Genomic DNA, 72,089 nt, shown 5'->3' on the forward strand with positions numbered 1-72,089 from the left:
GGCCCTAAAAACCACCTTCAGGGCGTCTGTCGGTTCTGTCTGATGGCGCGCTCGCGCCGCTGATTACGAACGAGGCGTCTGTTGGCGTTGACTTATCGTGTTGGCGAGCCGGTAAACGCCATCACGGTTAAACTCCCTGTTGGAAGACTACGCTGTTGGGACGATAGAGTGCCGACAGAGCTTCTTATTGGCCCCACAAACGCCATCAAGGTTAAACTCCCTGTTGGAAGACTAGGCTATTGGAACGATAGAGTGCCGACAGAACTTCGTATTGGCCCCACAGGCGTGCTGTGAGCCCAACAAGAAAGTCTTGTTGGAATTTTTGCCCGGGGCATAATAATACGGGAACAAATTCTTAGGTAAATTCGATTTCGTTGAGGACACCGATGCCTCGCGTAAAAGTTTTATTTATAGGACTACAAGAGGCATTTTGTAGCCTTTCCTTCCCGTGCACCCAGACATCGAAACGAACCTTGTGATACACTCGAAGCAGTAGATTAGTGCAGAGTGGAATTTAAACATTCAGCACGTTTTGTTCAATTTACGAACAGCAATTTTAGAGCCTTTCCCCTGGTCTATGTGGAGAGTTCATATTTATTCTCTCAACGGGCGGTGAAATAGTGCAATGTGCGGTTTAAACATTCAGCCTGTTTTTTGTGCAATTTTGCATGCTTGCATTCACACACCGTTCTTTTAGGCACCCTAACGATAAGGTGCCATGGTAACACCCCAATCGAGAAGAAATACTTTCTAGCACCCCTTTAACGGTCGTAGCACCCTATGAAACTGTTGATTACACCCCTGAATTTTGGCACCCTCGAGGTGGGGTGCCCGAGCAATATTTGGGTGCTTGAAAGGTGCAAAAAGGGTGCAAAATGTTCAGTACACCCTCCTTGCACCTTAAAGGGTGTAAAAATGTTAAGATTTACACCCCTTAATATGTGGCACCCTCATGATTGGGTGCCGGAGCAATGTTTTAGTCCTTAAAAGGTGCAAAAAGGGTGCAAAATGTTGAGTGCACCCTTTTAGCACCTTTAAGGGTGTTAAAAAGTTTAGTGTGTACCTTAGTAATTTCAGGGACCTTATTGCATTCTGGTTTCGTACTTGTGTTATTTTTGCCAGTATTCAGACAAGAAGTGAATGTAACGAACACCTGGATTTAACAAAAAATCGCGAACATTTTCAAGTTTGTTACATGCACGTTTAACTGGATTACAGAGTGATACAGAAACACAAACGTTAACCTTCGAATTTGATGGAGTGCTTGAAGTGTTGGAATACCATTCTCTTCCACTATTCTAGTCGGCGAGTAAGTGGGACGATATGTAGAAAGGATGAATCGTACAATTTAAGGCTGCATCATTTCAAGAGCATCAACATTACATTTTTTGTGGGGATCTTGGTTAAAGTGACACTAAAGTGATTTGTAAACATTGCAGGATTACTAGCGCGAATTGTAGTCTGGAGTCTCTAGGCCATGTTTCGTCCACTCCCGCTGCGTTCATGCGACCTTAATAAATATAAAAATCAATACAAAAATGCTGTCCTCCTCTCTGCATCCTACTTGCCAATTTCCTGTTACGCTTCGTATGACGTCAAAACAAAATGGCTGGGGTTGACTACGCTGCAGCACGGGTCAGTAACACTCCGACAGAATCAGTCGGCCGTTCACCGTCGGGTCGTCTGAGTTCATTCGCTCATTTCAACCTAAGGCGCGACATGTTTGTACCTGGAAGAATGTGCATTTGGTTGGTACTTTGTAAACTGTATTAAGCTCTAAGTCCACGTCGCTCCACACAAGCGTACCTCCGATGTCTCGCTGACTGGTACTCTAATATAAATATCTAAGGCCAATTGAAGGCGGGAGAAGAGCCGCCGAAGTTAATGTAGGTACTCAGCCGTTAAAATCTAATGAACCTTTTATCGTACAACGTAAAACCAATGTGCCAGATGCACGTTTTGCGCTGGGGACCTATAAAGCGCAGCGGTCAGCAGCACGACCGCACATCTGCGAACGCTTTTCTGCCTAATGAATGCAGTAGCTGAGAGACGAGATATCTGTGGAAACTTGTGGAAACGAAGCTGCTTGGAATGCTAAAACTAATTAAAATATAAAACCGATATATAATATATAAGGTATATTTTCCGCCCCTGGCAGTTCAAAGTCCCAGGCGATTCTAGGCCTGGAGCGAACACGCCTCTTACGATATTGGCCTGGGCCAGGCACGCTCTCAAGGTACAGGAAAATGTCATCATATTTGAGTGTCTCCTGTGTCGCAGAGGGCGCTCATCCACCGTGTTCGGCTCAACTAGTGATTGTTATGCTTCCAAGCCTTTCTGGTAGGCTTATCTGACGCATTTTACAGCCGTCAACATGACAGAAGCGCGGTGTACCGATTACTGAGATACCGAGAATGCCCAGACAAAGATAACGTCCAATACCCAGCCTGTTGTTTCACAGAACCGAAACCGAAACTGGTTTGAATACTACTCTTGGACGTCGTCCAATCACATAGCAACTTGTATGGACGTCACTGCCTTAGTGGGTGCGGCCGCCGCAGACCGCTCAAAATAGTCTTTCTTCTATCGGGATTTACAAAATAAACGCCGCCTTATCAACCCGATGAATGACGAAAACTGTGTTTATTTGAGCCAGTTTACAAAGTGTGGCAAAAAGAGGAGCTTGACAACTTCACCTCAGGGTCCCTTTAAGTGCGCTAATTTACATTGTGGGGAAAGAAATTGTGCATTCGTACGGGGAAATCTTCAAGGCATTCAGTTTTCGATAACTTCTACCGAAAACAATAGGTGTTATTATTTTTTTTAGTGCACCCGGTACTCTCGTTGTTAAGAATATCTCGTAGGCAGAAAATTGTACCATTCTGTAGCTCTAGCTACACCCCCTGCTCGATTGTAACTATCTGTACGTTGCAGAATATAAGACAAGGGTATTACTTCTGAATCATGTATCAGTCTTTAGCCACGTTTCTGCTGTAAGGTCTATAGGAGAAGAATACGGCAACGACAACTTGATAAATTCGACTACATAGTTGCCAATTCTTCTCGTATTGAAACGCAGGAACCAAATCGCTATCGCCATCAAACAGGTACGACGGAGGTTTAAAATCTAAGCCGAACTGCGGCGCTACCAATCGGCGAAAAAGAACACGGCATTGCAGACAACCTTAAACTTGCGGGTACAGAAAGACTAAGCCTATTGTCTGGTTCCATAATGTCGTTCTTTCACCTGGTAATAAATTCCTACTCAGGCAAGACACGTTTCATTGTTTCGGTTTTTTGGGTAATTAACCATTGACTTTGTTTCCTACTGTTTCAAGTTGGTTCTCATAAGTCGAATGAAAATTAAAACAATATACTACTTAACCAGTGACGCACAGCTCATAGTCCGACCGGGTAACCTGCCGTAACAATCCTCCCAAGACGTACCGCGAGAGGTCACAAGAACCCATGACCAGAGATTAAAAAATTAAAACCAATAAAGTAACAATGTTTTCTAAGAGCTCTCTAAAAAAATCGGCGCCAATCCACTTTGTGAATGTGGTTGGAAAGCAAAGCTGTAAGAGGCACCCACAACGTTTACCCATTCGACATCGCTTAAATTCACTCACGTCGCTCTACCAATCGTAAAACCAGAGAGAAGTGAAATGCACTTAACCACACCCTCTATTACTTCAAAGCCATATTCTTGCTCAGGATAAATTAATGCATGAAGCATGAACGGTAGTTGGTTGAGTGGTATTGGTGTAGCACATGAGTGGAAACTTTTTTTGTAAAACTATAGCTCAAACCCGGTGTGAGACGATCTCACTTCTCCGTCTCTGCCGTCTCGGACGGAGGCGACGAGCTCGGCGGCAGAGACGGTGCAGGAGCGGGAGCAGCAGGGAGAGGCGCAGCATGAGGAAATACCGTATTTACGCGATTCTAACGCGCATTTTTTTCCTGAAAAATAGGTCGCAAAATCGCATGCGCGTGAGAATCGGATACGAAACCGAAACTGCCGAAACAGCGGAAATTTCGTCCCACCCATCGCCATCGCCATCTTAAGATGGCGCCAAAGCTTTTAGCAACGATTTTTCGGACGCAGAAAGCATAGGCCCCTAGGCTTTTCTATCGGCGTTCACACAAATCGTCAAATCGTTCCATTTGCGCGCTTGATAACAGCAATGGCAGCAGCGGCTCTCACGCATTTAAAACGAGCGGGCGGCGGAAGCGTGCCCCTCTGGAGAAGCCCGTGGGATGGGCGTGCGAGGCGTGGGCCACGATTCCATTAACAATTGGTTGAACGTTCGTTCAGAAGTGTGGCATTGCGAACGCGCTTGACGGCACCAAGGACGAGATGTTGTGGTCAGCGGAGAGCGGCGAGGAGTGAGATGAGTGAGATTACTTCCAGAAATAAATCGCCGGTTTCTCTCGCATTCCTTTTTCTTGCTCACAAAGTTCCGTGGGCGCTACAATCGGAATGCAAGTTTTTTCGTTTTTTTCCAGGAAATTCGGGTGCGCGTTAGAATAAGGGGCGCGTTAGAATCGGGTAATTACGGTACTTCTATTGAGATTTCTGAACGGCCCAGAGAGCGGCCCAGGGGAGTGGTTCCTTCCTTAGTGTAGCACATATTCACACCGCGCCGCCCGTGTTTTGTCCACCGGATGAACCTGGGTAGGCAGGTAGGGTCTGGACAGCAGAATCTCCCATTGCTCTTGTTCGGTAGTTGATGGAAAGAGAGGAGGGGGCTTTCGGCTAAAGTCGCACACCCCGATTATGTGGCAGAGTGTTCCTTCTATGAGCAAACTTTACATTCAGCATCGCAGCGATTCGGGTGCATTAAGCGAAGACGCGTTCGGTGTGGCAAGGAGCCGGATTGTATGAGCCGTATGGTAGTTTGTTGTTGTATGGAGGGGTCAGGGTAAAGCGAAGGTAGGGTCTGCCTCAGAAGGCGCCAAGCTGGGTTATGTCCCTGAACGAGACAAGCGGGTGACTGTCCTCGTGCAGCTCCATAGCACGGGTGGTGAAAGTGCAGGCTTGGTGGGCGTATTTGTTGCCCTCCATGAAAGCGTGAGCGTGTGTCCAGATGAGCTGAATGGAACCATTTTGGCAGTGGTTTTTTGCACACGCAGTGAAGGTCGGGACAAATACCCGACAGGTAATTCCGGTGTGCTTGTTAGGAATTCGACACTACGTTACGAACCCCTGGTTGAGAGCCAAGGCAATGGCTGCCTCTTTTGCTGCCATAATGTCTTCGGTGTTGAATGACAAACAAGCAAGGAGGTTGGTTCTGGAGGTAGCCACGATGATGGCGTACTTCTGCCCTCGATGTTGGGAGGCGTCTGTGGAGATAACTGCATAATCCCCACCGACGGTGGCGTGGAGCGCTTGAGCCTGTGCTTGCCGGCGACCCTCGTATTCTGAAGGGTTCATACTTCTAAGCAAAGGAAGCATATTTATTTCTTGTCTCCCAAAGCCCAGGTGTACATCAAGCGGAGTGACTGTCTGTGCTACCCAGCCAATCAGGGGAAAGGTGCCGCGTCGCGCCGCAGTTCTGCTCGTTCGGAGCTTCTGGATAGAAAGATAACCCTCTATCAGCTCTTCCACCGTGGTGTAGAGCCCCGTGCTATGCAGCCTCTCTGTGGACGCACTCATGGGAAGACCAATAGCTTGCTCAACAGTCTTTCTAATCATTATATAAATCATCTTTATGTCCTTCTTGCCGAGAAGAAGGCAGGGAGTTGACGTAAGTAATTCTCAAGAGGACGAAAGCTTGAACTAATCGAAAGGTATTGGATTCCTTGAGGTCTCGCTTCTTGGCAGCAACTCGCCTGATCATGTGTATGATTTATTGATGCTGTGTTTGAGGAACTGAAAAGATACGTCACTCTTGGTGTTGGCCTGAAGATGTAGGCCCAGGATTTTGATGCTGGGGCTTGGGGGGATGGCCTGGCCATCAAGGAGCATTTGAATGTGTTCCTTGATGTATCGTCTGGCGTGAGGGCAGACCACAAAAATTCCACCGCACCTCCCCGAAGGGAATCGTGCAGAAATGCGAATGCATTGGGTGTACCGATGAGTGTGTTGCGAGTAATGGCGTAATTAATGACGAGAGTGTGAACGTAATCATTTATTCATCAGCACCTGTTTGTGTTATCGTTGTACCTGACGGCCACAGTCACTGCCTTGTGATCGCTAAAGTTCACGGTCAAAGGGTCTTTGAGAAGCATACGCGCGTCACAGTTTCGCGTAAAGACCAGATCAATGTAACTCCCGTGAATGGTAGTGGGGCACGTGTCGAAGCCGGCAGAGAGACAATGCATAGAGTGCCTGTTCTGCATGTACTCGACCAGCCACTCGCCACTCTTCTTGCGCACGTCAACGTTGAAGTCGCCAACCAAGACTATGGGGTCAGAGGGTTTGGAGCGCACGCGCACACTTTCCATAGCCGCGTCCAGCTGCACGGCAACGGCGTCTCGAGCGAGGTTGGGCGCGAGGTACACGGTCACCACGAAGACTCCGTCTCCGGTGTAGGCAAAGGTGTACAAGTCCTTGTACGGAGACGTGTCTCGAACGGGAGACGTGGCAACGGCGTGCGATATCAAGTTCCCTCGGGCGTGTCCTCTCCCCTTGCCCTCCGCTACTCCCGCCCGAGCTACCACCTGCTCCGGTTGGTAGGCGCGCCACAGCTGTTGCTAGGGGCGAGGAGGAACGCGGAGAGATAACACCTGCGGGCGCACTCCGACGGAGCACGACAACCCCCGACTAAGAAATGCATTCGCATTTACGACGACGACGACGACGTAGGCAGAACTACGAGGCGCGCGCTCACGTGCGCTCTCGCTGGAGGAATGCAGGCGCACGCCGGCCAACGGAGCTAGACAACCCCCGGCTAATAAATGCATTCGCATTTAAAAGCAGAAATTTTTTACGCGAACACTGGAAGCCACAGGCCCATTGGCGTACTAGAAGTGAGATGTCATGGGTAGGTGTGAGCTTCCTGTAATCGCTATCGCGTGGTATTTAGCAAGAATGCAGGGGTTAAACCCGTAGATGTGCTTGGTCAGTGCACCACGTGTCTTTCCCGTCTCCGCGTGGGGCGCTGGAACCGTATGGCATGGTTCAGTCTATCACAAGAGAAATGTGGCGTTGTGATGGCATGGAGGCTTGGCAGATGACCAACAGAGACGTGTCATACACGCTGAAGGAAGGAATCTGAGTCAACTAGCTGCCGCACCTACTGGACGTCTACGGTCAACAGTCTCTCATCTAGATTCCTAGGCTTCCGCCACTCTGCATGCGCTGCAATAGGGTAGGCCACATAAGGAGTCAGTGCGAGACTCCACGTTGCAAGAAATGCCATCGTTAGGGCCACTTGTCATCAGCGTGTGGGCAAACCTACGCAGACAAGCTTCGTTCGGGTCGTGAAGCGGAAGATGACACTGTTGCATCTTACATCATGGATGCAAGTGAGGTCGTGGATTCTTCAGGGGAAGCTGTTGCGGAGCAGCGGCGAGAAAATAGGGCTCCTGCGCTGCCCACGGAGGATGCGTCCCGTTTGGTACAGCCTGATGATCAAGGAGGGTGCGCTAACGTTGCGGTCTTTCCTGCACCATGGGACGAGTCGCCACCTTACCTGGATCAACCACCGTCGACGGAGAATGAATAAATGGAACTTGACATTGGTACCAAAAAGCGACCTGCGCCCCTTGATGAAGCGGAGGGTTCGGGTGGAAAACCGTAGGTCATAGAGATAAAGAAGTTCCTTGCCAGGGATGCTTTGGACCCTGCTCCTGCTGCTTCGGCGGTGCTATCGACGGCTTTTGTGCCGGGTGCCACATCTCCGTCTGGCACAGGCCTAATAAGCTCAGAAGCTCCTCTAGTTGCTGACCCTGCATCATCATCAGGCGCAGCTTTGGCTGCCTCACCTACTGCGGACCGTGCAACTATTGGTCCCCGTCCTGCTGCCTGGCCTCCAGATCCTGATGAAACTGTGGGTAGGCGAGGTAGAGACGCTACACTGCTGTAAGGTTTCATGGGGTGGGAGCTCTTTTTTTCAGTTTGGAACGCTAATTGTTCGTGGCTTACGTAAGAAAAGGCGTCAAGGCCAGCTTCTTCACCTAATGCGGGGTTGGAAGCTTGATATATTGGCCGTTCAAGAAACAAAAATTCAGTCGGATGAAGTGACCGCGGAAGCTCCAGCTCCATTTCAATCAGAGTACGAAGTGTGCGTTAGCCACGCCAAAGGTTATCTGCTGGGTGCATGCTCTTTCTGAACAAGCGCCTCCAATGCTGTGTGGAATTTGTATCCACTGATTCGGAGGGACGCCTTATCGTATGTGACCTAATGATCGCGGGACAGTCATGCAGGTTTCTTGTCGTTTATCCACTCTCTCAACCTCGTGAACGGGAAGAATATTTTCTGTCATTACAGAGTCACCTGCGTACTGACCGCCACTTAATGGTCTTTGGAGAGTTTAACTGTGTGTGTAACCCGAGTGACAGGTCATGTGAGCACCAACGATCGGAGTTTAGCGCTATAACATAGGAAAACATTGCCCGTGACTTTCAACTTTGTGACATTGGAGAAGATGTCCGACTGCAAAATCGTTTCACACATTTTCAGGGAGCCTCTGACGCTAGGCTAGACCGTATTTATGTTTCTTAGATTCTCTACCGTGTGTCCATAGCTACTCTGTTCATCCGGTATTTTTTAGCGACCATTGCTTTGTATCTGCTGCGCATGGTAGCCAACAGTGTCGGAGTCATCGCCTGAACTGCGAATTCTGGAAATTTATTAATTCTTTAAATCTCATCAGCCCTTATTAAATCGTGTGACAGAAATTAAGCAAAATTCAAGAAATCGCTATTATCTTCCAATGCTCGCACGGTGGGAATTATTAGGCAAGAAGTGAAATTCACTGCTATTGAAGAGGCTACAGTGATGGCGTTTGAAAGGAAAAACAACATAAATCACTTAAATAAATTCTTGAGAGAATTTTATGAACTTGAAGGCCGGCGTCCAGGTTAATACATGGATGACATTCGAAATGTCAAGGAGCAGCTACAGGCGTTTGATGTTGAGAAATACCGGGGAGCACTAGTGCGGGCGAGATCACGCGCTTTGCTGAAGTGCAGCCGTGTCGCCGGTCTCTAGGTGATGAGCGCCGTCATGCTTTGTCTAAATAAATACTTGAAATTGAGTGTAAAGGGAAAATTACTGCTGACACTACTGTGATAATGATGGACTTCGTCGAATATTATAGAACTGTATTCTAAGCTCCCAAAAAAGTGGTGAGCGAGGACTACATTAACAAATTCATTAGTTTGCTGCCCAAATTATACCAGGACGAGTGTGAGATTGGCATTCAAGTATTGGTGTCTAGCATTGAATAATTGGCGAAAGGCAAAACCCCAGGACCTAATGGTCTCACTGCAGAATTTTACTACACATTCTGTTCTCTGCTGGCTCCATTTTTAATTGAGGTTTACCGCGAGGCTTACAAGACTGGATATCTTCCACCTACGTTGTACGAAGGCCACACTATTCTAATCCCCGAAAGTAATGATCCCGACAAACTGCGTAAAGTAGAAGGATATCGTTCCATTCCCTGATGTAATGTAGACTATAAAGTATTCGCTAAGATTTTGGCCAACCGTCTTAAAAATGTAATTGAGCTACAAGTTGGTGACCATCAGACATGTGGTATTCGTGGGCGATCTATTCAAACTAACATACACATAGCAAGGTCTATACTGGAGCGTGTTTCGGGCACGTCAGCCCAGGTAGCCTTAGTACAACTAGATTTGGCAAGGGCATTCGATCGTGTCAGTCACCAACTCCTGTTTCGTGCTCTTCAGCATGTAAACGCAGGATCTTGGCTTAGCGAAGGTATTCACATATGTTATGCAAATGGCTCGACAAGAGGGATAGTCAAGAATCGACTAACCGATCCAATTCACTTTCTATCATCGGTTCGTCAAGGGTGCCCATTATCACCACTCCCGTTTTGCTTATACCTGGAACCATTATGCATGCGCATAATAGAGGACGCTAATGTTAGAGGATTTACGCTATCGTCCTTTGAAGTGAAAATTTTAGCATATGCCAATGATGTCGCTTTTTTTGTACTGACAAGGCCAGCGTGGAGAATGCTTTTGCCATTACACAGGAATTGTGCGAGGTTTCAGGTGCGGCCCTGAATTTCGAGAAAAGCTGCAGATTTTGGTTGGGAGAATGGGCAACCACACCCGATTGTGTCACCGCAATCAATTGGTATTGGGACCTAACTTACTTAGGAGTACCCCTCACGCAGTTTCGCAATACTGACTCGCATTGGTCGGTGCAGGCGCTGAAGCTACAGCGCCAAGTGAATGACTGGTGGGGACGGCAGCTATCCATCTATTCTCGTGCTCGGGCGTGTAACACGTTTCTTGTGACCCGACTTCTTTATGTCCTACAGGTGTTACATTGCTCACGACTCAGCATACAGGCTTTTCATCGGATTTTTGCAACCTTCATATGGTGTTCGCGTAGTGAGCCGATGCGTCGCGATAACCTTTTTGTTCCGGTTGTGCGAGGGGGACCTGGGCTTGTTCATCTTTTTCTTTGGCAGCTTCTTTCTCGTTTATTCGACTTTCGACATGTTCAACATCCTTTTGTGAAAGCTGTACTGCAAATACGTCTTGCACATTTTCTTCCTGATATTGTAGGTGCCTTCGCTGTCTGTGGACGCAGCCCGCAGCCCGCGAGGTTTCCTCAAAGAAGTGGTTGATACGTTTCGCTTCTTACAGGCTCGGTTTAGCCTTGAGTACATATTTACTGCTTCGCGAGAGTCTATGTTTGATGCCCTGGTTTCTGGGCTTTTTCCCACCTCTTTATATCGTGTTTCGTACCTACAGTGCCCGTACCAGGATGTCCTCAATAGAGTCTGTGAAATGTGTGTTCCGCCAGGTGTTAAAACATTTTTCTTTAAATTGCACACCGGCACGCTCCTTGTTAAAGCTTGGATGAAAGACCGGGGTCTGTTTATAGCTTGGTTGACAGACTGTCGGCTATGTACTCGACCAGAGACAATTGATCACTGCTTTCTAGACTGCAGAGATGCTGTCTCTTTCTGGGACAATTTACAGCGAACGCTCAGAAAAGACATGGATATTACTCCTTTCTCTGTCCGATTTTTGCCATAGACTATCCTGCTGAGCCGCCTTCTGACATGTATGTGTTGATTGGTTTGTACAGTTTGTGGCGATACCGCTTATGCGATAGGCATGCTGAGCCGCCAAGATGAACTAAGTCTAATTTCGGAGAAACTGTGGCATTTGTACATAGTGCGTCTAGTTCGCTTGACCAACCACCTGACTGGTTCCTTCTTTTGAACGTTTGTGTGTGTTTGCCTGAATTTTTACGTATATGTACTTCTCCTAACTTCAGCGTCTTTTGTTTGCTTCTATTCCTCGTACTGCAACATCTGAGCGTATTCTCCCGTGTAATAAAGAAAAAAAAGTGGGCTCGTAGCTAAATCGGTAAGACTACAGGCTTTGTTACTCTGTTAGTTCCAGGTTCGATTCTTGGCGGTGCAGTAAATTCCTATATTTGTTTCCAGGAGTTTTCTGCTGACACTAACGGTCGTGAAAGAACCCTTGGGGGGTATAAGTAGAAAGCTTTGCTTTAATAAAATACTTTTCGCAGAAATTGCACTTTGGACGGAAAATCACTTACCAATTATTAGGATTCCCAGTGTAGCTAAGTGATAGTTGACCATGGCGTTAATTCAGGATCTACTTCTTGTCTTAACAGAGGCGTGAATCACGGCCGCAAATATATATTTTGACTATGAGCCATTGACGTCAATAGTTTTTCTCGGGTAGGGTAATATCTGCCTGATGACCGGAACGTTTCTTGCGCGTAGTCTACAATAAAAAAAGAAAGTAAGATTCTGAACACTTTCTATTTTAAGCATCATTTTAGGTTTTCCGACAAAATTTTTTCTGAAATCAAATACCGGATAATGTTTGTTTGCGTCAATTCACTCTGCGTGCGATATGCTGTTTCTACGCGCTTAATTTCGCTGTTGTCCAGACCTTTTCCGTATTTCAATAAGTCCGTTTTCCAGCCTGACGTCAGCTCAAGACCAAACAAAAACAAGCGTGAAAAACATCTATTGTGGCCGTACTCTTTCCCTTAGCGTAAAGGTGTGGATAGATGCGTACATTTTCTTTAAAAGTCAAAGTAAAAACGTCTTCCAAGTTCATTGCCTTGTAGAATACAGTAAAAGGTCGTTAATTCGAATTCGGTAAATTCGAACATACAATTTATTCGAACTGAAGCCCTTGTCCGGGCATAGCCCTGTATGTTTCAGTGGGAGAAAACTCACGATAATTCGAACTCGTCGGTTTCCAGACGGGTTAATTTGAACTGAGATACCCTGCTTTCCATCGCTCCTCACAGAATAAGGCTTCCCACAGGGATTACAATGTGTTGCAAATTCAAAACAAACAAAATTTACTAGACATAAAAAACATTAAAAAATCGCGCCAATCCACCCACAATGTGGTTCGAAAGCATAGCTGTAAACGGCACCCACGATTACCCAGCGACGTCCCTTAAATTCAGTCACGTCGCTCTACAAATAGTGAAACCAAACAGACGTGAAATGGACTTAACCACACCGTTTATTACATCAAAGAGATATTTTTGGTAAGGTTAAATCACTAATTATGCATTAGCGTTGATTGTTTGAGTTGTATTGGTGTAGCACACGAGCAGAAACGTTTTTTATAAAATAAAGGAAACTCCAACCCGGTGTTAGAAGATCTCACTTCTCCATCTCTGCCGTGCAGGGCGGAGGCGACGAGATAGGCGGTCGAGTGGGTGGAGAAGGAGGAGAAGAAGAAAAAGGAGGAGGACGAGGAGAGAGAGAGGAGAAGACGGAGGGAGAGGAAGTACTTCTATTAAGATTTCTGAACGGCCCAGAGTGCCGCACAGGGGAGTGGTTCTTTCTTCACTGGAGCCATATGCAGTCCGCGCCCCCGGTGCTCTGTCAACCAACTGAAGCTGGGTAGGCAGACAGGCGCTGGACAGCAGCATCTCCCATTTCTCGTGTTGGGTAGTTGACGGAAAGAGAGGAGCATACTCAGGGCTGAAGTCGCAGATCCCGATTATGTGGCAGAGTGTTCCTACTTCTGAGCAATATTACATTCAGCGTCGTAGCGATTCCGGTGCATTAAGTTAAGACGCGTCGGGTGTGGAAAGGAGCCGAATTGTCTGTGCCGCAGGGTAGTTTGTTTTTGTCTGGAAAGGCCAGAGTAAGGCAAAGGTAGGGCCTGTCTCTGAAGGCGATAGTGCTGGGTTATGTCCCTGACAAAGACAAGCAGTTGACTGTCCTCGTGCAGCTCCATAGCACGGGGGCTACAACCGCAGGTTTGTTTGTGGGCGTATTTCTTTCCCTCCATGGAAATGTGAGCGCGTGTCCAGGTGAGGTGAATGGAACCATTTGAGTTGTGCTTTTTAGCACACGCAGTGCCCGTCGGGACACCAAACCCGACTGGTATTTCCGGTATGCTTGTTGCAATCGATTATTACCTTCAGAACCCATGGTTGAGTGAGAACCAAGGCGACGGCTGCCTCTTTTGCTGCCATCATGTCTTGGGTTTTGAGTGAGGCACATGCAAGGAGGTAGGTCCTGGAGGTAGCCACGATGATGGTGTACTGCTGCCCTCGGTGTTGGGATGCGTGTGCCTAGATAACTGCCTGATGCCCCCCCCCCCCCCCAAGGATGTTGTTGAGCGCTTGTGCCCGTGCTTGCCGGCGACCCTCGTCTTCTGAGGGATTCATACATCTAAGCAAAGGGAGCATATTTATTGCTCGTCTCCAAAAGTCCAAGAGTACATCAAGCGGAGTGACTGTCTGTGCTGCCCAGCCAATCTGGTGAAACATGCTGCGACCCACCGCAGTTCTGCTTGTTCGGAGGTTTTGGATAGAAAGATGACCCTCTATCAGCTCTGCCACCGTGGTGTAGAGCACCGTTCTAAGCAGCATCTCTGTGGACGAAGCCTCTTTGTGTTCTGCCCGCTCAGTGTGGCGCCATGTCCATTCATTCTAGCGCCCTCCCGCTAAGTCGAACTCCGCATAATTCGAACAAGTATATGTTTCCTTAAAGTTCGAATTAACGAGGTTTGATTGTACCACTTTCGTTTATGACTCTAGGTGCTGACCTGCAGAATACCTCTTAGCTCAGTACTATCGAACATAAACTGGAAGCACACTTTCTCCCCAACATTGTTTTGTGTTTAACGTGAATCAGAACCCCCTACAAAACCCCCAGGTATTATTATTATTTAATTAATAGTATTCAGTTGCATCATACGAGTGATGGGAGAGCCGGGAATGAAAGCGAAGTCGCGTTCGCTTCATAGGGTCCACATAAGCGAGGGACAGAATAAACGTATATTTTAATCAACACAGAAGGTTGGGGTTCTTTGTCATGTACTCCTTCTGATTTTCCCCCTGCGGCGTCTCCCTTTTGCAGCCGAAACGCGTCTTCGAGGTCGGAACTCAACAGCACTCTCCCTAACTGCTCACTAAAAGGGGTACGCATTGCCGGGAGCATCACGAAAATAAACCTTGAAGACAAGGTTCGCGATAGAAAGAGTACAATGCCATTTTATTTCTCAAAACCACAAGAAACTCAACAAAGGTTCAAGTACGACTGTGAAAATACATAAAGAAGGAGCCTCATGCATGGCTTGATAATGCTAAGCTGCATATCCATCTAGTGCGATTGGCTCGGCATGGCAGTAAGATGACCAAGAGCCGAAATGTTCTGCAGTTGCTCTTTCTGCTCTAGCCTTCAGGAAAACAGAACAGGCGAAATAAAATTTTGGCGAACGGAAAAATAACGACCGTGTGAAGTGTTTTAATTGTATGTACAATTGAAGTTCGTTATAAGGAAGTAGTATCGCGGCAGTGACCTATTTCGTTATATCCGATATTCGCTGTAACACTATGGCATTTTTTCTCCACTTTCTTATTTTCCAAATTCTTTATCTTGAGCTACTACATCCTCCCCTTTGCTTTCCGAGGTCTTCTTGACTGCCAATTCTTATTTCTGTGTTATTTTCAACGAGCCCCTCATTTCCTATTCTGATTCGCTACATGTACAGCGAGGGCCTCTGTTCTGGCAGTCTTGGTGCCACAGGGAGCTTAAGAGGGTTCAACGCAGGTCGACCACTCTCGACATGTCGTAGACGCTCGAGTCTCGGCCCGAGGGTTAAAAAGAAGGTCCCCTTCACCCCGAGTAGTCCGAGTGGCGCTGGCTACAACCCCCAAGCGCAGGAAACAAAAACATAAATACCCCAGAAAGTGGAGGCTAAAGTAGCCCCGCCGGTAGCGTACTGGTTATCGCACCAGACCGGTATTCTTCTGGAGGTCGTGGGTTCGGATCCCACCTGGCGGGATTTTTTTCTCCACTTTCTTATTTTCCAAATTCTTTATCTTGAGCTACTACCTCCTCCCCTTTGCTTTCAGAGGTCTTCTTGACTGCCAATTCTTATTTATATATATATATATATATATATATATATATATATATATATATATATATATATATATATATATATATATATATATATATATATATATGTATGTATGTATACATTGAATGAATAAATTCTTTAGTTCCACGTGTGTACATCTATATATACAGATATTTTTGTATAATGTTACGGGGCCAACGCAAAAAGCTGTACTAGACAGTTTGACTAGCCCTTGACCCCGTCGGGTACAAAGCAAAGACAAGGTGATCAGCACTTCAGACAACAAGTAAACGAGACACAAAAGTCAACAAAACAAACAAAAGGGGGGTGCGTTACTGCACAACCAAAAAAATTGTTAATGAGTGTGTAGTCAACTTCTCAGCAAAATAATAAGATCTTGTAGATTGGACTACATGGTATCCACGTTATATTTACTCAACCGGTTTAGCAATGAGGGTACAAGAAAAGACAACATGTCTGAGCCCTAATTTGTTCTAAGTCATGTTACAATTCATTTCTCAGGTTGTCGTGTACGATAAGGTAGATTTTGCTCGGTGACGTTTGCTAACTGAAGAAAAGTGTTTTGCTGGTGGGAACAGGAAGCTTTTCTATGGGTCGTGAATAAACGTATGTCGTATAAGGTTAGAATACTGAATTTATTTAAGGTATCAAGGGCGGTTCCATGGATTGGTGGTTTAATTGAATATTGAAAATTGCTCTCAACGCTCTTTTTTGCAAAATAAATATTTTTTGTTTTTTTGTCTGTGTTGTCAATCCCCACACAAGTTGGCAATAATTTAGATGGGACAGAAAAAGAGAGTGGTAGATTAGTATTTTTACTCCAGTTGGTATTACGAAGCTCAGTTATGATAACACACCCACAACGGAAGATAGCTTATTTATCAAATGGTTTACGTGAATGTTTCAATTAAGTGAAGTAGAGAAATGTACTCCTAAAATTTTAAAGTCGCTCACGACCTGAATAGTCTGTGACCTATAGGAAAGGGTACAGTTTGGCGTAGGTTGCTTATTTTTAGCGAAAAACAACATAGCCTTTGTTTTAGAAGCATTAACTGTTAATTTATTGTTGTCGGAACATTTCTCCAGCGCCAGCACTGTTTGATTCGCAATAGTTGCTAAATTAGCGTAGTTTGGTCGAGAGAATAGAAGATGGTGTCGTCGGCATAAACAATAGGTTTGGCCTGCAGGATAGCAGTAACTGTATCATTAATGTTGATATTGAACAAAAACGGTCCCAATATGCTTCCTTGCAGTATTCCGGACATGATCGGTTTTATTGCAGAAGTCGAGGAGTTGATTTGAACGTATTGGCGACGTTGGCTCAAATTTGACTTTATCAGGAGTCACGCGGGTCCACAAACCCCATATGCGCCTAGCTTTTTAAACAGAATATAATGTGATAGTGAGTCGAATGCTTTCGTAAAATCTACGAAGAGGGCAAGTACAACGTTTTGTTTTTCTAGTGATTCTAAAAGAAATTCCTTCTGTGTAATTAGGGCCAGTTCAGTAGAGCGCGAGGGTATAAATCTGTACTGCGAGTCTGTGAAGATTTTGTGTTTGTTAGCAAAATTGAAAAGTCTTATGAAAATATTTTTTTCAAATCTTTGCCAAATGCTGGGAGAAGGAAGATAGGACGGTAATTACCAAATTCGTTTTTTTACCTTTCTTATGTATAGGAATAACTTTCGCAGTTTGCATTCGTGAAGGGAAAACTGCGTGTTCGATCGCAAGGTTAACGATAAATGACAGTACTGGGGCAATCTCTGATAACATGCTTGACAACTCCTATCTGTATATTATCGCTATCATAAGCATGGCTGTTATTTACCCTTTGGAAAACGTTCATTACTTCATTGACATGAACTGGTAGTAGGCGAATAGTCGAATTTATACTGCTCTCGATGCTGCCATATGAAACAGGAATTGTTGTGCCCTGAAACATGCTCACAAAAGAATCATTGAAAGCGTTTGCAAGAGATTCATTTGTAGGCACAGTGTTATTATGTACGATCTCAGACGGCAAACTGTTCGACCTGCGCCGGTTTGGAAGGGTGTTAATTATTTTCCATGTACGATCTGTTTTGCTTCTGCAAGAAGTAAAAAGGTTGTGGTAATAGGCTTCCTTTGCTTTCTTATTGTCCTTTTGAAGTTTATTTCTAAATATTTTAAATTGACCAAACAATTTATTATCTTTCTTATCTATGAAACGCTTATATAATTTATTTTTTGCTGGGTTTTGGCAATGTGCTCGGCAGTTATCCATAGCTTTCTATTTTTAATTTTACGGCGAATACTTGAAATAAAACACTGACAATAAAGGTCCTTGAAAATCTCAATGAAACATATGTAAGCACCCTCAGCACTGACTGTCTGTGTAAGTCTTGCCAATCTATTTTTGATATATCAGTATACTAAATGGAGCGAGCGTTGTCGTCGTTATATTATAAAATTATAAACTATATAAATGAATATATATATATATATATATATCTATATATATATATATATATATATATATATATATATATATATATATATATATATATATATATATATATATATATATATATATATATATATATATATATATATATATATATATATATATATATATATATATATATATATATATATATATATATATATATATATATATATATATATATATATATTGAGGGAGACGTCAAGGGCAGCCGTCACCCAGAAGACACATCGCAGAGGCAGTGGAAACAGCGCGTTTATTCTGAGCGGCAACCAAGAACTCCAGCCCCAGGAATGATGATGAGGATGGGTATGAAGAATATATGAGGTACGGCATGCTGATGATAATTGTCCTGGAAAGCAGACGAAGTATACGATGAATTGGCCACGACAGTACAAGGGCCCATATCCATGTCTCCTTGAAGTGGGCAATAGCGCATCGGACAGATTGACTCTCACACTTTCCCCCTCGTCGCGGAAGCGACCGCCTGGGAGCAGTTTATGGAGTGCGAGGCGTGAACGGTTTCAGCCGGGACATGTGCACGATCTCTGTGCCCCTGTAGCGGCGGTCCGAAGGAGGAGAGCAAGGCGCGACGCGATAATTGACGGGGGAGGTTTCTTCCAGGATGGTGTAGGAACCAAGATATCGATGAAGGAATTTCTCACATAATCCTGGCTTGCGAATTGGCATCCAAAGGAGTACCTTGTCACCAGGGCGGAACTGGACAGCACGATGCGTGGCGTCATATCGAAGTTTCCGGTCGTTTTGGCAGGCTTCCGTGTGCAGGCGAGCAAGGCGACGGCAATGGGCAAGGCGTGAGACAAACTGCTCGGATAAGGGGCTTGATGTAGACACGGGAGCAGTAAAGAAGCTGGTATCCAGAATAAAAGACGGGTGGTGGCCAAAAACGAGGAAAAATGGTGAATAACCAGTGGTCTTTTGAACAGCGCTGTTGTATGCGAATGGAACATATGGGAGAATCGTGTCCCAATTTGAATGATCGGGTCGAATGTACATGGAAATCATGTCAGAAAAGGTACGGTGGAAGCGCTCAGTTAGCCCGTTTGTCTGCGGGTGGTATACGGACGTTGTTTTGTGGACTGTATGAGAGGCTCGGAGAACTTCCTCGAGAAGGTTGGACAAAAAAGTCCCGCCGCGATCGCTCAAGAGTACTCGAGGAGCGCCGTGACGCAAGAGGATCGAGCGTAAAAAGAAATCGGCGACCTCAGTAGCACAACCAGAATGAACTGGAGCTGTCTCCGCGTACCTTGTCAGGTGGTCTACGGCTGTTACGACCCAGCGATATCCGGCAGTCGTTGGAGGTAGTGGACCGTAGAGGTCGATTCCCACGGTGTCGAACGGTACCGACGGGCAAGGAAGGGGTTGTAGGAGTCCTGAAGGCGCGGAAGCCTAGCATTTGCGCTGCTGGCATGAGCCGCACGACGCAATGTAGCGGGCAACACAGGTGGCAAGGCCAGGCCAAAAAAAAGCGGCTCCGGACGCGATCATACGTCTTATGAAAGCCTAGATGTCCAGCTGTGGGATCAGCATGTAGGGCTTGCAGTATCGTAGGGCGCAGGGAGCACGGCGCAACGGGAACCCATCTGTAGCCTGAGGGGTGGTGGTTGGAATGGTGAAGGACTCCATCTAAAAAGCGAAATTCTTGAAGTTGACGACGGCAGCGGCTGTTCACAGGATGTTTGGTTCCGGTAAGGTAGTCAATTATTCCACGGCAGTAGGGATCTGATTGTTGGAGTGCTGCCAAGTCAGACACGTTGTCAGGCACTATGTGGCTGACAGGGGCGATGGTAAGTGTCGTGCCACGCGATGTGGTCGCATCTGGCGCTTCGGATGACTCCAGCGGACATCGTGAGAGGGCATCTGCATCAAGGTGCTTCTTTCCGGACTTGTAAACAACTCTAAAGTCATATTCTTGCAGTCGAATAATCCAGCGTCCGAGGCGTCCAGTTAGGTTTTTCTGCGACTGCAACCAGCAGAGAGCATCGTGGTCTGTCACCACTGTAAAAGAACGGCCGTATAGATATGGGCGGAATTTATGAACCGCCCAAGCAACAGCAAGGCACTCCTGCTCGGTAATTGTGTAATTCTTCTCAGTGGGACTGAGAGAGCGGCTGGCGTAAGAAACAACCCTTTCCATGTGTTGGTCATCAGCTGCAAAAGCACCGCACCAATGCCATGTCCACTGGCGTCAGTATGCAGAATAACCGGTCGGGACTCGTCAAAATGACAGAGTACTGGACCGGAAGTAAGTGCTTCTTTCAACTCTTGGAAGGGCTGTTCACATGCATCAAACCACTCAAAGGGTGTTCCGGAGTGCATCAGCTTGTTGAGGGGAGAAGCAATAGCAGCAAAATTCCGGACGAAGCGACGGAAGTACGAGGCCAGACCTAAGAAGCTGCGCAGATTTTTTTGTTGTAACGGGCGTGGAAAGTTCATTGCAGTAGCAATTTTTTCAGGATCAGGCCGAATACCATCCTTGCTTACTATGTGCCCCAAAACTTTAATGCTTCGACTAGCGAAGCGGCACTTCTTAGTGTTGAGCTGAAGCCCCGCATTCGAAAGGCAGGTGAGAACTTCATCCAGTCGTTTTAGGTGCTCAGCGAAACTTGAAGAAAAGATAACGATGTCGTCGAGATAAAAAAGCATGTTTTCCACTTCAGACCGCGGATGACAGTGTCGATCATTCTGTCAGTGAGCTATGAACTCTCAGAAAATGACCATATCGCCTGATTGTGTGTGTGCTTTTTGTGTGCGTCTGTGTGTTTGAGTATTCATGTGTAAGTGAGAGTTTTCATTAATCTTCATCACACCTTCACCCCCATTTGGTGTAGCAAGTCGGGCGCCCCGCCTGGCTGACCTCACCTGTTCATTAAAGATGTTTCTCTCTCTCTCTCTCTCTCTCATTCGTTCAAATGTTGCAGGGGCATTGCAAATCCCAAATGGCAGGACGTTAAATTCATAGAGCCCGTCGGGGGTGGCAGTTAAATTTCGCCTCTCCATCTTCTTGGCGAACTGATGGAGGCGAAATAGGGATGTCCTTTGATGCGCGAGCCGAGAGGACGATCTCGACTCGCTCCGATGACCGACGACCGATGCTTGGAGCGGGTGAGGGATGAGGACTGCCTTCCTTGCTGGATATTAGGTTTATTTACACTTATTTACATTACTCCAAGTTTACATCAGGTCAGAGTGACGGTTACATTGTCACTCTGACAGCAGCAGCCTGTTCGGCCGAGATCTATACTGAACTAGATCCCCTCTCGACCGACCCTCGACAAAACCCAACACGCCGGTTTTGATAGCAAAAACCCCGCCTCCAAAAAGGGGGCGTTCAAGAAAGAGAGAAAAACCCTTTAAACAATTAATAGAAACCCATTGATTGGCCACAGGAACCAGCCAATCACACATGTGTCCCCACCTGCGGTCACGTGACCCAACCCTCTCTCTCTTATGCACTCAAAGTGCGTTTCATACGCACTCTGTTACACCCGGCCAGAAAATACAGGACATCTGCGGCCTAAAGTGAACCATCCATTACGTTCAGCGGGCGGCATCTGCACAAACAACGGCCAAGCCGAGGGCCCGGAGTGGTCCTCGCGCGGCTGACCTCGCTCCGCGCGGCGCCCCCATTGTCCCGCGACGCGCAGGACACTGAGGGTTGCTAATTCCCTCCCAGACGAAGGGCGCCGCGGCCTGCCGCCAGTCCCACCGGAAGACGCACTTCAGGCCCACTCGGAGGTCTCCGAGGCGATTGACCCGTCAACGACCCACGCCGCCGCCGGAGTCGAAGATTTCCAAACTTACACCGCGCGCGCTTTCAACACTAAGAGATACGATAACCTGGCTTCCCGTCAGCTTGTTATGCCGAATGACCCAGCCACCTGCGACGCAGGCTAAACGCCCCCGTCCTTTGACGCACAAAAGGACGGGCACAACACACGCTCTCCGCGTCTCCGAACTTGGCGTCCGTGCAGCTACATGAAAGGGACACGGGAAAGCAGCCACCAGCGGAGGCGACGCGGATACCTGAGCCCCCGGCGGCCTTAATTAATTACATGCGGAGCCCGAACTTAACACCTCCGCACTAAGAATGTTGTCCGTACACTAGCTGTACGTGCAAAATTAACTCTCCTGCACGTTATGACTTACTGCAGAGCAAGAACTAAACAAAACACGCGCAAGCCGTTACGCGAGTACAATACAAAATACAATACGATACAACAATAAAAAAAATACCCTGGCACACACCAACCAAGCCAGCACAACGCGTTGCGCACCATCAAACAATAAACGAAAGCGCTCAGCTACAAGACCCGTGAGACGAAACTCGTGGCACCCTCTACCAATAAAGGCAACCAACCCCACGAAGGGTATAAATGTTCCAACTTGACAACTGAATCAATGACACCATGCACTCTTAAACGTTACGTGCATGCAAGCAACGTTACTAGTAACGTTGCATGCAAGAGCATTCCTTCACTGTAAGGAAAGGAACATACACCCAAACAAACCCAAACACAAAAAAAAGGCTAGTCCTGTACCGATAACAAAACGTTTAAGAAAGTTCAGCGTTTCTTCACGCACTCGCGGACGCCGATTCTTTCAGAATGCGACACAGATTGTCCGTCCCGGTTGCGGTTCACTTGCTGTCCACATGCGATGCACTGAAAGTTCATTTTTCAGCACTTCAGACACTAGTTCGCACGCAAGCGCCACAAGGGGGGCCCCACTTATACATTCCATGGCCCACCATGACCACATGCCAACGAGCGCAAATAATGAGAGACACTCGCCTTTGTGCCCAGAGTCCCCACCGCGCTGTAACAGCGGCTCGGCTCTACTTCTCAAGGAGACAGTTAAAACCGCCAAGCTGCGCTACTCGGAAATCACACGCCTAACGACAGCTGAACACAACCAACACATGCACAAACACACAAAAAAACTAACAAGGGGGAGAATGACAGTACAGGTAACTAACAATAATTCTCATCTGAGCGATCCCTACACACCCAGATAAAAACACACACAAAAAAACAGCTAAGTGTGCGCCAAACAACACTGACCTGTTCTATCTAGCACTGTACACTATTTAGCGCAAACACCCCTTTCCACGGCGGCACACACCGACCGTCGCACGGAAACTGACTCCGTTTCATGCGCCACCAGCTGATCCTACACGAACCCTGGTTCGGCTGGCGGTGTCCTGTGCTCCCGGGAGAGAAGGAACACCCTACCCGGCGGTAACGCGTACGACGATGTCGCACCTGCGCCGCCACACCTTCCCCCGACTTCCGCGTTCTTGGGCCCGTCGGAATCGCCTTACGCGTAAAACGCCGCGGGCCGCCTGCACCTTCATGCTTTGCGCACGCAAGCTCAACAATTAGGCCCGCCGTTCCGCTGCCCTCACATGACGGCTGTGCTACCTCTGCCTCCTCCGAGATGACCATGCCTTCTACAGCTTCGCTCGATCTCGGAATTAGCTCGTCCACGAGAGGCTCCACGCAATTGGCCGCGGACTCTATGTCGGCGCATGGGGCGGTGCTACACTCGACACTTCCCTGCGCCGCCACGGCAACATTGCCCGCCCCCACAGAAAGAACTGCTGCAGCTAAGACATCTGTCTCGCGAGATTCCATGATCTCATCTGCAGCAGTGGAAACGCTATGGGGTTGCTTAACAACTGGAGTGGCTTCAGCCACCTCCACTACATTCCCACTCTCCTCATCCCGTGGCGCTCGAAGCGCCCACGAGGGAACAAACACCGCGAAAACATTGGCGTCCTCTTCGAGTTCACCGATCCTGCGGAGCTTCGCTTTTCCGTTAGCGATCTCCGCTCTTCCTTGGGCTAATTGAGCACTGAGCTCCTCAGCCGTCCACACGGACGGGCTACCCGCGCCCCTGCTACCCGCTAGCCTTGCTTTTTCCAAAGCGTGCTGGGCATTTTTGAGAGCTAATTCAGCTCTCAACTCCTCGATCTCGAGCACAATGGCACTAACCTTCCGGTCGGTGCCGCGACATCCCGTTAGCATAGTGGCCATGGTGAACCCGGAGAAAACAAATCAGGGCCCACCTGTGCTCGCAACGGGTTCGGCCGGGTCGCAGTGTCGCTGATGCAGCAGCTCGTGGACCCGATGCGCCGCTCTCGCCGCTGGGATGGGGCCGTGCTCCCTGGGCCGAAGCCCACGAGGCCTCCCGCTCTCCATCTTCTTGGCGAACTGATGGAGACGAAATAGGGATGTTCTTTTGATGCGCGAGCCGAGAGGATGATCTCGACTCGCTCCGATGACCTACGACCGATGCTTGGAGCGGGTGAGGGATGAGGACTGCCTTGCTTGCTGGATATTAGGTTTATTCGCACTATTTACATGACACCAAGTATCTACAACAGGACAGAGTGACGGTTACATTGTCACTCTGCCCGCAGCAGCCTGTTCGGCCGAGATCTATATTGAACTAGATCCCCTCTCGACCGACCCTCGACAAAACCCAACACGCCGGTTTTGATAGCAAAAACCCCGCCTCCAAAAAGGGGGCGTTCAAGAAAGAGAGAAAAACCCTTTAAACAATTAATAGAAACCCATTGATTGGCAACAGGAAGCAGCCAATCACACATGTGTCCCCACCTGCGGTCACGTGACCCAACCCTTTCTCTCTTATGCACTCAAAGTGCGTTTCATACGCACGCTGTTACACCCGGCCAGAAAATACAGGACATCTGCGGCCTAAAGTGAACCATCCATTACGTTCAGCGGGCGGCATCTGCACAAACAACAGCCAAGCCGAGGGCCCGGAGTGGTCCTCGCGCGGCTGACCTCCCTCCGCGCGGCGCCTCCCGCGACGCCCCCATTGTCCCGCGACGCGCAGGACACTGAGGGTTGCTAATTCCCTCCCAGACGAAGGGCGCCGCGGCCTGCCGCCAGTCCCACTGGAAGACGCGCTTCAGGCCCACTCGGAGGTCTCCGAGGCGATTGACCCGTCAACGACCCACGCCGCCGCCGGAGTCGAAGATTTCCAAACTTACACCGCGCGCGCTTTCAACACTAAGAGATACGATAACCTGGCTTCCCGTCAGCTTGTTATGCCGAATGACCCAGCCACCTGCGACGCCGGCTAAACGCCCCCGTCCTTTGACGCACAAAAGGACGGGCACAACACATGCTCTCCGCGTCTCCGAACTTGGCGTCCGTGCGGCTACATGAAAGGGACACGGGAAAGCAGCCACCAGCGGAGGCGACGCGGATACCTGAGCCCCCGGCGGCCTTAATTAATTACATGCGGAGCGCGAACTTAACAGTGGCGAACGCGGTCTTCTCTTTATCGTCCTCATGCATGGGGATCTGCCAGTACCCCGAGCGCAGATCAAGGCTTGAGAAATATGCGGCGCCTTGTAAGCAATCTAGGGCGTGGCATCGGGTAAATGTCCTTTCGGGTAATTTTGTTCAATGCGCGATAATCGACGCAAAATCGCACCGATCCGTCCTTTTTCTGCACTAGCACTACCGGAGAAGACCACGGACTAGTTGAAGGCCGAATAATGTTCCGCTGAAGCATTTGGGTGACATTGTCACTGATAACTTTCCTTTCTGCTGAAGACACACGGTAAGGACGGCGCTGAATAATGCGAGACCCGTCGGTTTCGATACGATGCGCTGCCACCGATGTCTTACCCAGTACGATACAATTAGAGTCGAATATAGATTTATGTTTGTTCAGAAGCTGCAGTAACGACTCGGTTTCAGCCGGGGAAAGGTCAGAGCTCATTGTGGCGGTTAGAGCGGGATCAGGAGAGTCGGAGTTGAGATTAGTAGTAGATGAGACCGCACAGAGAGGGAAAATACAGGCGGGAGTAGAGGTAGCAACATTAGCAATTGTGGTGCGCCGAGGTAGGATCATTGGCTCATGATTGGTGTTAACTACGATAAGAGCAGCAGTTCCCTTGGAAAAGCGCACGAGACTCGGAGCGATCACCAGCCCTTTGGGAAGGAAGCGAGGAGAGGGGGTGATGAGAACGTCACCATCGCAAAACTTATTGGAACTAACCGAGATGATTCCTCACTGCCAGGATCAAGGACGTAATGCGCGCTGGCTACTAGGCGCTGCTGCGGCGGGTCATCAATAGTTGAATCATCCGTTTCCGTCAGTTCCATGTCTTGGCGGTCACAGGATATAATAGCGGATGCCGACGAGAGGAAGTCCCACCCTAAAATGAGCTGATGGGCGCAATGCGGCAATACGCGCAATGTATGTGGTGCCGAATTCCATAGATGAAAACACGCACTGTACAATATCCAGTAGGTTCGATGACACCTTAGTTCGCGTTACATAAAGAGGGCCCAGTGTACGGAGTTTTCACTTTTCGCGGTTCCAAACAAAACTTTTCATCAACCACTGAAATACTGGCTCCTGTGTCCACTAGCGCATCAACAATAGAACCTTCTACATCGGCTCTTACAGTGTTCGAGGGTTTGTCTGGAGGAATTGTGGAATTTCCCACCAGTGCAGTTTTCCCTCCAAAAACTGCAGGAGCTAGTTTTCCTGGTGGGTGTTAGTAGCGTGGGTGGCAGGACGGAGGGGGTACAAAGAACGACGGTACGGTGAAGGCGAGCGCCGACGTGCAGAACGATGACGGGAAGGCTCGAGTGGCCCTGAAGGCGACGAAGGGCGGCGCGGAGGGGAAACGTGTTCGGTACGCCGATAGCCGCAGGGAAACCGGGAATAGTCAGGTTCGAACGGGGCGTAGCCTCTTCGCTCGTCTTGCTGACGCCGACGGCAGAGACGAGAAATGTGGCCCCTGATCCCACAATAGTAGCACACTGGGCCATCTCCAGGAAACCGTTGACGGCCCAGTCGCATGGTGGTGTAATAGTGCGGGGAAGCACGGGCTGCGGCAATAGCTGTGACATGGGCTTGCGGCGACGGTGGCTGAACCTGCAAGGGTGGTTTGGCCGCAATCGCAGAGTAGGACGGCGCGTAGACGGTGGCCAAGGGAGGGGTCGTGGGCGAGTAGGACTGAGTGCAGACGGTGGCAAGAGGAGAACGTGCAGGTGAATATCCCGTCATGGATGTAAGCTCCTCCCTGACGATATCTCGAAGCACCGGCGCGTTAGTGTGACAATGGTCACGCGACGAGCAAGGCGAGTCCTGTTGCTGCAGTTCTTCGCGAATGATCGCGCGAATGAGGCTGCGCAGATCTGAGTCCCCGTATTGATGAGAGGCGCGAGCCTCATGGCGAAGGCGAATAGACTGCGGTTGGTCCAGCTGTTGACAAGTCTTGCGGACATCTCTGACGCTTGCAGGATTTTCCACAGCCAGAGCGTTAAAGGCAAACGGAGCGATACCCTTCAATACATGACGCACCTTGTCAGCCTCTGGCATGGTTTCATCCACACGGCGACAAAGGGCGACGACGTCCTCAATGTAGGAGGCGAATGTCTCATCAGGGCGCTGAATGCCAGCGGCAAGCGTTTGTCTGGCTACGTCGGCGCGAATGGACGGCGTGCCGAAAATTTTTCGTAGCTCCTGAGTAAAGTTGGTCCAGTCAGTGATCGTGTGTTCGTTGTTACGGAAACACGTCTTGGCTGCCTCGTGCAGGGAGAAGGAGACGATTCGAAGTTTGAATGCGTCATTCCACCGATTAAAGCTGCTGACCCGATTATAGCTATCCAGCCAGTCCTCGACATCCTCACCTCGACAGCCAGAAAAATCTGGCGGATCGCGTTGGTGGCTGGTGATTGTAAACGCAGCAGGCAAAGCAGCTGACGATCCGGGGGGGGCGGTTCCCGCTCTCGTGCTGCATCATCAGAGGCAAGCGCCTACCGAAACGGAGCTCCAGGTGTGCGACTGGGAAAGACAGAGGACGGGACCGAGGTGCACCTCCACCACTTGAGGGAGACGTCAAGGGCAGCCGTCACCCAGAAGACACGTCGAAGAGGCAGTGGAAACAGCGCCTTTATTCTGAGCGGCAACCAAGAACTCCAGCCCCAGGAATGATGATGAGGATGGGTATGAAGAATATATGAGGTACGGCATGATGATGATAATTGTCCTGGGAAGCAGACGAAGTATACGATGAATTGGCCACGACAGTACAAGGGCCCTTATGCATGTCTCCTTGAAGTGGGCAATAGTGCATCGGACAGATTGACTGTAACAATATATATATATATATATATATATATATATATATATATATATATATATATATATATATATATATATATATATATATATATACATATATATAAATTGTAGTGCGAAAGACCAGCAAGTGGCGCGCAGCCACCATGCGAGCACTAACGAACAACTGATTTGCTACGCAGCCACAACAGTCAGCATTGTCCTTGTGATTGGCGTATGCCCGCTCAAGGGGATTGAGCACCTGGTTTGTACAGACGGCGACGAGGCAACAAGGTCAGCCACCGCAGCGGCATCGTCATCGGCATGAAGCTCGTGGAGTGCTCGAGACATTCTGCCGGCTGGGCCACCGACCCGTTTGCCACTTCTGAGTGCCCCTCCTCCCTTCCGCTGTCAAGGCAATAAACCCGCCTTACAATATATATATATATATATATATATATATAAGCCAGTTAATAAGGGTTGGCAGTCAAAAAAACCTCGGAAAGCAAAGGGGAGGTTGTGGTGGGTCATAGAAACAGATGAAGAATTTTTTTGGGTCAGAAAGAAATTGGTGAAAAAATGCCCGCCGGGTGGTATCCGAACCCACGACCTCCACAATACCGGTCTCGTGCGATAACCACTACGCTACCGGCGGGGCTGTTTCCCCACCAGTTTCTCGGGTATTTATGTTAAGATATTTTTGTTTCGTGCGCTTGGGGGGGGCGGGTGGGTGATTCGCTAATTGCATAGCGAGGGCCTCTGTTCTCGCAGTCTTGGTGCCATAGGGAGCTTAAGTGGGCTCAACGCTGGTCGACCACTCTCGACATGTCGTAGACACCCACGTCATGGCCCGGGGGTTAAAAGAATGTCCCCTTTACCCTGAGTAGTCCGAGTGGCGGTGGCTACCACACCCAAGCACAGGAAACAAAAATACCTGAACACAAATACCTCAGAAAGTGGAGGGGAGAATAGCCCCGCCGGTAGCGTTGTGGACATCGCACCATATGCGTATTCTGGAAGTCGTCGGTTCGGATCCTACCCGGCGGGCATTTTTTCTCCACTTTCTGTCTTTGCAAATTCTTTATCTCTTTCACCGACCTACCCCATTCTCCCCTTTGGTTTCGGAGGTTTTCTTGACTGCCAACCCTTATTTCTGTCCTAATTCAACCAGCCCCGCTATTCCTATTCTGATGCGATATTATATATATATATATATATATATATATATATATATATATATATATATATATATATATATATATATATATATATATATTTATTTATTTATTCATTTATATATATATATATATAAGAGGGCATAAGAGGGCTTCCCGCCAGTTACCCACTCATGACAGGCTGTAGACGTTTGAGTCACGCCCCGGGGATTGAAAAGAAGGTCCCCTTCACCCCGTGTAGTCAGAGTGGCGCTGGCTACCACCCTCAAGCGTCAGATACACTTCTAGTAAATATAAATAGCTCAGAAAGGGAAGGAGAACACAGTCGCCCAGATAGCCGAATTGGTAAGGCATTCGAGATCTAATCGAAAGGCGTGGGTTCGGTCCCCACTCTGGGCGCGTGTTTTTCTTTCTTTCTTTCTTCCTTATATTAAAAAAAAATCTTAACTTCATTAACCGTAGCAAAAAATGGAGCCTAACCACACCCCTATGCCTCCTCTGGCGTTGTAGACTGCCGACCTATGTTTCTGTGTTTCCTCAACGAGCCCCTCATATCCTTACTATATTATTCTGCGAAAGCCTAGCGAGGGTCTCGGTTCTGGCAGCCTTGATGCCTAGGTAGCATAAGAGGGCTTCCCGCCAGTTACCCACTCATGACAGGCTGTAGACGTTTGAGTCACGCCCCGGGGATTGAAAAGAAGGTCCCCTTCTCCCCGTGTAGTCAGAGTGGCGCTGGCTACCACCCTCAAGCGTCAGATATACTTCTAGTAAATATAATTAGCCCAGAAAGGGAAGGAGAACACAGTCGCCCAGATAGCCGAATTGGTAAGGCATTCGAGATCTAATCGAAAGGCGTGGGTTCGGTCCCCACTCTGGGCGCATGTTTTTCTTTCTTTCTTTCTTCCTTATATTAAAAAAAATCTTAACTTCATTAACCGTAGTAAAAAATGGAGCCTAACCACACCCCTATGCCTCCTCTGGCGTTGTAGACTGCCGACCTATGTTTCTGTGTTTCCTCAACGAGCCCCTCATATCCTTACTATATTATTCTGCGAAAGCCTAGCGAGGGTCTCGGTTCTGGCAGCCTTGATGCCTAGGTAGCATAAGAGGGCTTCCCGCCAGTTACCCACTCATAACAGGCTGTAGACGTTTGAGTCACGCCCCGGGGATTGAAAGAAGGTCCCCTTCTCCCCGTGTAGTCAGAGTGGCGCTGGCTACCACCCTCAAGCGTCAGATACACTTCTAGTAAATATAAATAGCCCAGAAAGGGAAGGAGAACACAGTCGCCCAGATAGCCGAATTGGTAAGGCATTCGAGATCTAATCGAAAGGCGTGGGTTCGGTCCCCACTCTGGGCGCATGTTTTTCTTTCTTTCTTTCTTCCTTATATTAAAAAAAAATCTTAACTTCATTACCCGAAGTAAAAAATGGAGCCTAACCACACCCCTATGCCTCCTGTGGCGTTGTAGACTGCCGACCTATGTTTCTGTGTTTCCTCAACGAGCCCCTCATATCCTTACTATATTATTCTGCGAAAGCCTAGCGAGGGTCTCGGTTCTGGCAGCCTTGAGGCCTAGGTAGCATAAGAGGGCTTCCCGCCAGTTACCCACTCATGACAGGCTGAAGACGTTTGAGTCACGCCCCGGGGATTGAAAAGAAGGTCCCTTTCTCCCCGTGTAGTCAGAGTGGCGCTGGCTACCACCCTCAAGCGTCACATACACTTCTAGTAAATATAAATAGCCCAGAAAGGGAAGGAGAACACAGTCGCCCAGATAGCCGAATTGGTAAGGCATTCGAGATCTAATCGAAAGGCGTGGGTTCGGTCCCCACTCTGGGCGCATGTTTTTCTTTCTTTCTTTCTTCCTTATACTAAAAAAAATGTTAACTTCATTAACCGTAGTAAAAAATGGAGCCTAACCACACCCCTATGCCTCTTTTGGCGTTGTAGACTGCCGACCTATGTTTCTGTGTTTCCTCAACGAGCCCCTCATTTCCTTACTATATTATTCTGCGAAAGCCTAGCGAGGGTCTCGGTTCTGGCAGCCTTGATGCCTAGGTAGCATAAGAGGGCTTCCTGCCAGTTACCTACTCATGACAGGCTGTAGACGTTTGAGTCACGCCCCGGGGATTGAAAGAAGGTCCCCTTCTCCCCGTGTAGTCGGAGTGGCGCTGGCTACCACCCTCAAGCGTCAGATACACTTCTAGTAAATATAAATAGCCCAGAAAGGGAAGGAGAACACAGTCGCCCAGATAGCCGAATTGGTAAGGCATTCGAGATCTAATCGAAAGGCGTGGGTTCGGTCCCCACTCTGGGAGCGTGTTTTTCTTTCTTTCTTTCTTCCTTATATTTAAAAAAAATCTTAACTTCATTAACCGCATTAAAAAATGGAGCCTAACCACACCCCTATGCCTCCGTTGGCGTTGTAGACTGCCGACCTATGTTTCTGTGTTTCCTCAACGAGCCCCTCATTTCCTTACTATATTATTCTGCGAAAGCCTAGCGAGGGTCTCGGTTCTTGCAGCCTTGATGCCTAGGTAGCATAAGAGGGCTTCCTGCCAGTTACCTACTCATGACAGGCTGTAGACGTTTGAGTCACGCCCCGGGGATTGAAAGAAGGTCCCCTTCTCCCCGTGTAGTCGGAGTGGCGCTGGCTACCACCCTCAAGCGTCAGATACACTTCTAGTAAATATAAATAGCCCAGAAAGGGAAGGAGAACACAGTCGCCCAGATAGCCGAATTGGTAAGGCATTCGAGATCTAATCGAAAGGCGTGGGTTCGGTCCCCACTCTGGGAGCGTGTTTTTCTTTCTTTCTTTCTTCCTTATATTTAAAAAAAATCTTAACTTCATTAACCGTATTAAAAAATGGAGCCTAACCACACCCCTATGCCTCCGTTGGCGTTGTAGACTGCCGACCTATGTTTCTGTGTTTCCTCAACGAGCCCCTCATTTCCTTACTATATTATTCTGCGAAAGCCTAGCGAGGGTCTCGGTTCTGGCAGCCTTGATGCCTAGGTAGCATAAGAGGGCTTCCCGCCAGTTACCCACTCATGACAGGCTGTAGACGTTTGAGTCACGCCCCGGGGATTGAAAGAAGGTCCCCTTCTCCCCGTGTAGTCAGAGTGGCGCTGGCCACCACCCTCAAGCGTCAGATACACTTCTAGTAAATATAAATAGCCCAGAAAGGGAAGGAGAACACAGTCGCCCAGATAGCCGAATTGGTAAGGCATTCGAGATCTAATCGAAAGGCGTGGGTTCGGTCCCCACTCTGGGCGCATGTTTTTCTTTCTTTCTTCCTTATATTAAAAAAAATCTGAACTTCATTACCCGAAGTAAAAAATGGAGCCTAACCACACCCCTATGCCTCCTCTGGCGTTGTAGACTGCCGACCTATGTTTCTGTGTTTCCTCAACGAGCCCCTCATATCCTTACTATATTATTCTGCGAAAGCCTAGCGAGGGTCTCGGTTCTGGCAGCCTTGATGCCTAGGTAGCATAAGAGGGCTTCCTGCCAGTTACCTACTCATGACAGGCTGTAGACGTTTCAGTCACGCCCCGGGGATTGAAAGAAGGTCCCCTTCTCCCCGTGTAGTCAGAGTGGCGCTGGCTACCACCCTCAAGCGTCAGATACACTTCTAGTAAATATAAATAGCCCAGAAAGGGAAGGAGAACACAGTCGCCCAGATAGCCGAATTGGTAAGGCATTTGAGATCTAATCGAAAGGCGTGGGTTCGGTCCCCACTCTGGGCGCGTGTTTTTCTTTCTTTCTTTCTTCCTTATATTTAAAAAAAATCTTAACTTCATTAACCGTATTAAAAAATGGAGCCTAACCACACCCCTATGCCTCCTTTGGCGTTGTAGACTGCCGACCTATGTTTCTATGTTTCCTCAACGAGCCCCTCATTTCCTTACTATATTATTCTGCGAAAGCCTAGCGAGGGTCTCGGTTCTGGCAGCCTTGATGCCTAGGTAGCATAAGAGGGCTTCCCGCCAGTTACCTACTCATGACAGGCTGTAGACGTTTGAGTCACGCCCCGGGGATTGAAAAGAAGGTCCCCTTCTCCCCGTGTAGTCAGAGTGACGCTGGCTACCACCCTCAAGCGTCAGATACACTTCTAGTAAATATAAATAGCCCAGAAAGGGAACGAGAACGCAGTCGCCCAGATAGCCGAATTGGTAAGGCATTCGAGATCTAATCGAAAGGCGTGGGTTCGGTCCCCACTCTGGGAGCGTGTTTTTCTTTCTTTCTTTCTTCCTTATATTTAAAAAAATCTTAACTTCATTAACCGTATTAAAAAATGGAGCCTAACCACACCCCTATGCCTCCTTTGGCGTTGTAGACTGCCGACCTATGTTTCTGTGTTTTCTCAACGAGCCCCTCATTTCCTTACTATATTATTCTGCGAAAGCCTAGCGAGGGTCTCGGTTCTGGCAGCCTGGATGCCTAGGTAGCATAAGAGGGCTTCCCGCCAGTTACCTACTCATGACAGGCTGTAGACGTTTGAGTCACGCCCCGGGGATTGAAAGAAGGTCCCCTTCTCCCCGTGTAGTCAGAGTGGCGCTGGCTACCACCCTCAAGCGTCAGATACACTTCTAGTAAATATAAATAGCCCAGAAAGGGAAGGAGAACACAGTCGCCCAGATAGCCGAATTGGTAAGGCATTCGAGATCTAATCGAAAGGCGTGGGTTCGGTCCCCACTCTGGGAGCGTGTTTTTATTTCTTGCTTTCTTCCTTATGTTTAAAAAAAATCTTAACTTCATTAACCGTAGTAAAAAATGGAGCCTAACCACACCCTTATGCCTCCTTTGGCGTTGTAGACTGCCGACCTATGTTTCTCCCCTCATTTCCTTACTATGTATATATATATATATATATATATATATATATATATTATATTTATATATATAGTAATGTGGCGATACAGCAGATGAGCCGATTTGTAAACAAGGCAACTAGTCTATTTACAGTAGTTCCATGGCGGCGATGCGACAGCCAGGGCTGGTATTCGTCGTCGTCATCGCTCTTGTTTTCTAATTTCGCTGTGGGATATTGCCCTCTATATGTCCGTTAAATTACCCCTCCTCCCAGTTGAGGGCGACCTCCGCGGTCGAAGCTTCGCCACGATAAGGATGGTGATGCAGATGTCCGCAGCGATGTTCGCAAAGCATTGAAGAACCGGTGAGGGCTGTTAACCATGTCGGAGCAGAGGGCTGGGATCACGTCGTCGTTGTCGTCTGGTCATATGTCGTCGGGTCTTGGCGGGTGTGCATCTTGTCTTCGGGTCTTGGTGGGTCATGGGCTGCGTACACGGGGTGAGGCGACGTCGTCGAGTGCTTGTAACAATGCGGCTGGGGGTGCCCGACGCGGATCACGGCCCCTCGATGAATTGCTTGAATGACCTAACCTTTTTTTGCCTACCCTTTTTTTGCCCCCTTTTCTTGCCGAGGCATTCTTGACTGCCAACCCTTGTTTCTGTCTTTGTTGAACGAGCCCCTCACTTCGCAATCTCATTCGCTTTTTGTAGATACATATATATATATATATATATATATACATAAGCAGTAAAATAAACTTCTCGAGGAGCCAAAAGAAATAGTTAAGAAAATGGTAGACGCTCGATTAAAAACAAAAACACTGGTTTACTGAACTGGAGAACTCAAGATGAAGACTGGTCCTCCAGTCGGAACGTCAGTAAACCATTGTTTTTGTTTTTAATCGTGCGTCTACAATTTTCTCAACTATATATATATATATATATATATATATATATATATATATATATAGTAAGGACATGAGGGGCTCGTTGAGGAAATACAGAAAGATAGGTCAGCAGTCTACGACGCCAAAGGAGGCATAGACTGCTTTCCTATCTTTCTGTATATATATATATATATATATATATATATATATATATATATATATATATATATATATATATATATATATGTATGTATATTTATAACCGAGAAAATAACGGTTCTGGATCGGGGGTATTCATTTTGTTGAGGTTCACTTCTGGTTCGACATATCATGGGGCCTAACCGGTTCGTTGCGTTGAGTTATCCTCACAGGGAGAGAAAAATGTTTTTTAGTTTAAAGCGACCACAAACACCAGATGTAAACAAAAATTCAAAATATTTCTTTTTCACAATAACAGTGGTGCGTTTTCAAAGACAAGGTTTAAGCGATTGGGCGAGAACACGTGAAACAAATGAAGTAATGCCGATTCACCAACCCTTTTCTGTACGAGCACTTAAGTCGTCCTAGGAACTAGAGTTTAGAATACTTTACATTGGGCTAGTGTGCATCCTCGACATTTTTATTTCGATGAGAAATTTATATCTAGCTCCTTGACACAACGTATCAGTTATCAAAAGTTTTTTGCGTGGAAGAAATTTTCCCTTTCTAAGAAAATTGCAAGCACGGCTTTCGCTCACACGCACGTTGGACGGATCACAAAAAATTCGAAACTTTTCCTCTTGAAAACACATACTATTGCCGCCATCGCTGCAGGCATTTCTCTCTCAATACTATGCATACTTTTAAAGGAGGTAAGTTTTTTTTTATTTTTGACTTAGGAAAGCAACTTGAAGTAAATTACAAGCATCGCTTACCTTTAGAAATTGTCAAATGTTAAGTCACATTTGACGTCATCTTGGCAAGCTAGGGAGTTCAATTTCTTAGTATTCTTAGCCCTTATTTTTTTTACTCGTCCCAATCATAGTTTACGTAGAATAAATAGGTGTATTTGAAAAATGATCTGCATTTTTTGTAACTCAGATATCTTGCTCCAAGTTCGAAAGCGATATAAAAACGTCATTTTGTATTTTTTAACTTTCCAAATCGTCAAAAATGTTCTTTGTTATATGCTTCAAAATATGTAGTAATATATGTGTGGTTTTCTTGCTACAAAGCAAAAGATAGGATCTTGTTGGCTGTATGGCGTTGACATACTAGAGTTGTTTGTAACAAAAAGAGAGAGACAGAGGGGCCTTTAAATAAAGCTGAAAACTTTCAATTTAAGCTGAAGATGTCAGTCCCACTAATCGTAGGGCATGCTACTCAGGTGGGGGTGAATACAGCGAGATGACAAGAAAAAATAGAGAGAGAGAAAAAGAAAAGTAAACAAGAAGCGGACGGGGAGGGGAGGTGCACACATATATAAAATGTATGTGTTCAGAGGGCTCATAGAGCCTCTTCTAGCCCTGTTTCCGCAAGAAACGTTCGAAGATTTTTTGTTCGCAGCACTGCCTGATCATCATTTCCAGAAGGTTCAAGGAAGTGTGAGAGTTCTATGGCACCTCCACGTCGGAGTCGCACAGATGCCTTTGACGCTGTTGCCCGCTAACTAGCATATCGCGGGCAGTGGCTTAAAATGTGTGTAATGTTGTCTCTAGTACAGCACACTGTAATAGAGCACAGTAGAGCAGAATGGCGACTCTATCCAGCCCCGCTTAAACAAGAAGTTTCAGGTGTATGCGAAGTTAAGTCGCAGCCGGTGTAGCACTCCATCAGTCCGCTTTGGCAGACCCGCGCATGCCGGAAATCGCACTTGAGGGAAATCGCACTTTGTGTCCATCGCATGAAGAGGCGCATAACTCCTCAGAGGATCTTGCCAAGCTGGCAGCTGGAGTGTCCATCCTAGGTGAAAGGCAGCTGCTTCGCAATCTTCGTTGTAAAACGGGATTCCAATGGTGTAGTTGAGGTCGTGGGCTTCTCCTGCGGCAACAACGGAGACCTGGTTACCCGTTATCCCAGAATGACCTGGTAGCCACTCAAAGCAAATTTTATGTCCTTCGCGCACCGCACTTGAGTATATTTCATTCATGTCACAGACAACTTGGTTGCGACAATCAGGTGGCTTATTTATTAGTTTCAGGGCTGGCAAGGAGTCGGAAAGAATCACCCACCGCCCCGGAGAACTGCCGCTTATGTAAATGAGTGCTGCTCTGACAGCTGCTAGCTTAGTTGCGGTGGAGGATGTTCTGTGTCTAATCTTTTTTTAATGGACCATCACGCTGAGGGAATCCATACACTGACTGCCGAAGAGGCCGAAGTAACTGATCCATCCGTATACACGTGATGTGGCCTGGATAATAAGTGTGGATATGCTAAAGGACAAATATATTAAGGCCGATTCCAGCATACACGACGTTTTGCGTATTCCATGTACCGTGGTGCACACAAGTCATGCCGGCTACAACCACGGTGGAGTACCAGGCTGCTTGGGTTGGAGGTAATTAGAGGGCAGGATGTGCACCCCGCGAGGTACAGAAGCAGCAGCCGATGAATGAGCAAAGCATCTAAAATACGGTCGAAGGCCACTACGGAGCAAATATTTAACGAGAGTGCTCGCAAAAAATCACCTTCCCATCACATAAGTATCGTATAGGCCTCCTGCGCTGCCCAGGGGGCGCTGCGCAAGCGGCTTCCGGGCAGTAGTTCCGGGTAGTACAAAGCTGCGCTGGTACCATAGGATCCCGTATTGACAGAAGCAAAATGAGCTCGACGTTCCCGATTATTTTGCGACGTGGTCACCAGCCCATCCCCGACGCGTCCGATCTATTTCAGCGATCAACTTGGCATTAGGGGAAAACGCTTTGCAGCGCTAAACACGTTTACAGCGCCGACAAAAGTGCCGGGGCCGTGACGGCGTCTGCTACTCGCAGGTTCACCGATCGATGGTCGTACGAAGTGAAATTTCTAGTTTAAACAAATACTCTATGTGACAAAAACTTCTCAAAAACAGCCGATAAAAAAAGAAGAGTGACGCAATCGGCGATGATTGCGCTTTAAAAAGCCAGCGAGTCCGGCGGACCGCAGGCTCTCCTGCTGCGGTGCGCCGCTCTTTTGCGTACCTGCACACTATACGTGCACTTTGATTAAACAGTGCTCGTTTGCGTCGCCGTTACGAATACATGGTGCAGCGTTAGCTTGCCGTTTTGTTGCGTGTCTCAGTGACAAAATGCCGCGACCGTCAGAAGCGTGAAATCTCTTTTGCGATTCCGAAATTAGTGGCCGTAAAACAAAGTGGTCGGGTGAACTAAGAGGCCACTCGCTTTCCTTGTTTGCTCTCACTTTACGTAATTACGCTCTTGCAGCATACATTCCTAGTTCGCACTTAATAGCCTAGAATGAGGGTCAGCAACGGCCGAGTTCCATGCAGCCGACACGGCGGAGCGCTGGACGGCAAATCGGGTGGGAGGAGGAGGGGGGCTTTGAATGCAAAGAGAAAAAATTCAGCGAATTTCTAATAATATTTGACAATAATCTGGCGAAGTGTGAAGAACTGGAGGACGCCAATTCTCTGTTCTTGCCTCGCTGTCTAACGCCATTTGAAGTCAAAACTGCAGCGTGTCGGCGTTCAGATTCGACGACCCCTGCACTAGAAAACCAACACAGTCAGTGATGGTCGTATGTAAATATTCGGGGCCTCGCGCCGTGTATGCGGCTGTGTTATGTTATGCTGTGACATGTCTGCAGGCAGCGGGCGTGTGATTTGGTGCATGTTTTGCGTCCTTTAATAGCGCTTAATTTGTTTATTTGGCGCTATTGCCCCAGCTACTCGCTAGTATACATGTGCCCTGCCGTTCGTAAATCGTGCGGCGTAAAACGTTACACAAGAATCATTTAGTTTGCGAAAATGTATACGAAACAAAATTTCCACTCGTTTCAAAGACGGTGCCAGGCCAGCAGTGTCAGCTGAGTCGGCTGCGCAATTCTTGCGTTCGCTTGCATGCTGCCGCTGAATCAACCTTTTGCAGTTACCTCAGGATATAGGATGAGAAGCGTTCCGTGTTTATGCTACTCATGAACTTTCCTTTGTCGACCACACGCAAGAAGAAAAACTGTAACTGTCGTCAAACAGTTAAACCACCCGACCTGGCGCTACTGTCCCACGCCGCGACCACCGCGACAGCTCGCTCAAAACAAAGCCGATAAATCGGCTTCTTTTAGCGGATATTATTTTGTTTAGCCTCTGCAACTACTTTAAGGGCTATTTCATACAGTATGCAGTCATTTAAACACGCCACAAAGCGCCACAACCAACTTTCACTTTGGCTTGTAATTGAAACACATGGAGGGCGGCGAGGGTCGTCTGCTTTTGTACTACCCAGAGGCGTCGGCCGCTAGGGGCGCTGCATGTCGCCAAAACTCCAGCGCAGGAGGCCTATAGTAGAGCTGCATTTTGAAGGCCCAGGTACATTCGTAGTGCTCGAGCTTGTGTACACGGCGCTCCCGCTGGATGACGCCACCGAGTCAACCGAGCTGCTCCAGGTGCGATCATGTAACGCGAGCAGGCGAGCGGAACCCGCGCACCGCCGCCGCAGAGAGCAAGAAGAGCGCTCCCCGATGAGGCGCGCGAGCCACCGTGTAAAGATAATCAGCTAAATAAAAACGAGTTGTTTCAGTTCAGACAAGCCAACGGCTCTCAATAATAGATAACAGTGCAGAAGTGGGATATAATCACAACGTCCGAACGTGAGAAGCCGCCCTGCAGTTATAATGGGTTCTGTGACGCGAAGCTCAGCATCTTCAGCGACAACGAACGAAGATGGCGCGAACCAGGCCAGCGGTGACGACGGGGCGCGCAGCGACACCAGATCCGAAAACGAAGTCCCGAGTGACTCCACGACACCACAGCCGGCGATGGACATGGCAGCCGTCATCCAAGCAGCTGTACAGGCAGCCGTGAGGGAAGCGATAAACGGTATGGCGCTCCTTCAAACGCAACAGACGCCTGCCACGCCCGTTACGCCCGCGGCAGAGACTTCGCGTCTGGTGCCATCGTTCGATCCCCTTTCATCAGGCTGCTCGACCGTCGACGCGTGGATTCGGTGAGTCGATGACTTGGCTGACATTTACGGTTGGTCGGACAGGCTGACCTCCTGCAACGCACTATGCAGATTGGAGGGCCCGGCCAAGACCTGGTACGATTCCCTGTCATCAGTGGACAAAACGTGGGTGCAGTGGAAAGACGAACTAAAGCGTGCATTTCCGTCGACATCAGGAATGCAACAACTCCACCGTGAACTGGAAGCCCGTTGTCGCAAGCGAGGTGAGCCCATCGAATCTTACTACTACGACAAGCTCGCCAAGGCTCGCCGGTGTAATATCAGTGACAAAGGCTGTGTCGAGTACATTATCACCGGCCTGAACGATTCAGACACAATTCGAGCAGTGAGCGTTCGCACGTACGATACTCCCAAAGAATTGCTTCACTGTCTCAAGCGTCTAGAAGATCGTCTAGGAAACGTAGTTTCGTCGGCTTCCCGTCAAAACGCCAAGCATTTCACCGACTATCAAAAGGGGCTCTTCGAAGGGGCTGATCACCTTACCAAGGCAACCGGAGCCAACATGGCCGACGATCGCCGAGACTCCCTCTCACGCAGACAGAGGAAGAAGCCTCTCTCCAACGAGAAAGGGGAACCGCTGTGCTTCAACTGCAACGAATACGGCCATTTGTCTTCTCCATTGCCCCTCTCCCCAACGAAAAGCGCGATGCGGCGCTTGCGGACGAGTGGGCCACGAAACGAGAGACTGCAGAGCGAAGAAGGAACGAGAGCCGCGCGTCGCTCAAAACGTTGTGAAATCCGACTTCCGCGCTACCGAAGCAGTGAACGAGAAATATTTCATGCCAGCGAAACTGAACGGACATGAAATACGTGCCTACGTCACCTTGGGGAGCCAGTGCGTAACCCTACGTCAGGAAGATACAGAACGGCTGGAAATCTCCTACACGAAACTCAAAGAACCGCTCTCTATTGGAGGGTATGGATCGGGATGTGTGACGCCTTGCGGCGAAGCAAGTGCTACCATCACGGTCGACCAAGCGACAGCTGACGTTCACCTGTACGTGGTACCAAGCAGCTCGCAGTCCATACCACTACTTGTTGGGCAGCCGTTCACGGAACAGCTAACGATTGTAAGGCGGCGACCGACAGTGAGGATTTTTGAGGAGCGCGAGAACGTCCACGAAACCGACGACGCGCTGCGTTCCATTGAGATCCCCGATCTGCCCCAACGTTCAGTCTGCCTGTGGGCCAAGGAGTCAACCGTTGTTCCGCCGAAGTATGTGGGATTCGTCAAGCTCTACGCCACGGGTGACATGCCCAGCATAGATGTGTTTGTCGACGCACAATTCAGGTGTCAGGAAGGACGTGAGCACTGCATACCACGCTGCGTCGTAACTGTCGACGAGGCGTACGAGACACGCCTACCCATCATGAACATGTCAAACCATGACTTGGACTTCAAGGAACACGAGCGGGTAGCACGAGCGGAAATCTATTATCCAGACGATATGCCGGAGCGAGAAATAAACGTCCACGTCACTCAGAGACAGCCGATGCCACGTGAAGAGATAAAAACTGGACCTGCCGTCACTCCGCACCACCGAAAAATGCTGGAATGCCCTATCGACGAGAATCGTGATTGCTGCGCACGCAACATTTCGGAGATTGGGCAGACAAGTGCAGCAATAATGAAGATCGAGCTGACGACAGATGAGCCAGTGAGATTCCGTCCCTACCAACTTTCCTTCGCAGAGAGGGCTCACACGAAAGAGATGATCGAAGAACTGAAGCAAGCGGGAATCGTTGTAGACTCGACTTCCGACCACGCCAGCCCTATTCTCCTCGTGCGAAACAAGACAGGAGGACTGAGGATTTGTGTCGACTACCGTGCGCTTAACCGTGCGACGAAAAAGGACAGGTACCCGTTGCCACTAATTGATGATCAGCTGGACCGCCTCCGCGGAAAGTGCTTCTTCACGAGTATCGACTTGTCGTCTGGTTATTACCAGATCACCATGGAAAAGGAGTCCAGACACAAGACAGCGTTCGTCACCCCTGACGGGCACAACGAGTTCGTCCGGATGCCGTTTGGGTTGGCCAACGCCCCAGCGGTATTCCAGCGGATGATCAACGCGGTTCTGGGACCTCTGCGTTACTCTGTGGCACTCGCCTACATGAATGACATCTTGATCCCAACGACAACTGTAGACGAGGGACTCGAGCACCTGCGAAAGATTTTGGAGGCTCTACGAAGAACGGGACTGACGCTATGGTTGAGTAAGTGCTACTTCTTCTGCGACCGAGTCGACTACCTCGGATACGACATTTCTGCTGAAGGGGTGCAACCAGGGACTCTCAAACCTGAGTGTGTAGCTGAATTTCTGAAACCGACAAATGTGCACGAGGTCCGCCGATTCCTGGGACTCGCAAGCTATTTCCGACGATTTGTCAAGGGGTTCGCCACTATTGCTAAGCCTTTGACGAAACTGACTTCCAAGGACGAAACTTGGAAGTGGACTGCAGAACAAGACTTCGCGTTCGCCGAGCTGAAAAAGAGGTTAATCGAAAAGCCTATCTTGGCTCATTTCTCGTTCGACGCAAGAACGGAAGTTCACACAGATGCCAGCAGAGATGGGCTGGGAGCTATTCTCTTACAAGAGCAAGCTAACGGGCAGCTCCATCCCGTCGTGTACGCCAGCCGACGGACAACCGAGTGTGAGGAGAGATACCACTCCTACGAGCTGGAAACATTGGCAGTTGTGTGGGCGCTGGAGAAGTTCCGGTCCTACCTAATAGGATTAAACTTCAAAGTGGGGACTGACTGCAATGCCGTGCGGGCAACGATGAGTAAACAAATACTCCTACCTCGGATCGGCAGGTGGTGGCTTCGACTCCAAGAGTTTACCTTCGATGTTGAGTATCGAAAGGGCACGACCGTGGCGCATGTCGACGCACTGAGCCGCTCACCAAACGACCCTCCCGAAGAGACCGATGTCGTTGGCGGCATTCAGATCCTCGCTACGTGCGTGGAAGTAGAAGACTGCCTTGCTATCGCGCAAGTTAACGATCCCAAAATAATGGCCCTGAAGGAGAGGTTAGAAAAAAAACAATGCCTCACGAAAGAAGATCGGCGCGTGCAAAGCGAATATCAGTTGCACAACGGCAAGGTGTTCAAGAAGTTTCAAGATGGAGGTTCACAGGAAAGGCTGCTCTGGGTCGTCCCAAGTCAGACACGTTGGAGGGTAGTGAAGGCTTGTCACGACGACATCGGGCATTTCGCTGTGGACAAGACGCTGTCAAGGTTAAGAGAGAACTACTGGTTTCCAGGGATGAGGCGCTACGTTAAGCAATACATAGCCGCTTGCGTTGAATGCCTTTTCCACAAGACGCCCGCCGGAAGAAAACCAGGCAAGCTGCATAGCATCGAGAAGGTGAACAAGCCATTTCATACGATCCACATCGATGATCTCGGCCCATTTGTTCGGAGCAAGTCGGGCAACGCGTACATAATTATGGCTGTTGATGGCTTTACAAAGTTCGTCATGTTGCAAGCTGTTCATAACACTTCGGCTGGACCAGCGGTGCTGTTTCTTCAGGAAATTGCTAGCATTTTCGGGCCACCGAATGTGGTAATCACCGACACAGGGACTGCATTCACTAGAGTGAAGTTCAGGGCAATGTGTGAAAGCTTTCCAATCGCGCACGTCAAGACTGCAACTGCCACCCCACGAGCAAACGGTCAAGTGGAACGGTACAACCGCATGATAACTCCGGCGGTGGCAAGCATGACCAAAAGAGAAGACGGTCGGGACTGGGACTCGACACTGCCTCAGGTGCAGTGGGGTATTAATAACACCGTGCACCAGGCCACGAAGACTACACCGTTTGGACTTCTGTTCAACTTCAGATCACGGAGCATTACGGGTGACTGCGTGGAGGACGCCCTCACGGAACATTTCGACAAAGAGTTGGAGGAGAAGAGGGCCGCAGCAACGGAAAACATTCGTGAGGCCCAACATAAGCAGCAAACACGTTACAACAAGAAGCGGGCTGAACCGTCTGAGTTTCAACCGGGAGACATCGTTCTACTTGAGCGAGAACCCACAGCGAGCGGAGAATCCCGAAAACGTAAGGTGAAATACAAGGGACCGTACGTCATAGCCGAGAAGCTTCCCAATGACCGCTACCGCATCAGAGACGTCCAACACACCCGGAGGACACGAAGGCCATATTCCAGCGTAGCTCCCGTCGACAAGCTGAAGCTTTGGGCGAAGGACATCGACTCGGAAAGCTCAGAATGGGACGAAGACAAAAGTTCCGACCGGGACGGTCGTTAATCCAGCATGGCCGAATGTACACGGCGCTCCCGCTGGATGACGCCACCGAGTCAGCCGAGCTGCTCCACGTGCGATCATGTAACGCGAGCAGGCGAGCGGAACCCGCGCACCGCCGCCGCAGAGAGCAAGAAGAGCGCTCCCCGATGGGCCGCGCGAGCCACCGTGTAAAGATAATCAGCTAAATAAAAACGAGTGGTTTCAGTTCAGACAAGCCAACGGCTCTCAATAATAGATAACACTTGTAAGCCTTCCAGATCCTTCAAGTTTGTCCTGGAAGCAGCATGTAAAGCCAAATGGCTTTATCGCAAGAGGGCTACGAAGAGCGCTTTGTGTAGTCGCAAATGTCCTGACACTAATCCGCCTATGTGCTTCCTGTCATCCTCCGCGAAACGACAACGAACGGAAGGAGTCGCTCCTGTAGCCGCCTCAAATGGGGAGCACCGGACCGCGAACGCTCAATTGTAATGCCTAGAAATTTGTGATTGCAAACATAGGGTGTCTGTACGCCATTTATCTCAAGTGGGTATTCAGATACATCGCGCTTGGTAAATGCCATGGCAGCGCACTTCCCAGGGGACAGAAGCCGCCCGCAACTGCTGAGCTATTTTTCAAGGCGAACAGAGCTTTCTTCACTCTTGTGCGTATGCTTCTGCCGTTCCAACCTCAAGATCAGATGCGGATGTCGTGAGCATACAGTGAGATGTAAACTCCCTGAGGTAATACCTGTGTGACGCGGATGAGGCATATACTGAACAATATCGGGCTCAGAACATGACCTAGAGTTAAACATTGCTTGATGGCATGTGTCGTGTCACCGTCATTGCTTGTCATGTAGACATACCGATCTTTTTGGTAATCACCGAGCGCGATAAGGGTTTATATTTTCATTTTCCCCGCTTGAGAACCAGCACCAGGTGAACAATTTTGCAACTACCCTCACAAAAAATCCTGTTGTGTTTTCGATATATTTCTGTAGTTTTGTCTTCCTCTTGTGTAGAAATTTTGTTTGTATAGAGAGAGAGTTTGTGAAGAATGTTTTTGTCGAGCTCTTGACGTTTTTCAACAAGTATTTGGCCACGGAGTTTCTGTAGAGATTTTGACAAGTGATTTTCTGTAGAACTGATGACGTATTTTTGCAGCCTTTTTAAGTAGATTTATGTGTACTTCTTGATGCACTTCTATGGCTTTCATGATGACATCTTATGTACTTCATGACGTATTCCTATGGAGCTTTATTTATTTCTGCGTACTTCCTGACGTGTTCTTGCCAGTTTTGTAATGCGTTTCTTGAACTATGTGAATATTTTAGGTTAGCAAATTGATACATAATTACCCATTTTACGCTTTGCTGCAAGTAAGTGTTATTGGGCAGAATAGGGACATTTTTGGCAGTGTCACAACATGTAAATCGGCAACAGTAGTAGTCACACATATATTTATTAAGACAGGGACTGCTAGCTGAGAGGCCTGCCAGTCAAAGCTGCTCAAATATATAAGCAGAGATAAAACTCAGCGACTCAAAACGTATTAAATTTTGAGACAGAACTATGCGGCTAACTGACTGAGCCATGATTTCCCGTGACACTACGGACAAGAGGGTCGTCTTGATTAGCTGCTGTGGCACAGCAAACTTGGCACATGTGCAGGCTGGAAAGAAAGAAACAGCAAGCTGATATCAGAATACAACCTATCAAACGTAACATTTTTTTAAATATCGTTTTTGCGTATGTTCTGTTTTTCCATTGACTCTTCGGTGCTGATATTTAGCCCACTTTTATTTTCCTTAAATGCTAATCTGATTATGAATTCTTAGCAAGAATACACTAATTCTAATTTGAATACTTGTGTCATTTCTTGAACTTTTAAAGGCGGCATGTGTGCTAAATTATTTTTACATGAACCGTACCAGCAGTGGTAGTAATTCAAAGAATTTTGCTCACATATAGATGATCTTCTCTCAGTATAGATAGCCACCTCATGTCACTGGACGTTCAGCACCAGCAAAAATGACTGAAGGCTAAAACAGTTTTATCTAATCCCCAGAATGCCAGGTTACCAGCCAAAAAAAGCTATGCAATTAAAGCACCAATGACTTGGGTTCACCTATAAATTATGTTTGGACACCTAAATAGCTTGTGTGCCTGTATACACAGGACACCTACGCGGTTGTCATTCTCATTCTCTGCCTTTGCCCGTTGTCATGTCTTGTGGAGTTGTAAGTAGCTGGCACACATGAGAAGCCCAAGAATGTGTTTTAGGCAATATAGATGTCCACAGGACCACTGCTGTATGAGAGAGGCTCAATAACTCTAAAAAAGTACTGATTATTATTTTGTTGTAAGCAGCTATTAGGCAACTTCGATGTCTGCTCTCTATCAATTACCATTAGCTATTTTGCCATACCTTTTCAATGCCTCGAAGTTTTTTTAGCTTTCGAATTCATTCATTGCTGAGACGTGGGAAGGAAAGTTTGAACCTCCCGCTTAAGCGGGGGAACATATGAATGCCCAACTTATTCCTTTGATAGACGAGAAAATTCCAAAATATTATCTACATTAAAAACCACTGTTCTGAACGCTGTGCAGGAAACAAGTTGCCGTAATTGATGGACAATTTAGGTGTCAGCTATTTTGAACGCATAGTATTCTATGGCTATCAACACGTAGTGTTGTACGGCTTCGAACAAATTTTTGTTCATGGTTTTTTACCACAGCATCTTTTTTCAGTGCAAAAAACCACTAATGCCATGATGGACCTTCCATAATCGCCCGAAGACAAAATACATATAAGAAAAACTCTTCCAACCTACTACCATTGGTTGCGTAATTCATGTCAACACTGCTTAGTATGCTGGCAAGGCGGCCTTGGGCAGACATATGAAAAAACACAAGTGCACAAAGAAAAGTTACAGAGCTTCCTTAAATATGTTCGGTTCGTTTCAACAAAAAAATAATGCAGATTAAAAAACTGTTGAAAGGAGGAGAGACTAAGCAGCGCAGAAAAAGACCCTGCCTTGTGCTGCCGTAAAGGGTGCCAAATACAACAAAAATAAAACAGAAAGGATGATGTCTATGTGGGGAGACGTGAGCCAAAGCAGAGCAAAAATAAGCAACGGGGTGAACTATTTTGTCATGAGCAGCGCCAACAGACCAAAATGTACCACTGTAGTAATGTTCGTAAGTAATCTGCTCCACGGTGCAAAACATATAGCACCAAGGGACAAGAAAACACCGGACAGGCTCTGAAGTTACACAATAATATGCGGCCAATAGATGCACAAAAACAAAATTTAACCCGATGAAAGCCTCGGGCATTATTGGGTTAAGTTTCTCTCGTTTTTTTATGCATGCTGGGTATACATTTTTGTGCTACTCAAATACGTACATTTTCGTTGACATTCAGAGCTTGTCCCGTATTTTCTTTTCCCTCTGTTCTGTCGGTTTTGTTCTGAGGATATAGACATGCACAGCTGCAAAAAAACGCAATGAAGACGAATAAACTACGATTTCTACACACTATGTGAAAGTCCCTAAGAAGAGTTATGTCCAAGAATTATTTTTCAATAAGCAATGAACCAAATGTTTCAGAGCTGGAGCTATACTAACAGCTTACTGTGCATGAAGAGATCTGTCAAGGAAGTTTAACAGCAACAGGTACACATAATGCATGTTGTCATATTTATAGCTTTATAGCAGCAAAAAAGACAACAAAACGTTTTTGAGTAATTTTTCAAGTTTCAAATGCCCCTACCAACGTGCACAGCTATGGATAAGTCGTCATCTGACAATTACAACCAACCAAACTTCGCACGCCCACAGAGTAGCCATCAGCCACAAATATGTGAGAAATATTTCCTTTTCTTTACTGTTCGTGGTCTTGTTGGAGCAGTCAAACGTATACTGGCACTAAAGATTGAGTAGAAAGTGTTCACAATTTACATTAAATACAATAGTCAAATCCCGTCAACCCTAACAAACCGAGCAATAAATCCTTCAAGTACATTTTGCGAAAACCAATAACTTGCTTGAAAAACTTTTCTTGCAAAAGAATGTTCCCAGCCGAATCGCCGCTTGTAAAACATAAAAAAACACAATAAAAATTGGACCTAAGGTCACAATTGCAAAAACACAGGACAAGAACAAGTGGTAATTGCCAGCTGTTCATCAACACAAAGAATGTATACATGCACAAATAATGCACCGGTGCCCAAATGCTTCAATATTGCCAGGCATTTCGAACAGGCAACGCCTCTTTTCCCGACATTCCTATGTGCATCCAAAAGAAGAACTTGTGTGTAAGGTGTTGAACCAAGGTTTATTTTTCTCTCTTTGCGTCACACAATCTATTAATGATAGAGCCAAGGAAATGTGCATTGACCTCTTGCAACAGGCAAAATTACAAGTTGGCTCACTTGACCCCGATTTCCTCCCCTTTGTGGGGCATGCAATCGTGACTAGCACTTCAATGGGGCTAGGATTTAGGGTAAAGCAGATACCAACCAGCCCACAAGGTCAATAAATCTTTTATGAAGGGACGCTCAGCAAGGCACTACTGTTTAGTTGAATCTATCAGAACTTTTTTCATGCATACTTAAGTTTTTTATCAATACGCGCACTGCTTCGGTTGACGGGAGGGATGATCTGTCTACATAAATTAAACTTGGGGGTTTTACACGCTGGAGCTATATTCGGTCTTGAGAGGTGCAGAAGTGAAGTACCGGCACTTTGGTTTTTTTTTTCTTTCATTCTAAAATTTGCTGCGGTGGCTGAAAGAACCTCTCGAAATGTTTGGCGTCATTCGAGGTTCAGCAGCACATCTGCGTCTCCACAAAAGTTCAATATATACATACCTTTAGTGTGAAATAAACAAATGAGTGTGAGCTTGTACCTTGTGTTGTTTAATTGTAAATCTGCATCAAGCATTCGCAGTGCTACATTGTGTCGGAAAAGATCTTGTAGGCGGCCGAATGACGTGGTGAGGCCTAGCCCACATTTATTCAGGGTTGCGTGAGGACGACAACATGGGCCCGAGGATCGGAGAGCGCCCATGGAGTGCGGCCGAGCAGCGCGGAGGCCATGATGTTCTGTGGCGCGTGGCTCGTCGTGTGTCGAGGCCACGCGCTGCTGACGGTGGAGGCAGCGGCCGATGATGATGATGGTGGGCGCTTGCTGTTGATGACGAAGTGGCCGCTACAGGGATCCCCCCCTAGCGCAAAGCGCGACAAAAGAAGAGAACAGGAACAACTAACTAGCAATGAAAGCTATGTACAGGGTGTGTCCGCAATCAGAGTTCCTTAAGTAGTCCAAGTGAAAAGGGATCTAAGATCATACAGTCGTTCTGGTCAGGCCCGAAATAGCGTCCGCTGACAGTCCAAGTGGTCGTCATGAGGGCTTCCGGTGCACATTATAACCTCCGGTGGCCTGGGCTGAGAGTGGAGAACCCGTCGAGCTTGAGCATGAATCGGCTGCTCCGATGTCAGGCTGTCACGGGTGTCCACATTCACGCAGGTGATGGGACTGGTCTGGAAGGGCGGGTGCAGTAAGGGTTGCGTCCCGCGACGTGAGTGTGCCCGTGTAGTAGCAGCACGCCTGCTTCGTCGAAGTTGAGGTGGGGAGGATACAGTCGGGCGAAGCAGAGACAGGCACGCTTTACGCGGGACCGGGAGGTGACGCGAATGATGACTGCGGCGTCTGCGTGTTGCGGAAGTCGAAAGCATGTTTTGATGAGCGTGACAACCACGATGGATCCAGCGCACGCGTTTCCGTCGTTTGCATCGCTGAAGCAGGCGGTTGACGTAAAATTCTTGCTGTTGTGCCAGCGCAGAAGACCGCCTTCGTGGTCGGCGCTTGCGACGTCAGCGGCGACGCTTAAGCACGATGGCGCTCATGCGAGCTGGTTGGTTCCGCTTCAAGACTGGAGAGGGTTCGTTTTCGTCAGGTGGATCTTGTGGCTCACCCTGTGGACGTGCGGGAGTTGTGTCTCGCAAGCTTGGCGGCCACTTAACATTGCTTGGCAAGGCTAAGCTGCCCACTAGATTCTTCTGGCGGGGGTTCATGGAGTGGACTATAGGGTTGCCGGTCACACCATCCTTCCCATCGGTGTTCTGGTAACGGAAGGTAGTGCGGGGCTGTGGGAGTTCGTCGGAGGATGCACTTTCCTCAGGGTTGGTTACGAGCAACACAGTGTGCGTGTCGTGCGTGCTTCTCGAAGAGTGCAGTGGAGGGGTAGTGGTTGCCGAAATTGCACTTGGGTCGACAGAAGCCGCTTGCAGGAAAGGTGGTAAACGAGGTTGCGTCAGGGCCCACCCCGGGGCTTGAGTGCTGCGGGGAAGCAGCGCCGATGCACAGGGTGACGAACTGCTACGGTGTGACGTACAGTCCTTCATTGTCGGTGCTGTTGGGCTGGCATCCGCGGGGCAAAGCGTGGCCGTAGTAGGCGTATGGTTGTCACAGAGCGGCACCGTCGATGCCAGCATGGTGGTGTGAGGCAGGTAATCCACCATAGGCGAGGTGGGAGGCTCGGTGGCTGGCGCGGGTGGTTTTAGGTACCGACCATAGCGCGTGAGGAGGACTGCCCTGAGGTCGTCGTACGGTTGGGCTTTAGGCTCCGGCAAGGTGGAGGCCAAGCTGGATGGTAGGAGCTCGTACATTAGGGAGTAACGGCCCTCCTGGGCTGTGACGTGGTACAGGTCGAAAAAGCACTCCATCTGCATAAGCCAAACCTCGGGGTTCTTAGGGTAGAACGGTGGGTGGGGTGGCAACGTCGCCGCACTGAGTGCCGTGGTGGAAACACTTTGAGTGGAGTCACTGGGCGCAGCCGGGTTGGAATGGCCCGTATAATGACGGTCAGCAAAGCCTGGAGGTGGTACAACACCTCTTCGCGCTTGGGTCGGAGAGTCGTCTTCAGGGCGCGAGGGAGGCTGAAAGCCGAGGAGCGAGGTTCCCATTTCATCGTGAGTCACGGCGTGCGAGGAAGAAGTGGCAGGATGCGATACACTGTCATTGTGGCGGGAAGAACTCGTGTCGAGGCGCGCCATCACGTAGGCCTTCAGTGTATCGTAGGGCCGCTCGAAGCGTTTTAGGTGCTCACCGCGTAGGTCGGCCGGAAGCAGGGCGGTGGTGATGCGGTAGCGCTCGGCCTGTGAGTCGATACCGCGAATGAGGAAGTGCGCTTCCATTTTGAAGAACCAGGCTCGGGGGTAGGGTCGCTCGAAGGCCGGGTAGGGCGGCAGAGGGCAAGCGAAGTGGGGCTCCATGCTGCCGACGTCCGGGTCACCAATTATGTAGGCGGCCGATTGAAGTGGTGAGGCCTAGCCCACATTTATTCAGAGTTGCGTGTGGACGACAACATGGGCCCGAAGATCGGAGAGCGCCCGTGGAGTGCAGCCGAGCAGCGCGGAGGCCATGATGTTCTGTGGCGCGTGGCTCGTCGTGTGTCGAGGCCACGCGCTGCTGACGGTGGAGGCAGCGGCCGATGAGGATGATGGTGGGCGCTTGCTGTTGATGACGAAGTGGCCGCTACAATCTAACCTTCACAAATTGTCACCAAAAACGGCACCGGTGTAAGACTTTTTAAACACATTCTAAAGGGTCCCTAGCCAAAACATGATGACTTCAGATAACTGAAATTCCGTTGTGCGCTTAACAGCAAGACGAGGTCCATAAAAACCATAAAACAAACGCGTTCACCCACTTTTGCATAGGCTCAAAAACAGTCCGTGATGCTCGATGAGGAAACAGCCTCGGTCCTTGAAGTAGGCCACACCAATAAGTCATTGTGAATGCAAGTTGCACCAGTCAGCAGCCTGCCACATGTAAGTCATTAGCAAACAACAGCCACACACCAGAATCATACTTTGCCTTTAACCTGCAAAATCCCAAATGCTGCGTTACTCTGAACACCAAGGTGTGTTGTACACTAAAAGTCATTAAGCTGGAAATTCCATAAGTGACAGAAATTTAACAGCCATTTTTGAATATTTTTACTAAGTTCTGAATGTTTAATTTACGTTTGCGATGCTGCAGTACAAAGCGCAACCAGTGCTGCTCATACTACTGTACCAGACCAGTTACGACATGCGTGTAGTTCTGACGTTACAAATAAATTCGGGTTCCATACACGTGGTTCATTCCAACATTTCACGACCAAACTAAGCGTTCGAAAAGATTGAACATTCAATCGAAACGCCAAAAAGAGCATCCAGATGGCATTTTATTTTAATGCTGTACGCTCGGAAATCACTTGATTTGTTATTTTATTCTAATGCTACACGCACGGCAATCATTCAATTTATTATGCACGTCTTTTAACCGAAAACTATTTTAACAAAAAAAACGGCACCTGCAGAACCGAAACAAAAATCAAGAGTGCATTATATCAATATAAAGGTACACGATGTGCGTGTAATGCATACACGCACTTATATTCGCACACGCAATTATGTTCGCACTGTCCACCTTCCTTAATTTCATTTCATATCAAAACATTCCCCTAGCAAAACAGGACAGGACACAAACACTTCACCAAAACAGGGCTACAAAACAAGGTTCACTAGTACTCACTTACCTTCACTACATAGCAGTATTTGTTCGTCCCGTAGATAAATCTATGGTAGTCAAATCACCGAAACAACGAAAGTTGAAGGCGTGCACATCCGTGACGTCACCGGCCAGTAGCACACGCATCGATACGGAGTGCAGTTAATACAACTGTCGAACAGTCGGATTCGCCGCGCAGCGACTTTCCTGTCTCACGTTCGTCCGAGGGAAAAAGTAGTTCCTGAAATGACACCGTAGCAGGGTGGCGAGTTGGGTGAGTTGGTGCACTTGCATCTTGGGAAACAGCGCGAACTAACAGGGACAAAATACGAAAGAAGTGGACAGGACTAGCGCTGGCTTTCAACTCGATTTATTGGAAAAGACGTAACTACTTATACATATACAGAATCCTCCTCCCCCACCACGCCACGTGCCCAGACCAGCCAATGACATACTATCACGACCAAAACACTCCACTGTTGACAACGCACCTTTCTTAACACTGGAACACCTTATCGCGACGACCGCTCCAAAGAACCAAATTCTTTTTCGTGCAGGACAACTGATGTTTCACTGATACAATCACTCCCCCACTTTCTGATGTAGTATGATTGCATTAACTCTCTAGTACGCCTGTCTTTATGCTTAAACAGGATATCAGTCTCGCGAAAAAGCGAATAGCAATGGTGCTTACACGTGCGTCAATGATCCGCCAGACGTGCGTAATCATCTTTTTTAAGCTTGTTGCGATGCTCCAATAATCGAGCGTTTAAGCAGCGACCTGTCTGACCAACATATACTTTTCCGCAAGATAAAGGAATCTTGTAAACAACAGCGACAGAGCACGGTACAAAGGGTGATACATGATTTACTACACACGCGCTTTTCTTGTTTCCCAGCTCATCTTCAGCATGCCGCTGGACGGCCGGACAAACGCTATTTAATTTAACCGGGGAAGAAAACACTCCGTCCAACCCAAACCGTGCCGCTACCTTTTTCAGCCCGTGTGACATCCTGTGTACGTAGGGCAAAACAGCAAACTTTTTGCTTCCTTCCCTTGAGGACCCAGCCTGTCCAGCACCTCCCTGCTTTTTTAGCAGCCTTAACAGTTTATCTGCCGTCATCCTGAGTGTGGTGCCAGGAAAACATGCCTCTTTAAGCCTAGAAACCTGACCATGAAAAGCCTCACAGACTGAATCAGAACAGGAACGTGTCAATGACGCCCGTAAGCAGGATAATTGATTTTGATTGATTGTGGTGGTTTAACGCGCCGACGCAACGCAGGCGATGAGGCGCGCCGTAGTGGAGGGCTCCGGATTAATTTTGACCACCTGGGGATCTTTAACGTGCGCCGAAATCTCGTACACACGGGCGTTTTTGCTTTTCGCCTCCATCAGAAAAGCGGCCGCCGCGGCCGGGAATCGAACCCTCGACCTCGTGCTCAACAGCGCAACGCCTTAGCCACTGAGCCACCGCGGCGGGTGTAAGCAGGATAAGGCTATTCCGTTCTTTGTGAGCTTCGAGTGTCCTGAATTGTAATTCAACAGTGTTTTTTTTACCTTGGCTTATACAGGAAACACACTTGATTTGACTTAAAGCGAAGCCGTAAGTCAAGAAACTGGAGTTCATCATTGCTAGGTAATTCCAAGGTGAACTGTAGACCTCCTCCGTTTTCAGTGAAAACCTTTAACACATCCATACCACGTTGGCTAACCATGGTCCCCGGCAGAAACACCAAATAGTCATCAACAAACAAAAGACCACTTCAACCACCCCCCGCAAGGCACTTTGCACCTCTCTGTCTACAGCGGCAAGAAAAATGTTCTTAAGACAGGAGCTATCTTGGAACCAATACAAACACCCTTACGCTGGATTAGTTGTTTATCTCCCCAGGCTACAACCGTAGCCTTCAAGTACATCGACAGGAGTTCTAAAAAGGATTCGACAGAAACCCCGCAGTCATTCCTAAACCGAATTTCATCATTATCATCCTGTATGCATGACTTAACTGCTTTAAGCAACTTATCACGTCGAGGCTAATAGCCTTGAAACCTCTCATCCTTCGTTCCTTCAGGAACCGGGCAATTGCCTCAGAGTTCTCAGGTGCCTGTTCGGAGATGCGCCCCGCTGCAGCCAATTTTTCGTCCGGCTTCGTACGTCTTTTCGTACGTCTTTTCCAATAAATCGAGTTGAAAGTCAGCGCTAGTCCTGTCCACTTCTTTCTTATTGTGTCCCTGTTAGTTCGCGCTGTTCCCCAAGATGAAATGACACCCACCTTGATAAAAACGCGTTGCGAAATAGATGTCCAAGTTATTGGTAAATACAAATATTAGTTGCCAACTATATACAAGAAAATCTTGAGTGTGTTTTTTTAAGGTAAAAAGAAATAGTACGCGCAATCTAGATTACGGCATTTAAGGCAATTTCAGGGTCTGCGGTGGAAATACAGCTGGCGTTCGGTTGCGGGCGTCGTAACTTTACGGTTTGTTCTGAGGCCGCAACCACTTGCAGCGTATTTTCCGCGCTTTTGCGCGTCGACATCGCCCCGCGTTGACGGCGTGGGCAAAATTCACGGCGGCGTGAGCTGACGCGGTAGGGAAGCCGACGTCTATGCTCGCCAGATATCAGCGTCGACGCAGCACCATAAAGCATCCGAAAGCAGGCGACATCGTCCGGATTCCATGTCCATCTCCTGGTTTAGGGTCATTACTTTCGCAGAAAACAATCACTTTCTTTTTAACCTGCGGTAATCGGTTGCCTTGAGGCAAATTACAAGCTATTTGTGTTCGAAAGTGCGCATTCCTTCGTGGCTAGCTTGGCTTTCATCGGGGAGATCGGGGGTTTGGGATAGCTTTTTGTAAGTTAAATACGGGAACTCTGACTACATCGCTTGTAGTGTTAGCATGATCGGCTTGTCTGCAAGATCGGCGCGTAACGAACAAAGTTTATCAACGCAAGAAATATAGCGGCGCATTCAATTTCATTCAGGGCTACCGTAGCTTGCATAGGGGGAACGATGAAGCGCGATAGCTTTTCTTGGCTTAAGTAAGGGAGCTTTGGTTACATCACTTGCAGTATTAGCATAATTAGCCTCGCCTTTAACATCGGTGCGGAAGAAACAAGCGTTATCACTGCCGAAATTTGTCAAATACGACCAAAACGAATCACTCGACAATATTCGTTGGCAGCCTCTGTTAGCAAACCAAATTCTTGTGCCCACGCCTTGTGGTTCCGGTTGGCCGTTTTGCAACGGATTCTAAAAAAGGACATTGACATCAACCCCTACACCATTCGCTTCTTGCCATTTGAGGACGTTAATCAGGTGCCATATGACGTTTTTGTGCTCCTAGGTTTGTTTAGCTTGTGGAAGTACCGCATGACTGATCGGCATGCTGAACCCCCTAGGCCGACCAAGTGCATTTTTCGGGAACAGGCGGCGTTGGGGCGGAGCGTTTATGTTGCGCAGAGTGATCCACCAGAGTGGCTGCATCTTTTGGATGCGTGCGTTTGCTTGCCTGAGTTTTGAATTGGTGCCGACCTTTGTAAGACTGACGTGCTTACCCTTTGCTGTCTGTTAGTGTTTGTCAATTGTCTTGGCTGACTTCTCTCTCAAATTTCCATGCATTCAAGAAAAAAAAGTCCGGCGTGGTCGAGTGATGGCGAGCTTGGGTGCTGGCGCTTTGTTTTGAAAGTCCATGGTTCGAATCTTGGCAAAACCTCCCTGTTTTTTTTTTTTGCAATAAGGGTGTCATCAGCCTTTTTTTCCAAGGCAAAAAAAGGCAGAGTACCTTGCCGTTTAACCTATAAGTGACGTTCGACGGTAACCTCAGTATCAAGGCAGCCCCGAAATTTGCTTTGCTCACACTTTGAATTCATGAAGCTGAAGTCGGTACATAACATCAACATTAAATCAAGTAGCAAGTAAAGTTGTGCTAATTGCGTCTTCGTTCATCATCCTATCATGTTTTGTTCAGATTGGACGGCAATGACCCCCCCCCCCCCCGAAAAAAACCTTACAAGGCTCGTTGGAAACGTCGCTTGTATAGAAAGATCTGCACTAAGTCTCTGCCTCCTTCCGTGAGGATCGGTATTGGGCTACTGTTTTGAAGGTCAAAGGTTTGAATCTTCACACAAACTCGCTGTTATTTTTTTGTTATAGTTAGATCACCTTTTTTTTACCGGCGTAAAAAAAGGGTACCAGGACACCTTGCCTTTTAATCTACAAGTCAAGTCTGACTCTAACCTCAGTAGCAAGGCAGCGCAGAAAATTTGTTTTGCTCACGCTTTGAATTCATAAAGCAGTCCGTACTTCACATTTAGGTAGGAGATCAAGTTGTAAGGAACTAAGTTGTTCGAAGGGCGTTTTTGTTCATGAGGCTGTGTTATTTTGTTAAGATTTGAATGTGATAACTTGAAATACATATTGCAACATTTCAAAAATGGCCCGCAAGCATTCTTAGCAATGGCTAGAGTAAGGGAAGTGCATTTTGCATGGCAAATCTAGAGTGCTAATTACTGCATTTCAACAATCGAAAATAACTGCTCGTAAACGATCAAAACAACGTAAAAATGGTGCAGATCGAGTTCGTTGAAACGTGCCCAGCAACGTTCATGGACGCAGTGGTTGACGGGTGACTTCGTCGTTTCTATGCATTGCATGTGGTTGCGACTTCTCCCAGCTCTCCTGCGTGATGGTGCGGCGCCGCCGATCAACGCCGACGATCGCGCGACGCGTGAATCGCGTGTATGTGTATGTGCGCGCGTGTATCGTATTGCCTGGATGGAAGGATGGCCTGGCCGCTGGTACACGCATAAGTTATGATGGCAAACAATAGAAGTTCTGGGAAGCTGGCTTATAATTCAGTTTCTGTTGACAGAGTTTCTATGGAGAACTAACTGTAAAAATTCTATAGTCTTTTTGGAGGCTTTGATGAGTGGAACCTTAATGAACTTTTATGGTGAAGTCACAACAAAAATTCTACACAGTCTTCATAGAGGCCTTGAGTTGTTTAAGTCCACAGAGATTCTATGAAAAAGTGACTGTAGAAATTCTACAGAATGTTTATAGAGGTGTTGAAGAGTTAGCTCTTGATACCTTTCTGTGGAGAAGTAGCTATAAAAATTTTGTAGATTTTTTATGGGGGCAACTTCATAAGCTCAGAATTCCTGATGAGTTTATGCCGTGTTTCTTGTGACTCCATATGATCTCCATCAGAACTCTTCAGAAATTCGTAATCTATTTTTGTGAGGGTAGGCCTGTCTGCCACGATGGTTTGTAAATACTGAGGAACTGCTGAATAGCCTTGCTGCCGAGATGTCTCAGAGCCGAATAGCTAATTCCAGCAGGCCCATGTGAGGAACACGAATAAACAGATTTTAACGCCGCAGATAGCTCATTGATTGCAAAGGGCTCATCCATCATGACTGCATTCGTGGTAACAAGCGACTCGGTCAACTGTCCGGCAATCAGAGAAGGGCTCTGGGGAGAGCTAAATTTTATACGAAATTCTTACCCAACATCTATGGCGATAAGGAGGTACTATGCCTCTAAAAAGTGCGTAAGTCGCCGGCGTGTCGTAATGTTCATCTGCTGCTATTCCTGGAATACTGGCTTGCTGAAATATTTGCGTCACAGTGAGGAGAAAAGTGAAGCAGCTTTTCAGAAATCGGTACTCGCTGGTTACGCTTTCGATGTTTCAAAGATTATCAAAGTAGAATGGTTTGTTTTAAGGTATTTGGCAATACTACTCCCTGAATTGAAAGCGATCTCGTAAATGCAACTGCAGAGACGGTCTGTGCTGCAGCACTATGCCTCTAAGCGCGTGCTACACCTCTATGGCGCTGTACCAGGACCGATATGCTGCCTGGTCCGGCATAGAACGTCGCTGGATACCACGGGAGGCTGTACTAGATAGGTTCAACTATACTATGTGAGGCTCCCTGGGACAGAAACAGCATTTCCTGAGCAGACAAGGATTTGGCAACACTAATTGAGCGCACTTGGTAAAAATCCTCCCAATGAGTATACAATCACACTATCGGCCTCCAGGAATTCGAAGGCGTGGCTGGACATCTTTGGGAGAGGCCTTTGTCCTGCAGTGAACACAACCGGGATTAAGATATATATAAATTGTGAGCTTGTGTAAGCGTAATCAACATTTCCGGGCACTTATAGAGCTGTGGGAGCCCGAATGGTGACCATAAAAATGAAATAGACTTCATTTATGCGATAACTCTGGCGTAGTGAAGGATGTGGAAGTGCTCGGAAGGGTAAGGTGTAGTGACCACCGTGTGGTAAGATCTCGAATTAAGCTATATTTGAGGAGGCACCGTAACAAGCTAGTACGAAAGACGCCGATAATGAGCTAACAGTAAGGCGTTAAGTAGAAGAATTCAGGATCCCGCTGCAGAACCGATATTCAGCTCTTACCGAGAAAGCCGAGCTAACGACACAGGAAGCCAGCGACAACCTTACAGGCATTATCACGGAGTGTGGAGTAGGCGTCGGGGCACGATGGTTAGACAGGATACTGGTAAACGTTCCCAGGAGACGAAAGATCTAATTAGGAAACGGCAAACCATGACAATCTCCACCCCAGCTGAGAGAATAGAACTAGCGGAGCTTTCAAAGTTAATCATTAAGTGTAAGACAGCTGACATACGGAAGTATAATATCGAGAGGGTCGAATACGCTGTAAAAAACGGAGGTAGCCTGAAAGCAGTAAAGAGGCGTCTTGGCGTGGGGAAGCATCAGATGTATGCACTTAAAGATAAGCAAGGCAATGTCGTCACAAATAGGGATAACATAGTCACAGTGGCCAAGGTGTTCTATAGGGATCTCTACAGCAGCCGGGACACCCAGGATAATGCCGAATGAGAAAGTAGTTGAGAGGAGATAGACATCCCACCAGTAACGACCGAAGAAGTAAGGAAGGCTTTGAAAGAAATGAAAGGGGCAAAGCACCTGGGGAGCATCAGATAACAGCAGACCTCTTGAAGGATGGAGGAGAAATTGTACGTGAAAAACTGGCAAACCTGTATACGCAATTCCTAAATACCGCAAGCGTACCGGAATCTTGGAAGAACGCGAACATCATCCTAACCCATAAGAAAGGTGAGATGAAGGACCTGAAAAATTACAGGCCGATCAGCTTACAGTCAGTCGTCTACAAGGTACTTACCAAGGTAATCGCTAACAGAATTTCTGCAACCTTATATTTCACTCAACCTAAAGAACAAGACGGGTTACGTAAAGGGTATTCAACAATAGACCATATTCACACGATCAAACAGGTGATAGAGAAGTGCGCTGAGTATTCTGCACCCCTATATATTGCCTTCATAGATTATGAGAAAGCATTCGATTCGGTCGAAACCCTAGCAGTCATTCAGGCATTACGGAACCAGGGAGTAGATGAGCATTATGTAAAATACTAGAGAATATCTACAATAGGTCCACAGCTACCATCATCCTCCATAAGGAGAGCAGCAAAATACCTATAAGGAAGGGCGTCACACAAGGAGACACAATCTCTCCAATGTTATTGACAGCATGTTTACAAGAAGTATTCAGAACGCTGGATTGGGAACAGGTGGAAGTAAGCGTTAATGGAGAATACCTCAGTAACCTCAGATTTGCTGATGACATTGCCTTGCTAAGTAACTCGGGAGACGAATTGCAAAGTATGCTTTCCGCACTAGACGAACGGAGTAGAACCGTGGGCCTGAAAATTAATATGCAGAAAACTAAAGTAATGATCAATAACCTCGGGACAGCACAACAGTTTGGGATAGGGGGCGAGGTAGTGGAAGTGGTAAAAGAATATATCTACTTAGGCCAAGTTGTGACCCCAGGTCCCAACCATGAGGCAGAGATAATTAGAAGAATCAGAATGGGGTGGAGTGCATACGGCAGACATTCTCAGGTAACGAATAGCAGCCTACCATTGTTCCTGAAGAAGAAAGTGTATAACAGCTGCATCTTACCGGTACTCACCTACGGAGCAGAAACTTGGAGGCTCACAAGAGGGTTCAACTTAAACTGAGAACGACTCAGAGGGCAATGGAGCGGAAAATGATAGGCGTAACATTAAGGGAGAAGAAGAGAGCGGAGTGGGTCAGGGAACAAACACGTGTTAAGGACATATTAGTAGAAATTAAGAAGAAGAAATGGGCGTGGGCAGGGCATGTAATGCGTAGGCACGACACCCTTTGGTCATTAAGGGTAACAGAGTGGATCCCTAGAGAAGGCAAGCGTAGCAGGGGGCGGCAGAAAGTTAGATGGACGGATGAGATCAAGAAGTTTGCAGGGACAAATTGGTCACAGTTGGCACAGGACCTGGTAATTGGAGAATAATAGGAGAGGCCTTTGCCTTGCAGTGGGCGTAGATAGGCTGATGGTGATGATGATGATGATGACTTACCCTGCTTTCAGTGTTTGTTTAGTGGGGGTTGCCAGGCTTTCACCTTCAAAACACACAGCATCAGAGTCAGAGTCAGAGTCAGTGTTTATTTCAACATTGGATATGCTGATATACTAAGGGCACAGGCAAAAAGCCAACTTGGGCTTGACGGGACCTGTGTCCCTTATACAGTTCAAACAGCGGTTGCAATGGACATTCATGTACAGTAGACATACAATTTGGCAGAGTAATGCAAAGAAGATAAAAGTGAACTTTTTTTTACAACAGCAGTTTTATGGTACAATTAGCCATAATTGTACTCAACGGAAACAGGCGCAAGTAAGTTCGGAGAAAAAACAATTCTCTGGCACACTTAGTCATATTACATACATTGAAATAAAAACATATAGAGGTCGAGATAAAAAAACAATTAAAAGCAATTAAAAGCAATTTCCTGGCATGCTTAGACCTATAAAATCTATTAAACCAAACCAAACAGGCATAGGTACATTCCAATAAAGCTACCAGTGACAGGGTAACGCAATGTCGAACAAAATTTCTCAATCTCTCTAGCAATAACAGTAATCATCATCACAATAGACAGGACTATACAATAAATAGGAGGTTTTTTCAAGCCCGAAAGGAATTCAATGTGCTCGGTAGGGTATATTTAAGCATTTGTCGAGCGTAGTTGGTGCGTGTGTAGGGAATACTCCATGTGTGCGTGCAGCGAGTATCATAGACACGCGGACGGTTTGTTAATCCAGCGAGCTGGGTTAAGTATAGGTCGTTGTTTTTGATATATAGTTTGTATCGCGTGAGCAAAACTAAATTGTACAAGTCATGTATATGAATCATGTTTAGTTTCTGGAAAATTGGGGCTGTGTGCTCATCGTATGCTACATTTTCAATTGCCCTAGCGGCCTTTTTTTGAAGTCTATGGATCTTATCCAGATTTGTAACGGTTGTGGTGCCCCATACAAGAAAACAATACCGTAATGTTGAGCAGAAAAGAGAATTATACAGTAGTAATTTTATATTTTGGGGTATCAAGAAACGCAAGCGGCACAACACGCCAACACTACGAGAGAGTTTTGAATAGATGGCGTCAACATGATCATTCCAGGACATGTGTTCGTGAAAGACAACCCCAATATTTTTTACCGTTTTAACCAGCTCCACATTACATGCCCCAATTGTTAAACGAAGATCCAAGTCAATTGTTTTGTTTTTGGGTCGAAATAACACTGCTTTCGTTTTAGAAACGTTTATGCTTAAGGAATTACTTATACTCCACATGTTTAAATGCCTTAGAGCGGTGTTCGCCTTTATTTCAAGTTCATGTAATGTTGGTTCTTGGAAATATAGACTGGTATCGTCAGCATATACAATTATTTTACAGCCTTTGTCAATGTTTACGATATCATTTATGTATAAATTAAAAAGAAGTGGCCCGAGGATGCTCCCTTGCGGTACACCACCTAGTAAAGTCTTAAAAGTTGATGTATAGTTGTTTATGATTACTTACTGTTTCCGTTCACACAAATAACTCTTTATAAGGGAAAGAAACGTACCTCGAAAACCATAATTGTCCAGTTTTAAGAAAAGAGTTTTGTGATTCATTCGATCGAATGCTTTCGAGTAATCAATGAATACTCCCAAAGTATAAGTTCCTTTCTCGAAAGATTCTAGTATTATCTCCTTCTGTAATAATAATGCTGTTTCAGTAGATCGATTTTTCATAAACCCGAATTGGAAAGGGGTAATGATCGTATGTTTTTTTATAAAAGCTGACATTCTTTTATGAATCAACTTTTCGATTAATTTAGAAACTATTGGCAATACTGATATAGGTCTATAGTTAGACATGTCATGGATATCCCCACTCTTATAATTACGGAAACTTTCGCTAATTGCAACCTTTTTGGGAATTTCCCGCCTGATAAAGATAAATTTGCGATGTGAACTAACACTGTAGCTATAATCCCTGCAGTATTCTTAACAGGTTTTGTTTGTAAGTCTTCGATGTCACAACAGTTGCTATTTTTTAACGTAGAAAATACCTCTCTGATTTCTGCCTCATCTGTCGGATATAAAAATGCACTTTCTCGCAATTTGGGAGGTAAAAATTGTGTGCAGTCTGGGGAATGAGTACTATTTGTGATAGAGATAAAGTAATCATTGAACGCATTGGTCACTTCATTTCCGGTTATTTGTTTTCCGTTTAAGGTAATTTCTGGCGCGGCAGTAGTTTGGTTGGAGGACCGATTAAGGAGAACATTTAGGCGCTTCCAGATAGCTTCAGAACTGCGACTGGTCTCATTATTAAAGAGGTTTTGAAAATAGTACTGTTTACTTCTTTGTATGAGTCTATTTGTTTGATTTCTACATTTTTTAAAGACTTTGAGATCTTCAGCAGCTCTGGTAGCTATAAAGCGTTGGTAGAGGGAGTGTTTTTTTTTAATCGCTTTTAGGCAATCGCTAGTTGTCCAAGGTTTCCTGGCCTTGCGAGGCTTAACTTTTGTAATATACGGAAAACATTGGTTATAAATATTCTTATATTTCTCCATGAATGTGTCGTATGCCTGGTCAGGGTATTTGCAATGCAAAACGTCCTCCCAGTCAGTATCGGCCAATCTGCTTGCAAACGATTCGCTGGTAGTGCTATTTATGTCGCGATATTTTATTTTATTTACTTTCTGCTTCGGGATTTGCCATTTTTTGTCTCTCATCGCGAACAAAATCTGCAGATGGTCACTAATATGTGCCGCCAGTGCTCCTGAACAAATTGAGACTGAGCTTTCGTTCGTTAGAAAAAGATCAATCAGAGTAGACGAGCGGATCTGGACACGGGTGGGATCATGTATAACGTTTTTGAAAGCATTTGATTCTAATATGCGGTATAGATCAGATCTCATAGGTGTCGCACTTAGAAGATCAATATTAAAATCACCTCCTATTATTGCTTTGAAGTTGTGTTCATTATTCCATGAAAGATATGTATCCAGAAACAAGAGGAAGTTTTTGTATTCCCCCCTGGCGGACGGTAAACAACAGAGAAAGTTGTGTCGTTGCTCCTTAAGGTTAGCATTTCGAAGTCAGTTGTAATTTTCGAAAATAAACCAATTGTGTCACATTGGAATGTGTTTTTTGTAAGTATCATGATCCCTCCCCCATTTCTGTCGTTTCGATTCAGGAAATAGGATTGATAGCCAGGTAATCTTAATACTTCCTCTTCACTGCAATACCAAGTTTCGGTGATAAGAACTACGTCGAAGCGATATTTAAAACCGGTAAAAAGGGCAATTAATTCGTCTTCCTTGTTGCGGGCTGATTGCGCGTTAACATGCAAACAAGAAATGGTTTTTTTTTCTTTTGCATAATATTTCGTTTAAATCGTGAGGAGTTAACATCATATTGTATACCTTTTTACTGAAATGGCATACGCATTATATGTTACCCTACTTCTGCTATGGGTAGACATCCAGTAAAGGGGGTGCGTAAGCTTTGGAATTGTTTTTTTCCGGTTGCATGTTTTTATTCCACATTGGTAATTTTTTATTCCGAAGAAACATCTTGCAAACACCATGCAATAAGGCGGGTTTAGTCGAAAGCAGATTAGCAGTATGCCATAGTTGTTGTGGGGACCACGATTGCGTGTACAAGCGATAAAGTTCTCCGAGCATGTGCCTAGACGATGATGTAAAAGAAATAAGCACTGATAGCCAAACAAATAAAAAGAAAGGAAGGCTATCAATATTATCAAGGATGCACTGTCAGACTGTCGAAAGATAAAAGATAGCGTACAATCGATGCAAGCATTTAGTTTCCCGTCGACATGCGTTCTACATCACTCATTGACGCAATGCGCATGATCGGGGTGGATTCGCCACGGCGAGCTAGAATCTTTCCCTCGGCAGTCCAGACAAATTTCCACCCGACTTCCTTCTAAAGGAAAGGCTAAAGCATTGAGTTTCCTATTCTGCAAAAAGCTTTCATCGTTTTTCTTGTTGCTGCTGCTCGGTGAAGAAAATGGCCGCCGCTGTAAAAAAAAAAAAGTCCTTCGATGTGGTTACCTGCCTTCAAGGCGAAAGCGTCGCAATCTTATCACCAACTTTATTTTTGCTGCTTGGTATGTGTGGCTGGTTTTTTTCTTTTGTCACTATTACTTCGAGTTCTTAGTCTTATGATGCGCCGTGTTTCCGTCTCTTTCTTAGCTTTGCTATCTTACCGAGAGAATTACGTCAGCAATCAGATTGGCACACTCCACAGCCTCCTAAGAGTCACAGTTTTGCGCGGCTAGTGTGCAACTGTTCCACTCACCTGCCGTTATGTTCAGTTGTGCGACGGCATGCTGTATAGTATGACTGCTTAGTTGCCAATTGATAGTTTTGCGAATTTTGTGAGAAAACCTCATACCCCGGCCAAAGCTTCTGATTCCTGGCTAATCCCCATGTGGGTTTATGCCTCTAAGAAAGGAACAACAACGACATCTTTTATTATACCGGTGCCGACATCTGTAGTATCAGTTTACCTTTCATAAGGGGACAGTACATAACATAAGAGGGCAATACAAGCCTCTCCGTGACAAAGAGAACCCAACGCCTGGCATTTGTCCAGACTCATACTAGAAAATTGGAGGGTCACAGGGTCAAACTCAAGCGAAAAATAACAAAGAAAATATACCATTTTATTCATAACTCTGCTGATTGAGCTCGAGTGTGACGAATGATTTAATGGGCGGCATCGGTAGGCTGCCGCTATCAAGCGTAGCGTTTTGCTGTCATTACCGCGGCAAACAACCGAGAGTCACGGCCGTGGTCATGGCTGTTTTTTATGCGATCACGCTATAAACTCTTTCATTGCGGCAGACGATAGCGTGGCGGCGGTGACGGGCGGGAAGGTGATAACGCAACAAAGCTTGCATTGAAGCAGAGAGCTCAACTACGTTCCTAAAAGCGATTGAAATAAATAAATAGTTACGGCAAAAAAGCTTCTGTGATGTTCTTTAGCTCAACATGATGTGTGATGTTCTTTAACTCAACATGATGCTCAACATGATGTGTGATGTTCTTTAGCCTTTCGCTCGCTTTTCGATCAAAGTTACTTGACGGCCTTAACCTATTGACACCCATTTTAACCTGAAGAAATGTGCGTGTATAACCGCCCTCTGGTGCCTTCGTAATTCTTATAATGAATGTGAAGCGTTTTTACATCTTTTATGCGCAATATTTGATAGCATTGTTGTTATGTTCATAAGCTAAGCGTCAAATTACGCTGCATGTCGTCACAGCTGTACATGCATGATGTCAATGATTGCTGACGTTTAGCTTACGCAAAAAAGCAAGGCGAGTTCAGTGTGGTTTTATGCAGTCGATAATAGGGCCCGCCCCCGCTCCCCTCCTATAGCAAGCAGGAGGGACATTACGCATGCTTGGCTTGCTCCGACGCAAGCGGCGTTACCGTAGCCGCGCTCCGCTTCACTCGCCGGGCACGCTGAGCTGACCCATCGCAGCAGGTCACGGCAGTCACGGTTCGTCACGGGATACCAAGATGGCTGCCTCAATCCAGGCGAGTGCGCAATAGCGCACATCGTTTCTTCAATTAGAAAATGAGGGGCTGAAGGTGAAAGCGCTTTCGTATAAGAAAAGATGCCACACACATCAAAGACGTTTTTAACGCAAACAAAAAACGCCTCCCGAAGCGCGGGCCTTCTTTTATGCAGGTCCGACAACGACCGTCTTGTCTGGCTATTCGAAAGTTGAGAAAGAATTGTTCCAAATATATTTAGGACGAATATATCGTGTCAGCGAATAAATTACATAAAAAAGGTGAAACAATGCAATAAACATGGCATTTTGTTTTGTTTCATAGCCTAAATTATCAATATTTATATTCACCAAGCCTGTATACGTTTATCCCTCAACCGTTTCATCGCCGTGGACGAAAATGATCTCCGCAGGCAAAAGCGCGAAACCGCAAAGGCCTAAGACGCCGAGCGCACGCGTCAGGCTAATGAGACACACAGCATAGAGATCATATATTTTTAAGTAAACAACAAAACAAGCATCGAAACCGCATTATGGATTATACGGCGCCTGGGAACAATGGGGCCAATGGGGCCTCCCTCGCCCCCTCCATCATGTGTTCCCGGGACGATTTTAGCAGATTGTCTTTGAAGGCTTGGCAGGACTAGTGTCGCTTAATAAAGCAGTTCTTGCCCAAGAAGCCGAGCGCACGTCTCAGGCTAGGCAGGACGCAGCATTTTCCACTAGAGAAGCCGAGCGTGCTGTCAGTAGATATGGTATTAGAGAACCGCCACTCAGGACTGCAAGTAAGCAACGGCGGCAATGTTGGCGTTTATTAGTGTTGCGATATTACAGAGTTTTAGCAGACCGCCTGCTCTGTCATTTACGTGGTTATTAGCGGTGAGCGCGACCACAGGCGGCGCTGCGAAGCGCACCTGCGTGACGTGGGCTTAGGGATTCTCGCATTTGTCGTCTGCTTCACTCCGGCTCGCTCTCTCTGCAGTTTCTTTGCGTTCGGTTGACGTGTGATGCACGTTCGCCCCATATTATGCGTGTGCGTTACGTTTTATCATAAGAATAGACTTAAATCGCCTACAAAACTAAAGGCATGATTTAACGTATAGATTTCGATACCGCTACGGAAGAAACATTGCCGGCGTCGCCCCATTTTTTGGGAAGCCGGTCTTGTGGGCAGCGCGAAAAGTCACAGCTAGCAATCTTTCGAACGAAGGGAACAGCCAGTTGATAGCAGCCGACAACAGCGAAAATACAAGATCTAAACAAATTACAAGCCTTCGCAGCTGTCGGCCTTGGCAGACTGAGGCATTACAATTCCCGGTAATCACATGTAACTTAAATCAGTTTTTGCAACCTTGGCAAACGCTCGAAAATATTGTATCAGATCACTTTACGTTGTGATGGCATGAAAGTGTGTCGACATGCACTACAGGGCACAAAAACTGTAAGCTGAGTTCCAAATAACCACTGTGTGTATAGGCGCGTGCTGGTTTTATACAGGCTTCTAACCACTATGGAGGTTTATTGAGCAAAACGAGCCACGTCTAGGGTAAAGATACAGTAACACTATCTTTGTTCGGAGATGGAGGGATATTTCGTTACATTTCCCACAGTTACGTCTTTTCAATATTCAAATATGCGTTACAGGAAAGCTGCACTCGAGAGGAGGAGCTAGAGGAGAAAACTTTCTTTAACAGTAAAATCGGGCTGATTGGTGGGCGGGGTCCTCAGTCCACGACAAGAGAGTAAGAATCATTTTGTTCTTTACGCCTGGAAATAAAAGTGGGAAAACAATAAAGAGCTACTTGGAAATATTCATCCGTTTCGTTTCTTGTAATACATGTACGTATACTATTTATTGCGTTCGTTATCGACTATATTAAGCCGTCAACACCGTAATCATGTTGTAACTGCTCAGGGTGAGAGTCAGTTCGTTATGATAACGATGGTTACGATAGAAATTCGGAGCACAAAAGCCGCCTTCGAATACTCTGGACAACGTTGTCTAAGGCCCGATATCGGTGGCGTAGCACAAACCTTCTCTTTGTATGTGGATGTGAATAAACACGCTGCAAATATACACCTTCTTGCACGAAGCCATAAGGAGAGCTAATTTGTGAAGGAGGGAATGTATGCCATACAGCCTGAAGAATACGTGAATATCCACGTAATCTTTGTGGGCCTTCCAAACAACCCCAAACCTACTAATAAGACGTTCGTGACGGTGCAGAAAAATTAATGCGTTGGGACACGAAAAAAAAAACATCGAAAAAAAAGTCACCGAAAGAAATAGAAGACAGCCGCTTTATTTGCTGCTGTGCGATGTGCGAATAGGGGCCGCTGCTTGGTGCGTAGCATTCAGAATCTTGAGTATCCATAAGAGCATCTCAAAAATACTGTAGGGAAGCGTACGTGTTTTGAATACTTATCGAGGAGCTCTGAGCGTTGAACCCCGCGAATAAGCTAGAAAGGACGAGTTACACCCGATATTGTGACCGATACTCTAAAGAAAATTGTTGTCTCTCTCTTCGTGTGTTACAAACTTGTGGGGGATACAGCTGTAAATTATTCAGATGTGTTCGAAGCCGGCAAAAATTACTGAATTGCTAGAAATACGCTTTTCAATGCACTAGAGCATCAAAGCGGGGATTTATAGCGCAGGCATTGCTGCTTCCACAAGCGGAGTGTAGCAGACGACAGTGGCGCGAGTTCCTAAGCCGAAGCACAGCCAGTCCGGCCGTGGCCGACGTCAGAGCCAGGGGGCGCCACTCAAACATCTCACCTAGGGAACCTACATGCCGCCGTCTTTTAGGGTGGTGTCAGCCTTTGTCGCACCCATGGATGGTCGCACCCATGGAGGTCCATGGTCGCACCGCTCGCCGCCGCCCGCCAACACACAGTGTTGCCCGTCCAGGTATCCATGGCAACGGGCGACGAGAGCGCCATGTTGGGTCCCGGGCAGTCGTTCCTGCTGCATCGTGCTCGTTGGCGCGGGTGTGGAAGCTGTGCTATGCGCTGCGATTTACCAAAGCGCTCTCAAGCCAGCCTGTGCCATGACACGATCCTCGCGCTAACTGCGTACTTCGGAAGCAAAAATGCCAGGCTGTGGCGTGCCGCAATGCACAAACCATTGCAGACAGGGCGTACGAATGTTCAGCTTCCCGACCAGCTCTAACCGGCGCAAACGTTAGATTGCTCAAGTAAAGCGAGATTGCTGGGAGCCCACCACTGCTTCCCGTGTTTGCGAGGTGAATACTGCAATGATTGCACGCAGCTCTTTAGCGTGCGTTTAGTGTGCCTGTTTCTTGCCCTCTGTAAGTTTAACGTTGATTTTTTTGTGCGCCGACGTGCAACGGGTGACAGGCGCCGATTGCGAATCGTCAGCGCTAGCTAGCTCCGCAGAATTCAACAGCGTTGCGTTGCCACGCTTTGGTCGTGCGGTTGACATTACGGCATGTCTGTGTGTGGCGATTTCAGCCGTTGGAACTATATATGCTCCTAACTTTGCACGGTCTGTGCACGGTATAATCGTGCCGTGTTTACAACAGAGCGTTCATAGGGAATCGCTTTTTTCGGTATCCGGATATTTTGTTGCACGAACGTCATCACCGAATGGTGCAGGCATTTTTTCTTGCTCATATTTATATATTGGTTAGACTACGGTTTTAATGTTTGAGAGCTGTGTGTAACAAATATAACCACAGGTGTTACTTCGCTGAATAAACCAAATAGACGTAAAACCAATGGAATGACTTTGAACAAATAACACTGTTCAATGTTTTTGTCTAGCTAGCTTAATTATTTATATGGACGGTTCTATTCATTGATTTACTCCTTTACGATCATAAACAATTCGTCAAGCGGTATTGATGGTCTGATCTTACGGCTGAAATCATACCTCCGAAAAGGGTAAAACAACACGACTAATCGTGTTGTTTTATCCCAGTCGACTAGTCGTGTTGTACTGGAGTGATAATGAAATCTAGTGTAGCTATAAGCTTATGCCGTAACTTGAATGAAGCCTTTTGGCTTCAGCTTATGGGATTTCATAGAACGCTGGAACATGCTGCTGCATTTAGTCATTCCGACCTCCCCGCCTCCCCCCAAAAGAGTGAAAAAAGAAAACGGAGCGAAGTACCTTGGTACCGTGTGGATTCTGTTTCTGGGTTTGGTTATTTCCTCAGCGTTTATTGGGTTTGTGTTGATCGTGCTAGTAAACAACTTGTGAGGACAATTATCAAATACGTCTGATGGATGCAGAAAAATACATGCCTTTTCTGCTGTAGGTTCTCCTGAGCATATAAAATCTTTCTCTCTCTCTCTCTCAAATATACCCGTGAAAGTGTGTGCGCTGCGTCAGATTTTTTTTGCCTTTTCTTGTTATTTAATGGCAGCCCAGAAACAGTATTTCATTTAGTGTTCTCAGTATCCTTGTAGTGCTGGTCGAGCAAATGTATATGGACTACGTGTGTGGCTGTGGGGCTGGGTCTGACTTTTCGTGTTGTTGCTCTATTCTAGGCACATTTCGAGGACACAAGCTTCGAGCAAACCAGGCAGGACGGTTTGAAGAAACTAAGGCCAGATTCTGTTCCGACGCTGTTCTTTCGGTTTTAGAAAACGCCGGCTAACCTCAGATTACAATCCTCCAGCTTCCAAATCTTCCTGTATAAATAAACCAGCCAATTCGTGTCAAAGCCCTCTGAGTCTGTGCAACCTCAGTGCAAACGCACGAATGCTGGGTACCAATAAGGCGTCCCGTTAAAATTGGTGGCCGCTAGAGCTGGTGGTAGGCAACCATGGTCAAAGATGTCACCACCCTAAAAGACGGCGGCATGTAGGCTCCCTAATCTCACAGCCAATACTGCTGACCGGGACACGGCTGTGCCTGTGCGCGCGGAATGGCGAGAAGGAAGGCTGAGGAGGTGCACCTCACCGATAAGAATGCACGAGCATGGCGAGGGAAGGCCGCCGAACTACTCCCTACCGCGACGAATTAGAAAGTGCCCAGACGGTTACCGGTCAACACGGTAAGTACATACAACACGGAGCATACGGAGTGCAAAAGCTTGCTATAAGAGTTTTAGCACTACGTATGCTCCGTGTTGTATGGCTGTGCCGC

This window comes from Haemaphysalis longicornis, unplaced genomic scaffold (assembly GCF_048455015.1).
Source record: "Haemaphysalis longicornis isolate Haplotype H1 unplaced genomic scaffold, Haemaphysalis longicornis Haplotype H1 scaffold_5, whole genome shotgun sequence".
Lineage (NCBI taxonomy): Eukaryota > Metazoa > Arthropoda > Arachnida > Ixodida > Ixodidae > Haemaphysalis > Haemaphysalis longicornis.